The sequence below is a fragment of the Bubalus kerabau genome, chromosome 8 (assembly GCF_029407905.1).
Source record: "Bubalus kerabau isolate K-KA32 ecotype Philippines breed swamp buffalo chromosome 8, PCC_UOA_SB_1v2, whole genome shotgun sequence".
NCBI classification, from domain to species: Eukaryota; Metazoa; Chordata; class Mammalia; order Artiodactyla; family Bovidae; genus Bubalus; species Bubalus kerabau.
The window spans coordinates 41,991,429-42,063,517 of NC_073631.1; the positions used below are offsets into that span (position 1 = coordinate 41,991,429).

The 72,089-nt window shown below is 36.4% G+C and overlaps 1 long non-coding RNA gene across 1 annotated transcript; it reads right to left on the reverse strand.

Moving 5' to 3' along the window:
- Positions 1–6,418: 6,418 nt before the first annotated feature.
- Positions 6,419–33,539, reverse strand: LOC129658790 (uncharacterized). Its single transcript, XR_008717518.1, has 3 exons — positions 33,500–33,539; positions 32,897–32,954; positions 6,419–6,549 (listed from the first exon to the last, which is right to left on the reverse strand). It is a non-coding gene; the product is annotated as an uncharacterized LOC129658790 (long non-coding RNA).
- Positions 33,540–72,089: the final 38,550 nt, after the last annotated feature.

The window sequence follows — 72,089 nt, forward strand, 5'->3', positions numbered from 1 at the left end:
CGTCTTTTAATTTCATGGCTGCAGTCACCATGGATATTGTATTTCACTGGGGAATGTCTCCCCTATCTAGTATTATGAAACAGAAGACATGCACATCTACTCTTCAAGCAATTTTAATTGGACATGTTAAAGGAAACAAAAATGTTACCTGAGCAGAACATAAAAACATTATGGTTTGCATCTAGGAAACCTCCATGATACAAAAAAGCAAATTGAGGATAATGCAGTTGGACAGGTGGATCAATCCATGATGCCATTTAAACTATATCTTACAAATATTTGCAAAACCAGAAATGTAGCTCAAGAGGTAGTTCAAATTCTACCCATTCCTTTTCATGAACCCTCAGACCTCCCCCTTTTATCTCAAAAGGCTTCTAACCTCTTCAGGAACACTGATCTAGACCATCTTCAATTACTAAGACTGAAAAACAAACAAACAAACAAACAGAGCAAGGGGTCTTTTTAAATATATGAACTGCTATAGAAGCACCCTTACCAAAAAATCTAGCTCAAGGAAAAATTTTAAACAAAAAAATTATAAGACCTCTGCTTTTATTTGTCTGCATGTTCATGTGTATCTATATATACATGTCTTGTAAACATGTGGGGTTCTTTTTATACCTCTTGATGGTATTGATAAAATTATTTTGTAAAAGAGTTCTATTTAATTGTTTTAACAAACAAGCCCTATATAAATCGAGTATGTGTGTGTATATATACACACACACACACATATGAGCTTCTCTTGTGGCTCAGCTGGTAAAGAATCTGCCTGTAGTGTGGGAGACTGAGGTTTGATTCCTGGGTTGGGAAGATCCCCTAGAGAATGGAAAAGCTACCCTCTCCAGTATTCTGGCCTGGAGAATTCCATGGACTGTATAGTCCATGGGGTCACAAAGAGTCAGACACAATTGAGTGACTTTCATATATATATATATACTCTCAAAATATAATAAAAATTGACTCAAATGTTTTTCAGGCTTGTATGTTTTAGGATTAGCCTTCAGTAAATAAAAGACAATTTAAGGTTATTGGTTTATGTAAAACAAATATGTCATTAGACTTGTCACCATTAAGTATAAAACTTTTATTCTAACTAGGTTTACTTAAAGTCAAATAGGCTCTGTAACAAAAATTGTCAGCCAGAAAAATAATTAAGGATGATGACTGATGATGTCTAAAGCCTAATAAAGATTTTTTTTGGCAGGTAATTTAAGCATAGTTGTCAAGAACATATGAATAAAATAAATGTCAGTATCACAAGCTGGAAGCAAGATTGCTAGGAGAAATATCAATAACCTCAGATATGCAGATGACACCAACCTTTTGGCAGAAAGTGAAGAACTAAAGAGCCTCTTGATGAAAGTTAAAGAAGAGAGTGAAAAAGTTGGCTTGAAGATCAACATTCAGAAAACTAAGATAATGGCATCTGGTCCCATCACTTCATGGCAAATAGATGGGGAAACAGTGGAAACAGTGGCAGACTTTATGTTTTTGGGCTCCAAAATCACTGCAGATGGTGACTGCAGCCATGAAATTAAAAGACGCTTCTCCTTGGAAGGAAAGTTATGACCAACCTAGACAGCATATTAAAAAGCAGAGACATTACTTTGTCAACAAAGGTCCATCTAGTCAAAGCTATGGTTTTTCCAGTAGTCATGTATGAATGTGAGAGTTGGACTACAAAGATAGCTGAGTGCCGAAGAATTGATGCTTTTGAACTGTGGTGTTGGAGAAGACTCTTGAGAGTGCCCTGGACTGCAAGGAGATCCAACCAGTCCATCCTAAAGGAGATCAGTCCTGGGTGTTCATTGGAAAGACTGATGCTGAAGCTGAAACTCCAATACTTTGGCCACCCGATGCAAAGAGCTGACTCATTAGAAAAGACCCTGATGCTGGGAAAGATTGAGGGCAGGAGGAGAAGGGGACAACAGAGGATGAGATGGTTGGATGGCATCACCGACTCAAGGGACACGGGTTTGGTGATGGACAGGGAGGACTGGTGTACTGCTATTCATGGGGTCGCAAAGAGTCAGACACAACTGAGCAGCAACTGAACTGAACTGAACTGATTACTGTTTTTAGGTGAACTTTTTAGCAATAATCGTTTTATGTTGTTTAGTCACTAAGTATGTCCTTCTCTTTTGTGACTCCATGGACTGTAATCCCCCAGATTCCTCTGTCCATGGGATTTACTAGGCAAGAATACTGGTCTGGGTTGCTATTTCCTTCTTCAGCAAACTTTCATGACTCCTGTATTCTTGCCTGGAAAATTCCATGGTCAGAACAGCCTGATGGGCTATAGTTCATGGGGTTGAAAAAGTTGGATATGACTTAACAGCTAAACCACCCAGGGATTGAACCCATGTCTGCTGCTCTGCAGGCAGATTATTTACTGCTGAGTCACTAAGGAAGCCTAATTGTTTTCTGAGCTATTTACTTAAAAGAGTTTCCTGAATCTCTGGTAATTTTCACCATTAGAGTTTTGCTAAATTAAGTTAATGATTAATTAAATGAAATTCATTGAATATTTAGATCATTCCCAAATGAGATACTGAAACAATTAATTATTAAACATAGACTTCTCTTTTACAGAAAAACTAAAGATATTCAGAACTATTAGTAAACATGTTTGGAGCCACACTGAGAAGTTTTCTATGAGCAAACATGTGTTTTGGAAATTAGAAAAATTATTTTTTGCCAATCTACAGAATGCTATAATGTAAAATACAATTCATAATTGCCTAGTTTTTGATTTTCACTAGAAACTATAACTTTCTAAGGGTAAAAAAGGAGGGGGGGCACCTCTGTATGCAAGAAAGTAAGATGGGTGTTTTGGTAAAACAACATTTATGAAAAAGGAGTCTTTGAAAATAAATTTTGTGTGTTGTAAGGACTGGATAATACTGGAATGAATTTAACCAAGCAAATTAGTTTTAATATCAAGAGTAAATTGGCACAAAATTGGAATTTGGTTTATTTTGTCTTCTGAAAACAAACACTTATGTTCTGTGTTGTCTTTGAATACTTCAGTAAATCTAGTCTGTTCTATATTAAAAGAGCTAAGTGATGCTCAGAACCATATAAACTTCTATATTTGCCTTTGTCATTTTGGTTAAATGGCCAACTAAGCATTGTTTCACAGTGACCTATGATCCTATCTGACAAAGTGTTTTAAAACCTTTTGGATATTTTTGACAAACTTCCCAAAGTCAAATTGTAAATGAAGTCTTTTTGATTTAGAACTAACTTTGAGATATGAGATACTTTCAGAAAGTCTCTGACATATCTTAAAAAATGTGTTATCTTTCCTTATAAAAAGATAGGTATTATATTAATTAGGTATATTAGATATGTTTAGTTACATGGGAAATATTTTCAAATAAGAAATAATGTTATGCAGCAAGATGGATGAACCTAGAGATTCTTATATTGAGAGAAGTAAGTCAGAGAAAGACAAATATCATATGGTATCATGTATAGCCTAAAAAAAAGGCTACAAATGAACTTATCTACAAAATAGAAAGAGTTAGAGATGTAAAAAACAAACTTATGGCTACCAGGGCTAAGAGAGGGAAGGACAAATGGGAAGAATGGGATTGACACATACAAATAACTAAGGACCTACTCCATAGCACAGGGAACTCAATACTCTGTAATGACATATATGGGATAGGAAGCTAAAGAAGAGAGGCTATATGTACAGGTTGCTATACACCTGAAACTAACACAACATTGTAAATTATATCCCAGTAAAATTAAAAAAAAATAATGTTAAAGCTTCTCAATTGTGTCTGTACAGGTATAGGTTATCAAGTGTTTCAGAAATTGTGTGCAATTCTTGGAAGTTTGATGTGTCCTGACATAAAATGTTATCTATCATCAAAACTGGGACAAACCCTAAGAAGGATTGAATCTGTGTATCAGTAAAATACACTAGATGACTTGCATGTAAAGGCAGTAGGAGCAGAATCTGTAAAGATTGTGTCACATGTGAATGAAGTCCATTCCACTTCTGCAAAAAAACAAATTGACCTCTCATTGTCAGACTTTGGTCAACCTGATGTTTTTGTAACAGGGCATCAGTCTGCTCCTGAATCAGAGAAATTACTGAGATAGTCAACTCCTAGAGAGGTTGATCAGAGAAGGCAATGGTACCCCACTCCAGTACTCTTGCCTGGAAAATCCCATGGGTGGAGGAGCCTGGTAGGCTGCAGTCCATGGGATTGCGAAGAGTCAGACATGACTGAGCGACTTCACTTCCACTTTTCACTTTCATGCATTGGAGAGGGAAATGGCAAGCCACTCCAGTGTTCTTGCCTGGAGAATCCCAGGGACGGGGGAGCCTGGTGGGCTGCCGTCTATGGGGTTGCACAGAAATGGACACAACTGAAGCGACTTAGCAGCAGCAGCAGCAGAAAGGTTGATAGGAAGTCCAGGGTTCCTGAGGAGGAGAAACGGGTCTGGAGGCCTTGAGAAGGCTTGGAAAGGGGTCTCGGGCTCTCAAGGAGAAAAGGACAAACAGTTCTTTCCTACATTGCTTTGTCTTAGTCAATATAACAATGTATCTTGCTCAAGGACGTGTTTCTCCTTAACAAGAATCTTCTGAAAAAAAAAAAAAAAAAAAAAAAGAATCTTCTGACTAATCCCGTCATTTTAAAATGTATATTATGGGATTGGGTCTGGTGAGATCTTTCTATTGTTCATTCTAATCTTGTTAATTTCAGATGTTTGTTGTGGGAGTGGGTCTGGGGCACTCTCCATCCCCTTTCTGATGTCTCTGTCAGAAGCTTTCTCTGTCCCTTTTCTTACTGTAATAAAACTCTGCTACACAAAGGCTCTTGAGTGATCAAGCCTGGTCCCTGGTCCCTAAGCTAAATCTTCTTCGGAGATCACAAATCCAACATCATTCAGCATAAGCTGTCATTATGATGGGTAAATAATAGCTATAAATTAAACAGTATTATAGGCATTCCCAGAAGGCCACTGATTCTTCTTAGCTTCCTGGTGAACCCCATTTTTTTTGGCATTCCTTCATCGACCATAGTGCATTTGTATGCCTGTGTTCAGTCGCTCAGTTGTGTCCAACTCTTTGCAACCCCATGGACTGTAGCCTGCCAGACTCCTCTGTCCATGGGATTGTCCAGGCAATCTGGAGTGGGTTGCCGTTTCTTCCTCCAGATGATATTTCCCACATAAGTATCGAACCCATGACTCTTGTATCTCCTGCATCTCAGGTGGATTCTTTACCACTGAGCCACTAGGGAAGCATTTAAGAAACTCAAATTGTAAATGTGTGCATGACAAGTCGCTTTAGTCATGTCCGACTCTTTGCGACCCCATGGACTGTAGCACACCAAACTCATCTGTTCATGGGATTCTCCAGGCAAGAATACTGGAGTGGGTTGCCGTGCCCTTCTCCAGGGGATCTTCCCAACCCAGGGATTGAACCCGGGTCTCTTGCATCTCCTGCATTGGCAGATGGTTTTTTTTTTTTTTTTTTTTTTTTTTTACCACAAATGCCACCTAACCGAAACTGTAAGTAGACATTGCCGTAAAGATTTCTATAAAATTATGAAAACTGTCTACTAGCAATCTCTGACCTATCAAGACCATAACCCTGGAAAAATATTTATGTCATCAAGGGCCTCAGACCTCCTCTCTCTGGGTCCTTTGAGCATCTGCAGCTGAACCTCATTCAACTTTCATAGTATGGGTTATTAAAATCTTCTTGTTAATTGTATGTATGTTTTCCTGATGGATTGAAGCATTGTTATGCTGCCTTGTAAACTTCTTGGAATTATCACTGTTCTTATCATTTTCAATAGTCAGACAAGGTCAACAGAATTAATGGAAAAACTGGACTCAAGCAAACAAGAATTAATTATATGGAACTGAATGAAATAATGAATATGATTATACTTTTGTGACTTTATCTAAAATACTGGATTATACAAAAAGTTCATTTGTGTCTTTTCCTAATACCATACAATCCAATATTCAGTTCAGTTCAGTTGAGTTCAGTCGCTCAGTCATGTCCGACTCTTTGCGACCCCATGAATCACAGCACGCCAGGCATCCCTGTCCATCACCAACTCCCAGAGTTCACTCAAACTCATGTCCATTGAGTCAGTGATGCCATCCAGCCATCTCATCCTCTGTTGTCTCCTTCTCCTCCTGCCCCCAATCCATCTAAGCATCAGAGTCTTTTCCAATGAGTCAACTCTTTGCATGAGGTGGCCCAAGTATTGGAGTTTCAGCTTAGACTGATCTCCTTTAGAAGGGACTGGTTGGATCTCCTTGCAGTCCAAGGGACTCTCAAGAGTCTTCTCCAACACCACAGTTCAAAAGCATCAATTCTCCAGCGCTCAGCTTTCTTCACAGTCCAACTCTCACATCCATACATGATCACTGGAAAAACCATAGCCTTGACTAGATGGACTTTTGTTGACAAAGTAATATCTCTGCTTTTCAATATGTTATCTAGGTTGGTCATAACTTTCCTTCCGAGGAGTAAGCGTCTTTTAATTTCATGGCTGCTGTCACCATCTGCAGTGATTTTGAACAATAAATAAATAAATCACCCCCAAAATAAAGTCTGACACTGTTTGCATTGTTTCCCCATCTATTTCCCATGAAGTGATGACACCACCCTTATGGCAGAAAGTGAAGAAGAACTAAAAAGCCTCTTGATGAAAGTGAAAGAGGAGAGTGAAAAGGTTGGCTTAAAGCTCAACAATCCAATATTAATATTTTAAAAATCCTTTGTTTTCCAGATATGAGGTTTTTTTCCCTAAGCTACACATAACTTACAGTAATTTGGTAAATTATACCATTATGTGCATACATTCTAAATCACTTCAGTGGTGTCCAACTCTTTTTGACTCCATGTACTATATAGCCTGCCAGGATCCTCTGTCCATGGGATTCTCCAGGCAAGAATACTGCAGTGGGTTGCCATGCCCTTCTCCAGGGGATCTTCCCAACCCAGGGATTGAACCCAGGTCTCTTACATCTCCTGCATTGGCAGGTGGGTTCTTTACTACTAGCACCACCTGGGAAGCCCTTATACCTTTATAAGCAGTGTTGAAATACTTATCTTTTTCTCTCTACCTGATCTGCTTAGAATTTGGAAGCTCTTAGTATTGTTATAATGATGGCTATATAGTTATTTGGTTAAGCTCAATAAGAATCTGTTCTCTTTATAATAGGACACAATTAGAAACACTGGTTTAATACCAAGGTTTTAGCTGGAATATCATATTAGGAACATGCATAAAATCCGATATGACCAGTCAGCTTTAAGAAACTAAGACTGACTTTATGGAGCCAATAAAGCCCCTCAGGGAAAGAGCTTGGTACTTTGCTTATAGGGTTCCCAGCAGCCTTACCATGTGAGTAACAAAAGTCATTTCCTGGCAGGTGCTGGAACCTCAAGATATTTGATGATCTCAAAAAGAGAGGAATTCACCCAAATATTTTTGTAAGATATTACAGAAAAACCTGAACAAACTTTCTGGTCAACCCAATGTATAAGTATTACAGGTGAAGTTTGATAGCAAGTTTTTGGCTTAGCTTTCCTGGCCTTGAAAAGCTTTTAAATATTTAATGAGAGATTCCTTAGGAAAAGTTCCGGCAGAGCAAATTTTTTAAAGCTTATATAATCAGTTCCTATTCTTGTTACATCTTTGTAAATAATCAGGACAAGTTTATTAAAACCAGACTTATTTAGCAAAAAGTTGTAATCTTAATTTGGCTATCTTTGATAGAAAAAAAGGGTCATTTTATAGAGAAAAAACTAACTTCAGTAATACATATCTGTGGATATTAGGTAAATTAACTTCAGTAATTCAGATTTGTGAATATTAGATTTTAGAGCTGTCCATTGTCTTTTATTTTTATTTTTTATTTATTTATTTATTTTTTTTTCATTTATAAGAAAGTGTTTATTAGCAAGCATTAAGATTATAAGGAATTAATTTTAACCCAGAGAGGAGTACATTTTTCAGGCAAGCAGAAAAACTTTAGAATTTTTTATTAACATCAATTGACATCTAGGGATTTGATAGTTTCCTTAAAAAAAGCTGGTTTGAAAGCCCAGCCATTTGTACATAAACTTTCTCCATTAGTTGGGCTAATTGCTTGAGGACTTGCCTACTAATCTGGCATTTTCTTCTTGCCTAAAGTCCCCTATGTGGTCCCCACTGGGATTTAGACTCTCCTCTGGTGTGCGAAAGTTAGATCAATTGATAACTTCAAGAGCACAGATGCCAGTCTTGACTACAGAGAGTACAAGATGGCCTGAGAAACCTCTTCTCATTCTGCTTTTCCATCCAAGTTGTAAGGCAGCATTTTACAGAATGAAGGACCTTTAGGCCTAGAGAGACTCTTTCCATTTTGGTACTTTGGGTAACCTGATGCTTTCAATAATACCAGAATGTATCATAAGACAGTTGTTCGCTTTTCATTTCTCTTTCAATATTTCTGAAGGTGTCTAGGAGGAAAGGTCAGTGTGATGCTGGTATAAATTGTCAGTCTCTTTCTGGGTGTCCATTGTCTTTTAAACTTTCTACTGGTAAACTGGATAAGATCTTGAATTCTAGTTTCCTTTAATATCTGGCTATGACTCTTCAGACTAATGTTCTCAGTTTTTCTCCTATCCTTCTTATTCAGAATCACTGATGAGAACTAAAGCTGTCCCTTTTCTGAAGCTATGAAAACTGAAGCTGGATAACTTGATATAAGTTTCAGAGAAATAACCTTATGTATGGACAATCTTCATACCTGTTTATATGGGCTGATTAGAAAGATCACCAAAGACATTCAAACCACAACCTAGGAAAACCTGTAAATTGTCACTGCCTGCTTTTGCTCAGCCTGAGAATGCTTTGAGACTGTCATCTACGATTCTTATTGACTGGGTAGCTTCAGAACTCAAAAACTGGGATTATAGTTAACTCTAATCACTAACTTGTTTTCTTTTGTTTTTGTAGACATGCCTTTTATTAAATACCTGATTGCCTGCGCTAGAGGCCTAGCTTTGTAAGCACACCTGCATCACTACTTACTGAAATGAGATACGACTATTTTACTAAGCTGACTTGCTTTCAGAACTAAGAGACTATTTTAATGAAAAAGAGGACTCTACTTATCCATTCTCCTCTTCAGGGTCTCCAGGAATTGCCAGGCCAGAATAGTGGAGTGGTAGCCATTTTGTTCTCCAGGGGAATTTCCCAACCCAGAAATAAAACCCAGGTCTCCCACACTGCAGGTGGATTCTTTACTGTCTGAGCACCAGGGAAGACCTCATAGTCACCATTCAGCTTTTTATATGTGAAACTTCCAGAGATGTTTCAGAGGAGGGAACTGTAGGGGTTCAGAAAGAGCTTCCTTAAAGTGATACCCTTTTGCATGAGGATTATTTTGAGCCAAAGACAATCTGGAGGTTCAAGAGAAATTACTGCCCCTTCCTTAACTACCTAGGTGACTGTAAATTAGGGATTTTTTTTTTTTTTTTTTACATACAAAGAATTATTCCTGGACCCGGAGATAAATTAATGGTCCCATCTACATTACAGGGTAAATATCTTATTATCAAACACCTATCCTTCTTAAATTCCTGTGACTGACCCTCCTATCTTTGGAAGACCCATGTCCTTTTCCCATTCCTTAGCTTTGGATGGCATGTAAACTTCATTTACCTTTCTGTCCCTGAATCTCTCATGTATGTGGAATTCTCTTACATATTAAGTTAAATGTGATTTTCTCTTGTCAACCTGTCTCATGTCAATTTGACTCGTAGACCAGCCAGAAGAACTGAAAAGGGTAAAGGAAAGTTTTAAAAAATCATTTCAGAGGAATCTTTTCCAAGAGGAAAATGCACCCAATATAATCCAGATAGACTATTCTCTGGACTTCCCTGGTTGGTGATCACTGGTAAAGAATCCACCTGCAATGCAGAAGCTGCAGGAGACACAGGTTAGAGCACTATGTCAAAGATCCCCTGGAGGAGGGCATAGCAACCCTGTCCAATATTCTTTCCTGGAGAACCCCATGGACAGAGGAGCCTGGTGGGCTATAGTTCATAGGATTGCAAAGAATTGTACATAACTGAAGTGATTGAAGAATTGATGCTTTTGAACTGTGGTGTTGGAGAAGACTCTTGAGAGTCTCTTGGACTGCAAGGAGATCCAACCAGTCAATCCTAAAGGAAATCACTTTAGAATATTCATTGGAAGGACTGGTGCTGAAGCTGAAGCTCCAATTCTTTGGCCACCTGATGTAAAGAACAGGCTCACTGGGAAAGACCATGATGCTGGGTAAGATTGAAGGCAGGAGGAGAAGGGGATGACAGAGGATGAGATGGTTGGATGGCATCACCGACTTGATGGACATGAGTTTGAGCAAGCTCCAGGAGCTGGTGATGGACAGGGAAGCCTGGTATGCTGCACTCCAGGGGGTTGCAAACAGTCGGATTGGCTGAGTGACTGAACTGAGAAAGGTATAAACTCAGTATAAGTTTGATTAATTAAATTTAATTATTAGTTAAATATTAAGTGACTGAGCATGCAGCTTATTCTCTGGTCATCCAGATTCTAGATTAGTCCAGTGACTGACTTAGAAAAGGGATTGTGATGCAAATTCATCAGCCACTGTTCAATAATGAACTTTTGATAAACATTAAGTGAAAGAAATTTAAGATTAAAGTTCGGAGTATTTTTGTAGAGCTATTTAGTTTTGTCAGTTTACTCTGGAGATTTTGTGCTTTAGAAAGCAGTTGCCCAGGATTAAGAGCTAATCATGTGCGTTTGTGCTAAGTCTCTTCAGTACTGTCCCATTCTTTGTGACCCTATGGACTGTAGCCTGCCAGGCTTCTAGGTGCTTGGGATTCTCCAGGCAAGAATACTGGAGTGGCTTGCCATGTCCTCCTCCAGGGCATCTTCCCAACCCAGGAATAGAACCCGAGTCTTATACCTCCTGCATTGGCAGATGGGTTATTTATCACTTGTGCCATCTGAGAAGAACCATTCACATATTTGGAATTACAATACAGCAGAACATGATAGCTCTAAGTGGGAAAAAGTTACATATGATTAATGGTTTAGCTACATTGCTATGCTAAAAGATTCAAGGTATTAGTAGCTAATAACAATTTCATTCCTATTTAGAATATTATTTAATATATTCATAATATTATTTAGAATAATAAAATTATCCAAATTTAGTGTGAGATGTCATTAATGCAGTAATCCTTCATTTTTCCTCTATTAATTAGCTGAAATGTGCCCTTTTTTTTCTATGACTTTTTTTCCTTTTCTTTTTCCAGAGTTTTCAAGTAATTAGTGGGTGGACCAGAGCTACAAAACCCTTTAGTGTCTAATACTATAAACATTTGGCTTCATTATATTATTGCTGATAGTTACATATCATAACTAAAGTCTGCTAGGACACAAGATAAGTCACAAATCAATAAAAAAGAACTTGAAAGTTCAATCCAAGTATATACAGTCTTCTTTTGGATATAGTATGAGTGAAATAAACTCACTTATAATTACTGTTCTCTACACGCAATGATACCCCACTCCAGTACTCCTGCCTGGAAAATCCCATGGATGGAGGAGCCTGGTAGGCTGCAGTCCACGGTGTCGCTGAGGGTCAGACATGACTGAGCGACTTCACTTTCACTTTTCACTTTCATGCATTGGAGAAAGAAATGGCAACCCACTCCAGGATTCTTGCCTGGAGAATCCCAGGGACGGGGGAGCCTGGTGGGCTGCCGTCTATGGGGTCACACAGAGTGGGACACGACTGAAGTGACTTAGCAGTAGCAGCAACACACTATATGACTCTCTTAGATAATATTATTTGTCAACCCTTACAAAATCCATTATGTATTTGGTGTTATATATAAAAACTCTTGCATCCTACTTTTTACCAAGAATGTAAAAAAGTCTGATAAAACATATCTGAACATTCTATTAGTGTGGGAATATCTCTTGTTCCCTAGAAAATAACAATCCATTCCTTTTTGCAGAATCATGCCAAATTCAATAACTATGTAGATCAAGTAACTATTGAGAAATACAAGAATTATCTTAGAATACTATTACTTAATATTAGAAAAAATAATATTTTTAAAAAGAGATAGCAGAAGCTCAGGGATTTATAATGTTAAACAAAACCAGCTTTGACTTTTCTTTCACAACCCATAAGTGACCTTGTCTACATGCCTTTCAAGCAAGAGGCAGCAGAGGCCTAAGGTTCAGAACCCTGACTCAGACGCCTATCTGCTGGTGCTGAATCTGGCTTGGTTACTTACTAGCTGTGCAACTTGGAAATTTACTTTATTTCTATTGCCCTAGTTTTTTTAACTGCAAAATAGAGGCTGTATTAGAAGCTTATTCATTAGTTCTTACTAGGTATTACAAATAGTTAATATTTGTAAATTGCTTTAAACATTGCCCAGCACACAGTAAGTGCCACTAAATGGCTGTTAAATTAAAGCCTTCAGTATATTTATTTTTAAAAATGAACAGTAAAACTATCTGCTTGTTTATAGTGTATAAACTTAAAATATTTTGTATGTAAGGTTAAGGACTATTTTACAATGTTTTCATACTCATATTAATCAACCACTGACCTATAGGTGCTTCCTTGTGAGCAACACAACTTATCAGATGAAAGCAAAATAGTATTCTTTACGCCATTTAATTATTCTTACTACTGAATTCTGCTAGAGCAAAAAAAAAAAAAAAAGGAATCAAAATAGACAGTAGATGTTTGAAGGTCTTTGTATGCATACAATTTGGAAAAAAAATATGTGTCTCAAGACAAAAACACAGCTGAAGTTAGGTTATGGTTAAATGCCTGAAATATAAACATTTTTGAAGTACTTAAATAAGTTCTACGTCTGGCCATTTATTATTCATCCTACTTCCTAGGGGGAATACTGCAAATAACAAAGCATATGTTGATTTGGGATCATTTCAACAAATACTCTTTCGTATGCAAATATTTATCTTAAATTCCTTAAAGCTACTAATGAAGGCAAAGACTTTACACAGACAATAGAATATTGCAAACCCTGGGATACTGAGGGCCTAGATTCTCGAAGTTAAACTGAAATTCTCATTGTGTTACAGTCAAGAAATTATTACGTTGTTTAAATCTTGTTAAAGTATGCATGTGCTACTTTATAGGCAAGAAAAAAAAACTCTACAGAGAGAGTCAAACAGAAGTTAAACATGCACTCCTATTGAAACAGTTGTAGTAGAGCTATAATTTTTACTGCACTAAATGCTTTCCACATATTATCTTATTTAATCTCAGTTCAGTTTAGTTCAGTTCAGTCGCTCAGTTGTGTCCGACTCTGTGACCCCATGAACAGCAGCACACCAGGCCTCCCTGTCCATCACCAACTCCTGGAGTTCACCCAAACTCATGTCCATCGAGTTGGTGATGCCATCCAACCATCTCATCCTCTGTCGTCCCCTTCTCCTGCCTTCAATCTTTCCCAGCATCAGGGTCTTTTCTAATGAGTCAGCTCTTCGCATCAGGTGGCCAAAGTATTGGAGTTTCAGCTTCAACGTCAGTCCTTCCAATGAACACCCAGGACTGATTTCCTTTAGGATGGACTGGTTGGATCTCCTTGCAGTCCAAGGAACTCTCAAGAGTCTTCTCCAACACCATAGTTCAAAAGCATCAATTCGGCACTCAGCTTTCTTTATTGTCCAACTCTCACATCCATACATGACTACTGGAAAAACCATAACAGCAATAGCTATAAAGAGGGCAGCATTTTTAATTCATAACAAAGAAAACTAATGTTAAAAAGTATTTACTAACAAAAATTATCTTATTATTATGTTTGCCTGATTACTATGCATTTTCCTCTCTAGAATGTAGTCCCTAGGGGAGCAGAGACCTTGCTCTTTTTTTCTGACCATATCCTCAGTGATTGCATCAGCAGAATGATGAAGATGATCATACACTGGCCCCTCACCCCCTATATTAAAAACAACAACAATAAAAATGTCAAGCCCTAGCCAGCAAAGCAATTATTTCAGGTAAACACAGGACTCGAGAATGACTCTAATATATAAAATGGAGATGTAGAGGTGTTTCACATAAGGAGAGTATATGGAGAAAATTTGTCTTTGCCTCAATGGATGCTAGCTTTTCTGTGCTAGTCATCCAGAGTGTACAACTTGAGGTGTTAGACTTAATTGGGAAACTTCTTTCAAGTGGTCAGTTTGGCATTGTGCATGTTCTCGTTGGGGGCTTCCCAGATGGCTCAGCGATAAAGAATCTGCCTGCTGATGCAAGAGACACAGGAGACACGGGTTCAGTCCCTGGGTTGGGAAGATTTCCTAGAGTAGGAAATGGCAACACACTGCAGTATTCTTGTCTGGGAAATCCCATAGACAGAGGACCCTGGTGGGCCACACTCCATAGGGTTGCAAAGAGTTGCATATGACCAAGTGAGCAAGCGTGCGCACACACACACACATTCCTGTTGAGGGAGAAGTCATTGATACATATTCTCTCTCCTCTCAGAAAATGACATTTTGGCCAGCCCAGAGTTAATGTGCACATCCAACATGTCAAACTCTCCTGCTTGATAAGTTCTTCCTATGCTGAGCTGGATATGGTCTCTGGGGATGACATGTCTTCCATAGGCTTTCACTTGACACCTGACTCCTAGGAAAGTTTTATCCCTCACCTTCAAATTTGTTTCAGTAATATATTTGTTCTCAAGAAATTTTTGAACTGAGGTTGCAGCTGATACTTCTTGAACTGCTTAGTTAAATCAGAACCAGTAGCTCTACATGTACTTTCCTAGGCACTGTCTTTCTTCAGCATTTTAAAGGCTTGTGTAGCTTTAAGGCTTTGAGCAGCAGGAGTAGATAAATGCCTACAATATTGAATATCTCTATATTTTTATCCTTTTTATGACAATTTAACTGAGTGAGTACAAGTTCCAGTTCTTTCCTTTCCATCTTTACTGCACTTGGACTAAAATTGAGTCTATATTTTCTTTCATTTTCCTTTCCCCTTTTCTTTCTTACTGTAATATCTTACAGATCTCTACTTTCATAATGTTCTATTTGTTGTCATATGTTACCTCCTGTAAGATCAGGTCAGGTCATTCGCTTAGTCGTGTCCGACTCTTTGCAACCCCATGAACTGTAGCACACCAGGCCTCCCTGTTCATCACCAACTCCCAGAGTCCACCCAAACTCATGTCCATTTAGTCGGTGATGCCATCCAACCATCTCATCCTCTGTCATCCCTTTCTCCACCTGCCCTCAATCTTTCCCAGCATCAGGGTCTTTTCAAATGAGTCATCTCTTTGCATCAGGTGGTCAAAGTATTGGAGTTTCAGCTTCAACATCAGTCCTTTCATGAACACCCAGGACTGATCTCCTTTAGGATGGACTGGTTGGATCTCCTTGCAGTCCAAGGGACTCTCAAGAATCTTCTCCAACACCACAGTTCAAAGCATCAATTCTTTGGCACTCAGCTTTCTTTGTAGTCCAACTCTCACATTCATACATGACCACTGGAAAACACATGGCCTTGACTAGACGGACCTTTGTTGGCAAAGTTTGTCTCTGCTTTTTAATATGCTGTCTAGGTTGGTCATAACTTTCCTTCCAAGGAGTAAACATCTTTTAATTTCATGACTGCAATCATCATCTGCAGTGATTTTGGAGCCAAAAAAAGAAAGTCGTCACTGTTTCCACTGTTTCCCCATCTATTTCCCATGAAGTGATGGGACCAGAGGCCATGATCTTCGTTTTCTGAATGTTGAGCTTAAGCCAACTTTTGCACTCTCCTCTTTCACTTTCATCAAGAGGCTCTTTAGTTCCTCTTCACTTTTTGCCATAAGAGTGGTGTCCTCTGCATATCTCAGGTTATTGACATTTCTCCCGGCAATCTTGATTCCAGCTTGTGTTTCATCCAGCCCAGCGTTTCTCATGATGTACTCTGTATATAAGTTAAATAAGTGGGGTGACAATATACAGCCTTGATGTACTCTTTTTCCTATTTGGAACCAGTCTGCTGTTCCATGTCTAGTTCTAACTGTTGCTGCCTTACCTGCATACAGATTTCTCAAGAGGCAGGTCAGGTGGTCTGGTATTCTCATCTCTTTCAGAATTTTCCACAATTTATTGTGATCCACACAGTCAAAGGCTTTGGCATAGTCAATAAAGCAGAAATAGATGTTTTTCTGGAACTCTCTTGCTTTTTTGATGATCCAGCGGATGTTGGCAATTTGATCTCTGGTTCCTCTGCCTTTTCTAAAACCAGCTTGAACATCTGGAAGTTCATGGTTCACGTATTGCTGAAGCCTGGCTTGGAGAATTTTGAGCATTACTTTACTAGCGTGTGAAATGAGTGCAATTGTGCGGTAGTTTGAGCATTCTTTGGCATTTCCTTTCTTTGGGATTTTAATGAAAACTGTCCTTTTCCAGTCCTGTGGCCACTGCTGAGTTTTCCAAATTTGAGAACATATTGAGTGCAGCACTTTCACAGCGTCATCTTTGAGGATTTGAAATAGCTCAACTGTAATTCTATTACCTCCACTAGCTTTGTTCATAGTGATACTTCCTAAGGCCCACTTGACTTTGCATCCCAGGATGTCTGGCTCTAGGTGAGTGATCACACCATTGTGATTATCTGGGTCATGAAGATCTTTTTTGTACAGTTCTTCTGTGTATTCTTGCCACCTCTTCTTAATATCTTCTGCTTCTCTCAGGTCCGTACCATTCCTGTCCTTTATTGAGCCCATCTTTGCATGAAATGTTCCCTTTGTATCTTAAGTTTCTTGAAGAGATCTCTAGTCTTTCCCATTCTATTGTTTTCCTCTATTTCTTTGCATTGATCTCTGAGGAAGGCTTTCTTATCTCTCCTTCCTATTCTTTGGAACTCTGCATTCAAATGGGTATATCTTTTCTTTTCTCCTTTGCTTTTCGCTTCTCTTCTTTTCACAGCTATTTGTAAGGCTTCCTCAGACAGCCATTTTGCTTTTTTTCAAATAATAAAAAATTAGTTCATTGACTCTCCAAACCATTCACTGTTCAAATAAATTGTTTCGTCTTTAAATTCTTCTTGATTTGGAAAAATGACACCCAGAAGATATTCTCCCATCAAAACTTTACCCAGGCCTGGAATCAATCTGTCTCTTTGCGTTTCTGTCATCTATGTTTAATGTGTCTCTTTTTGTGGACCTTCCCTTAGAAGTCTTATTTTACACATCACTTAGGCACAGGCAGTATCTGTAGCTCCACTTATAATATCTTGAAAATCAATTATTAAAGCCTGAATATTTTATTTCAATATTTCCAGTCATCCCTTCTCAAGTCAGTGAATTGTTTTTTATAACTGTGTAGCCTAGAGTCTCAATCTTTAAGGGGACAGCTTCCAAACTACTCTTACTATGGAAATTTAAGAAGCATCTCTCAATTATTTTTTTGAACCTTAGCTTGCTTTGGAAGAATGATCCAATCTATTCTTCCAGAATTTGCTCCACTGGAGACTCAATATGAATTGGTAACAACTAATATATCTTCCTCCTTTATATATCTCTTTATGAGTAATTATATCTGAAGGCATTAACTTTTCCTTTTAATATATCATTTTTCCAATTTATATCACTAAATATGGGATTGATCTTTTCCAAAAGATCTTTCTTCTTCCAGTTGAATCATATCTTCCTTCTTGCTCCTCCTTTCCATCTTCCATCCCTTCCTTCCTTCTCTTACTTGTTCTCTCTTTATCTTATTCATCTACTACTCCTTTTCTTTTGAGCATCTTTTGCAAATCACCATATTTTCTCTTTGAGGAAAACTGATTGCTAGGCAGTGTTTTATCAAAGCCCTGTTTAATTACCCTTCTATGTGTATGATTGAGTAATTTTAACCAACATTTGATTTTAACCAAAAAAATTGTATATTCCCTTTATAATATTTATCTACATTCCTTTTACTTGTTCATGGAGGAAAGCTATAATGTTTCTCTGGGTGAATTTGAGACTTAAGAGTCCTAGATTCCTGATTCAAAGAAATAAAAATATTTCTTTGTTCAGTTACCAAGTCATGTCCGACTCTGTGACTCCATGGACTGTACCATGGCAGGCTTCCCTGTCCTTCACCATCTCTGGAGTTTGCCCAAATTCATGTCAAAATGAATTCAAGATGACAAGTATAATGTTTCTCTGGGCTGAATTTGAGACTTAAATGTCCTTGATTCCTGATTCAAAGAAATAGAAATATATCCTATGTTCTTGGATTGTTGTTGTTGTTGTTCAGTCACCAAGTCATGTCTGACTCTGAGACTCCATGGACTGCAGCATGCCAGGCTTCCCTGTCCTTCACCATCTCTGGAGTTTACCCAAGTTCATGTCAGTTGAATCAGTGATGCAATCCAGCCATCTCATCCTCTTGGATTAGAAGAATTAATAGTTGCTAACATTGCCATAATATTTACAGATTTAATGTGATCCACAGGCAATGCATGGGACACAAGAGATGCCAGTTCAATTCCTGGATCTAGAAGATCCCCTGGAGGAGGAAATGGCAACTCACTCTAGTGTTCTTGCTGGGAAAATCTTATGACAGATGAGCCTGGTGGTCTACAGTTCATAGTGTCAAAAAGCATTGGACACAACTGAGTGATTAAACACACACACACACACTATCAAATAGCCATAAGCTTTTCACAGAATTAAAGCAAATAATCCTAAAATTTATATGGAACCATAAAAGACCCAGAACTGCCAAAACAATCCTGAGGAAAAAGAACAAAGCAGGAGGAATAACCTTCCCAGACTTCAGAAAAACCTACAAAGCTACAGTAATCAAAATAGTGTGTTACTGGCACAAAAACAGACATATTGACCAATGGAACAGCTCAGAAATAAAATTACACATATATGATGAACTAATCTGCAACAAAAGAGGCAAGAATATACAATGCAGAAAAGATAATATCTTCAGGAAGTGGTATTGGGAAAGTTTGACAGCTGTGTATAAATCAATAAAGTTAGAACACACCCTTATGCCATACAGAAAATGAACTCAAAATGAATTCAAGACAAATACAAGATAATGACACCATAAAACTCTTCAAAGAGAATATAGACAAAATATTATCTGACATATGATACCAATGTTTTCTTAGGTCAGTCTTCTAAGGCAATGGGAATAAAAATAAAAGATAAACAAAAAGGACCTAGTCAAACTTACAAGCTTTTATATAGCAGAGGAAATCATTGTTGTTTTTCAGTCGCTGAGTCAGGTCCAACTGTTTGTGACCCCAAGAAATGCAGCTCACCAGGCTTTCCTGTCCTTCACTACCTCCTGGAATTTGCTCAAATTCATGTCCATTGAGTCTAAGATGCCATCCAACAATCTCACCCTCTGTCGTCCCCTTTTCCTCCTGCCCTGAATTTTTCTCAGCATCAGGGTCTTTTCCAGTGAGTCAGCTCTTTACATCAGGCCAAATTATTGGAGCATCAGCTTCATAATCTGTACTTCTGATTAATATTCAGGGTTGATTTCCTTTAGGATTCACTGTTTTCATCTCCTTGCTGTCCAATGGACTCTCAAGAGTCTTCTCCACCACTGAACTTCAAAAGCATCAATTCTTTGGTGCTCAACCTTTTTTATGTTCCAACTCTCACATCCATACCTAACTATTGGAAAAGCCATAGTTTTGACTAGAGGGACCTTTGTTGGCAAAGTAATGTCTCTGCTTTTTAATATGCTGTCTAGGTTTGTCATAACTTTTCTTCCAAGTAGCAAGCATCTTTTAATTTCATGGCTGCAGTAACTGTTCACAGTGATTTTGGAGCTCAAGAAAATAAAGTCTGTCACTTCTTCCATCATTGCCCCATCAATTTGCCGTGAAGTGATGGAACAAGATGCCATAATCTTAGTTTTTTGAATGTTGAGTTTTAAGTCAACTTTTCCACTCTCCTATTTCATCGTTATCAAGGGCCTCTTTAGTTCCTCATAGCTGGGCTGGAAAAAGTAAGTTTTTCTTCCAATCCCAAAGAAAGGCATGCCAAAGAATGCTCAAACTGCCACACAATTGCACTCATCTCACACACTAGTAAAGTAATGCTCTAAATTCTCCAAACCAGGCTTCAACAGTATGTGAACCATGAACATCTAGATATTCAAGCTGTATTTAGAAAAGGCAGGGGAACCAGAGATCAAATTGCCAACATTCGATGGATTATCAAAAAAGCAAGAAAGTTCCAGAAAAACATCTACTTCTGCTTTATTGACTATGCCAAAGCTGTTGGCTGTGTGGATCACAATAAACTGTGGAAAATACTTAAAGAGATAGGAATGCCAGACCACCTGACCTGCCTCTTGAGAAATATGTATGTAGGTCAGGAAACAACAGTTAGAACTGGACATAGAACAACAGACTGGTTCCAAATAGGAAAAGGAGTCTGTCAAGGCTGTATATTGTCACCCTGATTATTTAACTTCTATGCAGAGTACCTCATGAGAAACGCTAGGCTGGAAGAACCCCAAGCTGGAATCAAGATTGCTGGCAGAAATATCAATAACTTCAGATATGCAGATGACACCACCCTTATGGCTGAAAGCAAGGAAGAAGAGCCTCTTGATGAAAGTGAAAGAGGAGAGTGAAAAAGTTGGCTTAAAACTCAACTTTCAGAAAATGAAGATCATGGCATCTTGTCCCATCACTTGATGGCAAATAGATGGGGAAACATTGGAAACAGTGAGGACTTTCTTTTTGGGGGGCTTCAAAATCACTGCAGATGGTGATGCAGCCATGAAATTAAAAGACGCTTGCTCCTTGGAGGAAAAGGTATGACCAACCTAGACAGCATATTAAAAGGAAGAGACATTACTTTACCAACAAAGGTCTGTCTAGTCAAGGCTATGGTTTTTCCAGTAGTCATGTATGGATGTGAGAGTTTGACTATGTGGAAGGCTGAGCACCAAAGAATTGATACTTTTGAACTGTGGTGTTGGAGAAGACACTTGAGGTCCCTTGGACTGCAAGGAGATCCAACCAGTCCACCCTAAAGGAAATCAGTTCTGAATATTCATTGGAGGGACTGATGCTGAAGCCAAAACTCCAGTACTTTGGCCACCTGATGCGAAGAACTGATTCATTTGAAAAGACCCTGATTCTGGGAAAGACTGAAGGTGGGAGAAGGGAAAGACAGATGATGAGATGGTTGGATAGCATCACTGACTCAATGGACATGAGTTTGAGTAAACTCTGGAAGTTGGTAATGAACAGGGAGGCCTGGCATGCTTCAATCCAAGGGGTCACAAAGAGTCGGACACGACTGAGCGACTGAACTGAACTGCACTGCTTTCTGCCATTGGGGTGGTATCATTTGCATATCTGAGGTTATTGATATTTCTCCTGTAAATCTTGATTCCATCTTGTTATTCTTTCAGCCTGGAATTTTGCATGATGCACTCTGCATATAAGTTAGATAAGTGGAGTGAAAATATACAGCCTTGATGTCCTCCTTTCCACTCCTTTTGAACCAGTCTGTTGTTTCATGTCCAGTTGTAACTGCTGTTTCTTGAACTGCATACAGGTTTCTCAGGAGGTTGGTAAGGTGGTCTGGCATTCCAATCACTTCAAAAATTTTCCACAGTTTGTTATGATCCACACAGTCAAAGACTTAAATGTAATCAATGAAGCAGAAGTAGATGTTTTTCTGGCATTCTCTTGCTTTTTCTGTGATCCAACAGATGACAATTTGACTTCTGGTTTCTCTGCCTTTTCTAAATCCTACCTATCTGGAAATTCTTAATTCACCTATTGTTGAAGCCTAGCTTGAAGGATTTTGAGCATTACATTGCTAGCAAGTGAAATGAGCACAATTGTATGGTAGTTTGAACATTCTTTGGCATTGCCCTTTTTTGGGATTGGAATGATAACTGACCTTTTCCAGTCCCATGACCATTGCTGAGTTTTCCAAATGTGCTGGCAAATTTGCCAGCACTTTAACAGCATCATCTTTTAGGATTTAAAATTTTAGGATTTCCCTGGTGGTCAAGTGGTTAAGGGGCTTCCCTTGTTGCTCAGGTGGTAAAGAATCTGCCTGCAATGGGGGAGACCTGGGTTTGATCCCTGGGTTGGGAAGATCCCCTGGAGAAGGGAAAGTCTACCCACTCCAGTATTCTGGCCTAGAAAATTCCATGTGATGTATAGTCCATGGGGTCACAAAGAGTCTGACACAACTGAGCAACTTTCACTTTTACTTTCCAGTGGTTAAAACTCTGAGCTTCCAATTGAAACTGGAACTTCAGACACAGAGTCCTATAGCTCATATGGAAATTAGGTGTAACCTAATAGCCTGATTTGCACAGCACAGAGACATGGTATTGCTTTTGTTTTTTAACTCAGTGTTAACTGGAATGGGTGGGAATGGTTCCAGGGGATGACGCTTTTTGTTTCCTATCACAAGAGTCCTTATTCCATGGGTTTGGAAACAAACATGGAGATTCTGTTAGTTATTACATATATTTATTACCACTGTACATTCTGTATAATTAATTTTCCTAAGTAATATAATGGAGAAGATAATGGCACCCCACTCCACTACTCTTGTCTGGAAAATCCCATGGACGGAGGAGCCTGGTAGGCTGCAGTCCATGGGGTCGTCAAGAGTCGGACACAACTGAGCGACTTCACTTTCACTTTTCACTTGTATGCATTGGAGGAGGAAATGGCAACCCACTCCAGTGTTCTTGCCTGGAGAATCCCAGGGACGGGGGAGCCTGGTGGGCTGCCATCTATGGGGTTGCACAAAGTCGGACACGACTGAAGTGACTTAGCAGCAGCAGCAGCAAGTAATATAAAGGTTAAATGTTGGGATATTGTAAATATCTTACTGACATGCTGTATATATTATCACTTTTTAAGGTTATTCTCTGTTGTTCAGTCACCCAGTCATGTCCGACTCTGCAACCCTGTGGACTGCAGCACACCAGGCTTCACTGTTCCTCATCATCTCCCAAAGTTTGCCCAAGTTCATGTCCATCACATTGGTGATGCCATCCAGCCATCTCATCCTCTGACGCCCTCTTCTCCTTCTGCTCTCAATCTTTCCCAGCAGTTGTTTACAAATATGTAATCAATACATAACAGCATAGAAATACATTTGATTTTCATATTAATCTTTATCTGTAACCTTTTCAATTTATTTATTTTAGTAGTAAAATTACCTTTCTTATTTTTTACTGGCTAAGATATTCAGAACAGTGATCAGTAGAAATGATGATAAAGCATATTCTTGCCTTATTTATAAATTGGAGTGTGAGGGATATTTCCAGTATTTCAAAAATAGAGATGTCTTCTTTTCAAAAAAATTAAGTATGCATGCTTTCTGGTATTTATGGGAGTATAGTTGCTTTACAATGTTGTGTTAGTTTCTGCTGTACAGCAAAATGAATCAGTTGTGCTCACTCTTTTTTAGATTTCTTTCCCATTTCGATCACCACAGAGCACTGAGTAGAGTTCCCTTTGCTATACAATAAGTACTCATTTAATTATCTATTTTATATATTATACTGTCTATTGTAAATAGTGATGGAATGAACATTGGAGTGTATGCATCTATTCAAAATTATGGTTTTCTCCAGATAAATGCCCAGGGTTGGAATTGCTCGGTCATGTGGTATACATTTTCTGAAGGTTTTTGTATTGCAGATGTTTTATCTCACATTAAGAATATATTCTTTAATTGCTTGTTTCTGAATATTCAGAAATTCTCATATATATATATATATATATCTGGATTCAATTAGCAAATATTTATTTTGACATTTGTGATGTTGCTTATGAGAAACACTGACTCATAACCTCCCTTTCTCTTGATGTATTTCTTGTCAGGGTTTTGTATCATGCTTATGCTCATGTCATGAAGAATAACAGTTTCCCCTCTTTTTACATCCTTTGAAAAGTTTACGTAATGTTTTTGTCATCTTGTTCCTATTGCTTTCTTGTTTAATTCAATTAGTTTACAAATATATTCTCTATTATTTTTATCCCTAGAAATGTATTCAGACTTCCTTCCAGCATTTTGGTAAATGTTCCATTTGCACTCGAAAATAGCCATTTTGCTGCAATTATTGGACATGGGAACCTATGCATATGAATTACAGCTAGTTTGTTAATGGTGTTATTCAAATCTATATCTTCTAAATCTTGTACTAGTTATTTGAAATATTTATTAAAAATTTCCACAATAATTGTTGACTTTTCTATGTTTCTATAATTACATAGATTTTTGCTTTATATAATTTGTGACTATGCTGTCAGATATAAGCACATTTAGAATTTCATATTGTCTCGATAGATTGAGTCTTTTATCACAGTTAAATATCTATTTCATCTCTAGTAATGTTTCTTGCTAGAGTCTTTGTCTGTTATTGTATGGCTATTCAACATTTTAGTAGTTGCGGGTAGTATTCATACAATAAACTTTTAAATATAAAAAAAATTTAATATTTCTGCATCATTAGATTTCACACACATCTCCTTAAGCAGTACATAATTGTTGATTTGTTAATGAAATCTGGCAATCTTTTCTTTTCTTGGTACTTTTTAATCTATTTACTTGTAATCAATTAGTGATACACTTAGTTTTACAGCTAATGGTTTTATATCCATTTTACTATATCTCTTTTGCCTTTCTTTATCTTTTATTAACAATTTTCTTTTGATTATCATGATACTCTCTCAACTTCTTTATGGTTACTTTGGAGATAGCAATATTCATCCTTGACTTCCTGTAGTGTAATGTACATTAGTATTTTCACCATTTCTAAGACAGTGCAGGGATCTTAGATTCGTAAGATCTTCTTTTACTTCTCTTTGTTCTTTGTGCTTTTTAAAATATATTGACTCATAATATTTTACATCATCAATATGAATTCACATTTGCCTATTTATTTCCTCATTCTGATGTTCTTCTTCCTTTGCAAATATTATGCTTTTGTTATAGGTAATTTTCCCTCTACTTGAAGAGCTCTTTTAGAAGTGTGTGCATGCTCAGTCATGTCTGACTCTTCACAACCCCATGGACTTTAGCTCACTATGCTCCTCTGTCCACAGGATTATCCCGGCTAGAATACTGGAGTGGGTTGCCTCCTTCAAGGGATCTTCTGACTCAGAGATCGAACCTGGGGCTCCTGCGGCTCTTGCATTGGCAGGAAGATTCTTTACCACTGGGCCACCTGGGAAGCCTCTGCTTAAACTAAATTCTCTGTTTTGTTTTTTCCCTGAAAACATCTTTCATTTGCTTTCAATATTTTATCATGAGGTACTTTTTTTTTAGTAACACAGGGATGGAGACAGATAACTATTTTCAAAGAGAAAAATACCTTCATTAAATTTCTACAAATTATTTTTTATTTATAGAATCTTACTTTTTATTGTTTTCTCTTTTTTCAGATATTTACCCAGAAGTAGAATTGCTAAGTCATATGATAGCTCTATTTTTAGTCTTTTTTGAGAAAGCTCCATACTGTTTTCCACAGCATCTGCCTAATGTAGATTCCCACCAGTAGTGTGCAAGCATCCCCTTTTCTCCACATCCTTACCAATATGTGTTATTTGTGTTCTTTTTGATGATAGCCATTCTGACAGGTGTGAGATGATATCTCACTGTGGTTCTGATTTGCTTTTCCCTGATAATTAGTGATGTGTATCTTTTCATGTGCCTGTTGATCATCTGCATTTCCTTGTAGTGAAGAAGTCTATTCAGTTGTTCTTCTGCTTATTTTTTAATTCGGTTGCTTATTTTTTGGACATTGAGTTGCATGAGCTGTTTATATATGTTGGATATTAATCAGTCACACCTTTTGCATATATTTTCTCTCATTCAGGAGTTTGTCTTTTCATTTTGTTGATGGTTTACTTTGCTGTGCAAAAGTTTTTAAGTTTAACTAGGTCTCATTCATTTATTTTTGCTTTTATTTCCTTTACTTTAGGAGATGGATCCAAAAATATTGCTGTGATTTACATCAGGAATGTTCTACTTCTATTTTCCTCTAGCAGTTTTATAGCACCCAGTCTTACATCTGGGTCTTCAATCCATTTTCAGTTTATTTTTGTATATGATGTTAGAGATTGTTCTGATTTCATTCTTTTACAGGCAACTGTCCAGTTTTTCCAGCGTTACTTATTGAAGAAACTGTCTTATTCATTGTATATTCTTGCCTCCTTTGTCCCAGATTCATTGACCATAAGTGTGTGGATTTGGACTCTGTATTCTGTTTCACTGATCTATGTGTCTGTTTTTGTGCCAGTATTATGCTGTTTTGATGACTTCAGCTTTGTAGTGTAGCCTGAAGTCAGGGTGAGTCATTTCTCTAGCTCTGTTCTACTTTCTCAAGATTGTTTTGGCTATTTTGGGTCTATTGTGCTTCCATACAAATTTAGAACATTTTTTTCTGGTTCAGTGAAAAGTTTCATTAGTATTTTGATAGCGATTGCAATGAATCTGTAGATTGCCTTGGGTAGTATGGTCATTTCAGCAATATTAATTCTTCCAGTATAAGAACATGGTATATCTTTCCATCTGCATTGTCTTCAGTTTCTTTCATCATTTTTGATGTTTTGCATTCTTCAGAGTTTAGGGCTTTTGCCTCCTTGGGTAGCTATATTCATAGACATTTTACTCTCTTTGATGCAGTGGTAAATGGGATTCTGTCCTTAATTTCTGATACTTCATTGTGTATACAAATGCAACAGATTTCTGAATATTAATTGTGTATCCTGAAATTTTACCAAATTCATTGATAAGCTCAAATAATTTACTGGTGGCATCTGTAGGATATATATATATATTTAATGTATGTTACCTGCAAACAGTGACAGGTTTTTACTTCTAATTTACATCTAATTTGAAAAGACACATGCACCCCAATGAGGAGAAGGCGATGGCACCCCACTCCAGTACTCTTGCCTGGAAAATCCCATGGATGGAGGAGCCTGGTAGGCTGCAGTCCATGGGGTCGCTAAGAGTCGGACATGACTGAGCGACTTCACTTTCCCTTTTCACTTTCATGCCTTGGAGAAGGAAATGGCAACCCACTCCAGTGTTCTTGCTTGGAGAATCCCAGGGACGGGGGAGCCTGGTGGGCTGCAGCCTATGGGGTCGCACAGAGTCGGACACGACTGAAGCGACTTAGCAGCAGCAGCATGCACCCCAATATTCATAGTAGCATTATTTACTATTGACAAAATATGGAAGCAACCTAAGTGTCCAACAGAAAAAAAGGATAAAGAAGATGTGGTTTATATAGAAAGTGGAATACTATTCAACTATACAAAACACAAAATTTTACCATTTGTAGCATCATGGATAGACTAGAGGGCATTCACTATACTAAGTGAAACAAGTCAGACAGAGAAGGATACAAACTGTATGACATCATTTATATGTGGAATCTAAAGAATACACAAAAGTGAGTGAATACAACAGAAAAAGAAGCACTATGTTACTGTTAAAGTTGTGCTTAGTTTTTCAGATTCTTCTGCTTAACTTGGCTTCTTGGTCACTTACCTTATGCAACAGAGGGATTAGGAAATACTCCAGAAAAAGCACGGCATGATTCCACACTTATTTCCCTATAGTTTTTGTTTTGTGATCTCAGCCCTTTAGTTGTAACTTGTAGTTATAATTTGTAGAAACAATTTGTAATCCTTAATTCCATTGTTTTGTCTACCCACTTTCTTCAGTTTAACAAAAGCACTGAGCTACTGATCAGCCTGTATAAGTTACACATCAGCCTGCTTAAGTTATACATATGCTAACACCTTGGGTTTAAAATCAGTGAAGAATTTAGGACTTATCTTTATGTCCTATCTTAACAACCTAGTTTCTCAAGTCCTGTTTGCCTTCAGGTGCTTTTCTAATGCCTCTCAATAGCTATTTAAAAAAAATGTTTATAGCTTTTATATTTATTCACTGCAGGAGAATCTGTCTTTTAAAAACAACTCAATCACAGTTGAAAGAATAAGACAAAAGAATACACTGATCTGTGTTTTGTTTCCAGGACTCTACCAGCAAAAAATATGACTGAGTACTATACAGTCACACTGTATATATATCAACACTATGAAATTATTATGAAAACTGAATGAATTTAAATAATAGTAAAGTTAAAACAATATCTATACAAAGCACTCAAAAAATACGTTAATAAGTTTTAAGTTCTGCATAGTATAACCCCTTCCTTCATCTTCATATTCATCTCATAAGCTATCCCAAATGCCTGCCTTCCAACCAAGCTTTAATTCCAGCCTTGGTGGGGGTGGTTTGGTCCCTAAGTTGTGTCTGGCTCTTGTGACCCTATGGACTGTAGCCCACCAGGCTCCTCTGTCCATGGGATTTTCCAGGTAAGAATACTGGAGTGGGTTACCATTTCCTTCACCAAACTCCAGCTTTACTGGTCTTTTTATAGTTTTGTAAATGCCATGAGATCATTATTCCCTGAAGACTTCACATCTACTGATTTCTGCTTTCACTTCTAGTGTGTGGCTTTATTTTCTGATTTCAAGAGAGTTTAAGCCTTCTAATTAATTGTTATCATTAGAAATATTTGATTATAATGACTTCAAATAAGTACTGTAGACTTGACTGTTCTCTAAGTTGAAGGTCTCAAACTGGGATCTTCGTACATATTTTCCTCATTTCTCAATCACAAGAACATATAAATAATATACAGCACATATTAGCTACCCAGAACTTTTTGTTGAATTATGCTAGAACAATGAAAGGATCCCGGACCCTCCAAAATGATAAAAATCGACTCATATAGGAGGAAATGGAATGATAGTAGAGAACTGATAATTATGTATTTGGGGAAATTGAGCTTGAGGATCTGGTGAGACAACTGTGAATTGCTCAGGAGAGAAGAGACATTTTCTATTGTAAAGACAATTCTAACAGTTAAGTTCCAGAAATAGAAAACTGAATAGCTGGGATTAATACCAAGGCAAATCTAGCTAAAATAAATATCTAGCACAATTTTGTCAAGTATGAACTATACCTAATATGGGTATTTTGTTTAACATAGTTAACAGAATACTTTTTTTTTTTTTCCCTTTGGGGACATCTTTTGAGAATCCTTTATGTAGTCAGTTTTTTTCTTGTCTGTTTCCCTTTTTACCTGCCAGCAATCCACAGATATTTTTAACCATATTAAGCCAATCTCTTTCTCCCCAGAGGCCTAAAACCATAAGAAACCACAAATAGGCATGTATATATTTGAAGCTGAAGGTTTGCCAAAGAAAAGTATTCCTGCCAAATCAAACTTGAGAGTCTAATGCTTTCACACTTAAAACATTGCAGTTTCATGGTAATGCAACGTCCAAGAAAGCCACAACATTAAAAAATTTTCAACACTTCATGATGTGAAAGGATAAATAAATAAAACATAACATTTTGATTAAACTGGAAATCAAATAAAATAAAGGTACATTTTTTTCTTCTTACTAATTTTTTAATACAGAAATTTAATATATTTTTAAGCCTAAGTAGAACTAAGATGTAAAACAGTATAAAGTATGGTACAAAATACACTTTAAAATGATAAACACTGAAGTTAAATATGTATAAGAAATATTGTAAAGATTCTTTAAAGAGAACTTGATCTAAAAGTCAGAAATAAACTTTGGTTTTGTGAAACTGCAATGTATAACAAATTTTCTACAGTCTGCTTTTGCTTAATAGTAAACAAGGACTTTCCCGATTTTTAAAGATATTTGTAGTGTTTACAAGTCTTCTGTTTTCAATGAATAGATTTAAAATTATATAGAGGCTTCTTTTGATTGTTGTCTTTTTTAACAGTGTTTAGTAAATATAAAAATGTAGGGTCAGAATACAATTTATTAGTTCATTAATCACATACTCTATGCCTATATTCTAGGCTTCCCTGGTGGCTAAGACCGTAAAGAATTTGCCTGCAAGACCTGGGTTTGATCTCTGGATCAAGAAGATCCCATGGAGAAGGGAATGGCTACCCATTCCTGTATTCTTGCCTGGAGAATCCCATAGACAGAGGAGTCTGGTGGGCTACAGTCCATGGGGTCGCAAAGAGCAGGACATGACAGAGTGACTAAGCATGCATACAAACACATGCCAATATTCTAAACACAAGTGCATTAACTCATTTATTTTCAGAACAATATTCTGTAAGTACTATTATCAAATCTATCAAACAGATGACAAAACAACAGCATGAGACTCTGAACTAATTTCCAAATCTACACAGTTTTCAAATGGCACAATTGAGATTTGAACCTTGAGAAGCCTGTTTTGTGCTTGGTCATAAACAGGCTGCCTAGAATTTTTTACCACCTGTTTCCCTCTCAATCTAAACCAATTTGGCTTTCATTACAGTAAAACTCTCTTTGGTAGGGTCATCAAGTCTTTCCTAATTGCCAAATCTCTTGGATGCCTTTCTGAATTTAACTTCTTTACTACAATTAACATCATTATCTACTTTTTTGTTGTAATTCTTTCCTGTTCAGCTTCCATGAAAACACCCTACGTTTCCTTCTTAACATTCTGGCCACGTTTTAAAAAATTGCTTCTTTCACATACTTTTCCATATCATTCAACCTCTTAGTTGTATTTTGTTTTTGTTTTGTTTTTGAACTCAGCCCTCAGCGCGCTTGTCATTACTTAATTTCATTGAAAGGCTAATTCATATGCCTAAGTATTTTCTGGAAATCTATGCCTGGATATCCTATAGGCAACTAAAACTCAACATGGTAAAGCAGTATAGAATGCACTATCTCAAAATATGCCATTCTGGCATATTGACTATTTTGAGTCAAATGTAGTTGAAAAGCATCAGATGCAAGAATGCCACTCTGACTGTTCTTCTTTTTCTTAAAAGTAGATGAAATTGTTATGTAAAAGGTGTCCTCTCTATATTAGAAGGAAAGAAACATTCTCGTCACCAAGGATGGGAGGTAAAAAACAAGAAAAATTTTCACAAACTTTGTTAAACTAATCTTTATCCTCCTGGTGACTTCTCCATCAATTAACTACCCCAGCCTAAGTCCCTTTGCCTTGTCACATTTTCACAGATTACTACTTTTTGTCCAACTCAGTGTAAGTTTTTAATTCTGCTTTTTTTAATCTTCATATTTCTGGTAAAGGTTCCCATGTATATGTTAAAAAAAAAAAAAAACTTTAATGGTTTTTTTCTGTTAATCTGTCTTATGTCAGTTTACTTTTAAGCACTAAGAGAGGAAAGAAAAAAATGTCCTCCCCTACACTGACTAAACTTAATTCTCCAGTTTTTCTTCTAGAATTGGCTGTTTATAAAGAGGGATTACATGGCATACCTCTCACACATAAAGTCAGCCTTGATTCCTCCTTTTTATTTATCTTTCACTGGATCAGTCATCAGGGCCACCCTTTCACACTGAGCCACTGCCACTTCCTTGCTATAGACAGGCCTTACAATTTTTTCCCAGGATTAGCGTTATAGCTTTGGATCTGTCTCTAACTTCTTTCTCACCACACCTCTCTCCCCCCACCACATAAATAGAGTGATCATTATAAAACCAAACTACAGTCTTATCACTTGGCAGCATAAAATCTGTAATGCTCTTGTCTCATTCATAGATTCTACCAGGTTAAAATTTCCAAGCTTGGAGTCAATCTGATATAACCTTTTCCTACACTTCCTATATCATATCTCTTCCCTATTTATATGTTACCTGTGACTCTTTCACCTACAGATTCACAATATTCACAGATTCCATATTTGAGAATCTGTCTAGTTGCTATAATTTATTTGTAACCACAAAACCAATACTCACAGATCTTTCCCAAGCATTCATGTTATTTGAGTTCCCCAATGTACAAATTCTCAGTGATGTCAGAAAGGTGATGCACCGCCTTGTTTTAGCTCAGTTACTATAAAAATGTGTTCTCATCACCATCTCATTAGTGCGTGTTGTCCACATTTTTGTGCTTTTTTTTTGGTGGTGAATTTGATGTTTAAAATGGACCCCAAGCATAGTGCTAAAGTGGTATCTAGTATTCCTAAGTGCAGGTAGGCTACTTTGTGCCTTACAGAGAAAATGTGTCTGTAACTTAGAAAAGTTACTTTTAAAATAAATAATAGTGCTGCTGGCTTTGAGTTCAATGTTAATGAAACAACCATGCACATTAAATAATGTGTCTTTAAACAAAAATACACATAAAACAAGGACACATAAATTTAACTATATTCATTAATAGTATTATTTTTAAACATATTATAGATAAAACAAGAAATTATGCTAATATTATCAATAAAGATTTCAGCACAAAAGAGATATTGAATAAAATCAAATGTTATGAAAAATATTTATAGTTTTATAAATTATTTTGGAATATCAGAAAGATTTAATACTTATTCTTATATTTCTAAAACTAATAACTACTTTCAAACTCCATTCATTGAAAAAGCATAGAAAAATAACAAGCTAGTCTACAAACATAGATGATTCAATAGTGATTAGCGCCACTAACACCCAGATTTGGATCTCTAATTATGATGCCCCACTAAAAGGAACCAAAACTCTTAAAGAAATGGTTGGTTACAAGTCTAGGGCAAGAAAAGTACAAGATGGTCCTGGAACATCTTGTGCCAGAAACAAAGGACGCTATCAAGTATCACTGGAATCCAGTAACATTCCAAACAAAACTAACTAAAAAAACTAGGAAACCACTGAATGTGTTCCCACTGCTTAATATTAGGAAAACTATAGTGTCAAAGAAAACAGTAACTGCAATGATTGAAACCACAAGTTATATTAAAGTTCATGAGTACATATATATTTAAAAAATCTTACTGCTTATCTTTACCTTTGGTGATTTGCTAGGACACACACTCTTTATTCTAAACCAGGGGGTGGCAAATTTCCTGTAAAAGACCACAAAGTAGATATTTTAGAATTTAGGGTCTACATCCAGTCTCTGCTGCTTCTCCCTCTCCTATTCCTTCTTCTTCTTTTCCTCCTCCTTCTTCTTCAAAAAGTCTACTTAATGTTGCATGTTCTCCTTTATTTTTATTAATATCCAGTGAAAAATGTACAAAATAATTTTAGCTTATGGGCCACACAAAAAGAGGCATGGGCCATATACAGTACATAGGCTATAGTTACCAACACCACTTCTAAAGAAAGTCAAGATAAATATGACAAATTTTATCTAGGTTTCTTGTAGAAACTGTACTTTACCTTAACCAAATAGTTAATGAGAAAATTTTCTTTATCAAAGTCCAGCAAATGATCTCAGAAATAATGATAGAATTTTAAAAAGCCATCGTTTGTATACAATGATAAAATAATCAGATCAGATCAGATCAGATCAGTTGCTCAGTCGTGTCTGCCTCTTTGCAACCCCATGAATTGCAGCACGCCAGGCCTCCCAGTCCATCACCAACTCCTGGAGTTCACTGAGACTCACATCCATCGAGTCACTGATGCCATCCAGCCATCTCATCCTCTGTCATCCCCTTCTCCTCCTGCCTCCAATCCCTCCCAGCATCAGAGTCTTTTCCAATGAGTCAACTCTTCGCATGAGGTGGCCAAAGTACTGGAGTTTCAGCTTTAGCATCATTCCTTCCAAAGAAATCCCAGGGCTTGATCTCCTTCAGGATGGACTGGTTGGATCTCCTTGAAGTCCAAGGGACTATCTAAGCAATGATCATTATACTAAAACAGAGTTAAGTAAATACATAGATTAAGTTAGCATCACTTTGATCCACTGGATCCCAAACTTTGTCACATACCAGCATTACCTGGTGAATTCTAAAAACCGCTGAGGATTCTCAGCCATGGATGTGCAGATTTAATTGGCATGGCTTGCACCTGGGTCTCAGTTTCCCAATTCCTCTGATCATTCTTAACATCATCAAAAATGGAACAACTAGGTATTATGTACTTTGTGATGAGATATAACAGGGAGTGTATAGCACTGCCAAAATACACAGTGCTGCTGCATACACATTATACGAAAAAATCACAGATCTAAACAATGCTATTTAAAAGCAGTGGTCATTATAAGATGAGAACTTTTTTTTTTCTTTTCCATTCACTGATTTCATTCAAATTTTAAGTGGACAATAAATCTATAATTTGGTGAAATTAAATTTTTCTAACTCCATTATATTTTGCTGCTGCTGCTGCTAAGTCGCTTCAGTCGTGTCCAAATGTGTGATTCCATAGATGGCAGCCTACCAGGCTCCTCTGTCCCTGGGATTCTCCAGGCAAGAACACTGGAGTGGCTTGCCATTTCCGTCTCCAACGCATCAAAGTGAAAAGTGAAGTGAAGTCGCTCAGTCGTGTCTGACTCTTCGTGACCCCATGGACTGCAGCCTGCCAGGCTCCTCTGTCCATGGGATTCTCCAGGCAAGAGTACTGGAGTGGGGTGCCATTGCCTTTTCCATTGAGTGCTTAGTGCAGGTCAAATACCTGACAATACTAGGGAGGTCCATGCATTCTTTGCACAGAAAAACATAACTATGTACTATTTTTACATATAATAGTATGTAAAGTATATAAAGTATAATAGTATTTCTTAATGAACCTAAGAAATCAAAGTTAAAAATACTCTTCTAGAGGCAGGAGAGATAATAACTTTTGAAGAAGGAAATTATAAGAATCAGATTTCATTTTTAGTGTGTAAGAAAATGATCCAAGATAGTTGCTTACATCTAAAATTTTCTTGCAATATTTTCTTGTCTCTGAAATTTTTAAATTGATCTATCTCAATGACCATTCATATAGCCATTAAGAAGACTGAGAGCCGAAGAATTGATGCCTTTTGAACTGTGGTGTTGGAGAAGACTCTTGAGAGTCCCTTGGACTGCAAGAAGATCCAACCAGTCAATCCAAAATAAAATCAACCCTGAATATTCATTGAAAGCACTGATGTTGAAGCTGAAGCTCCAATACTTTGGCCACCTGACATGAAGAGCCAACTCATTGGAAAAGATCCTGATGATGGTAAAGATTGAAGGTGGGAGGCGAAGGGGATGACAGAGGATGAGATGGTTGGATGGCATCACCAACTCAATGGACATCAGTTTGAGCAAGCTCTAGGAGATGGTGAAGGACAGGGAAGCCTGGCATGCTGCAGTCCATGGGGTTGTAGAGTCAGACATGACTGAGTGACTGAGCAACAATAATCTGAATGATTCTTAAAAGCTGATAAAATTTCATGTTTTCTTTTAGAGGAGATTCTCTCTACCATACATCTAATCCTTTTTAAACTAGATATTATTTTAGCTTTAACTGTATTTAATACACTCTGAATTAAAAATTGCACTTTGAACTTACAGGAGATTTTATAATTTTATATCTATAAAAGGATTCTTGTATAAAATAATTTTTTTTATTGAGGATATCTTATAAATCATGCAATCTTTATCTTTTGAGATTGAATCTTTCCAAATAAAATATTGTATTGTGAAATGGTCACTCATGCTGCTCTCTCATTACTATCTGTTCTTTGATTTTGAGAACAAACTTGTTATTTTAGGAATAAGTTGGGGTAAGGTAATTATTGCTATGTTTCCTGTTTTTTCTTATATGTTTCATTTACTTTAGCTACAATATTCTTTCTTCCATTTCTCCTGTAATTCAATTCCATTTGTTTTACATCTTCAGGCATTTTCTCAAAATTTTCAGATTGCTTAGGGTTCCCTTTTAGGTTTTCTAAGCCATTACATTACAGCCCATTTCATATACAGTTAGCCTTTGGATAGATGGAATGGGCTGAATTTGTATACTGAATTTAACATCGTCAATCAATTTCTAATTAACAATGTACAATACTGTGTTTCTTTACCTTTCTTATCTTTTGTTAGATTCCTTGTCATACTTTTCATTGCCTTCTTTAATCCATCTACTCAGACCTGTTCTCCTCAACCCCTACAAACTTACATCCTATTTTTCTTCAAGAAATTATGAACAATCACAAAGAACCAAACTTCACTCCCTTCGTACAGGTCAATTTATCTACATTGCCCTATGGTTATATTTTCTTTCTATCCTCAATATTTGAGAGGTCTTCCCCTTCTTCTCCAGAAGGATGCCAATTCCTACTTCTGGGCTCCTGATTCCATCTCATCTCTTTTTAAGAAACACCACACGAATGCTTATCTGCATTGGTGCTCTTCTCTATCAGCTACATTGTTCAAGTTCCTCCTATTCCAAATAACTTTGTATCTATTCTTCAGTTTTAAGATTGTTTCAAACAAAATTCTTTCTGCTTGTTCAATCATTCTTTCCCTTGTTCTCTGCCCTTCTCTCATCCACTCTTCCTTTTCAGAGTTCTTTTGAGTGAAATCTACAAGTCACACTTCCCATTCAACATTTTGACAATCTTTCTACTGATTTTGCCTTCTTCTTGTTGTTCAGTCGCTAGCTAAGTCGTGTCTGACTCTCTGTGACCCCATGAACTGAAGCAGCTAGCCTTCCCTGTCCTTCATTATTTTGGGCAGTTTGCTCAGATTCATGTCCATTGAGTCAATAATGCTATATAACCTTTTCATCCCCTGCCACCCCTTTCTCCTCCTGCCCTCAATCTTTGCCAGCAATGTTGTCTTTTCCAATGAGTAGGCTCTTTTATCAGGTGGTCAAAGTATTGGACCTTCAGTTTCAGCATCAGTCCTTCCAATGAATATTCAGGGTGGATTTCCTTTAGGATTGACTGGTTTGATATCCTTGCTGTCCAAGGGATTCTCAAGAGTTTTTTCTGGTACCACAATTTGAAAGCATCAATTCTTCTGTGCTCACCCTTCTTTATTTTGTCTTTTATATTTTTAAATCATATTTTACCATCCTCCATTGTGGTATTGTCTTTCTAAGACTTCTTAAATAGTTGCCTTTTTTTTTTTTTAAGTGTGCTGTATTCTTAAAAATGTGTGCTGTTTTCTATGCCAGATATTTGCTTCTTGACCTGATATCTATTCTAAACTTTAGAAAAATATTTATACCAATTACTTAGTGAATAACTACTTGGATGTTTCACATGTGACCCAAACTCAATCATTCACTACTCTCTCCTTGCTCTCAATCAATGTCCCAGTGTTCTTTCTGCATTTCTCATATTACTTAATAACACCTCCATCTATATAATACCCAAGATAGGAATTTGTGGAGCCAGTCAGGCTACACTTTAATCCTTCTAGCCACATCTACCATTTCATCATTTACATACAATTTAAAAAGTGGTTCCTAGACTTCCATGGTGGTGCTGTGGTTGAGAATCCTCCTGTCAATGAAGGGGACATGGGTTCATCCACTGGTCTGGGGAGAATCCACATGCTGTGGAACATCTAAGTCCACGCACCACAACTTCTGAGCCGGCATGCGACAGCTACTGATGGCTACTCTCTCTAGGGCCTGCACCACAACCACTGAACCAGCCTGCTGCAACTACGGAAGCCCTCATACCTAGAGCCTGTGCTCCACAAGAAGCCACCACAATGAGAAGAGTAACTCCACCTCTCTGCGACTAGAAAGAGAGAAAGAAAGTGAAGTCACTCAGTCATGTACGACTCTTTGTAACTCCATGGACTGTAGCCTACCACGCTTCTCCATCCATGGGATTTTCCAGGCAAGAATATTGGAGTGGGTTGCCATTTCCTTCTCTAGAGCATCTTCCCAACCCAGGGATTGAACCCGGTTCTCCTGCATTGTAGGCAGATGCTTTACCGTCTGAGCCACCAAGGCAGTCCTTGGTGCGACTAGAAAACCCGAGCACAAAAAAAGGCTGTGTCTGCCTTTCTTCCATTTGTGTTTATGTTGACTTAGCTTGGATCTTTATTATCACTTGAGTAACTACAACAGAGTTCCATGTGATTTGTGTATTGGATTTTACCCCTCAAAACTTTGCAACACACTCAAATCAATGAGTCTAAAACACACATCTGATTATGCTGCTGCTAAGTCGCTTCAGTCGTGTCCAACTCTGTGCGACCCCATGGACTGGAGCCTACCAGGCTCCTCCGTCCATGGGATTTTCCAGGCAAGAGGACTGGAGTGGGTTGCCATTGCCATCTGATTATATCATGCTTGGAAAAAAGTCATCACCTAACAACTTCTATTCAAGGTGCATCATCTGTCATGACCTTCTTCACACTTTATTCATTATTTGAACTGACTTCCTTTTCTATTTTTTACACACACACACACACACACACACACAGATGGAGAATAGAAGGTACTATATCATTACATACTTCTGCTTGTCCATATCATTTCCTTTCCCGGGAGAGACTTCCTTTCACTTCTTGGTTAGAATACATAATGCATTTAGACTTGACTCTTATATTACTTACTGAGGGAGGAGTATTCTAATTGTTTTTAAACTTAATCCCTCACCTAAATTACTATAATAGATTTAAATGATTTTTGTCTTTTCATTTCCCCATGAAATTATAATTCCCTTTGGGAGGGGATGGTATCATATTCATCTTCCCTTCCTTAAGAGCTTGGTTCAGTAGTGAGGTAGGTGGTGGGTCCTTAATAATTGTGGGCATTTTGAATTGAATAAATATATGTACTACATGTTGCCTTGGGGAAAAATGCACAATTGAAGTGCTTTAAGGCTTAAAAATTTTAAAATGGTATGAAAAATGGAATAATCTGTATATTTGTTAGTTCTTTCTTTCTTTGATTACAGACATTTTAATAATAGTATATTATTGTGTTACAGTGTAATACTGTAATATTAAAAATAAGGTGAAATTGGAGTCTGCCAAATATTATTTATCAATCTATATATTTAAACATACTACTTTCAAAAGATAAAATTAGTAAATGTTCCACTTTAAAAAACTTGACACAACAAATTTAACAAAATACAAACTATTAATAATAATTTTGATACTAATCAAGGGTTTGAGAGTTTACCTACCATATAGGTATTATCTCAGAGAACTTTATTATTTTGGCTATTACTTGTTTTCTTTTTTTTTTTTTTGCCTTTCTTTTTAAATTTTTCTAAATCAATGAATTAACTATATTTTATAAATGGCTGCTTCAACTAAGATATTTTTCAAATCTGGACTCTGATATTCCACAAAGTTAAACACTACAATTATCCAATTGAAACATTATCTCTTGAAATGCATAAAGACATAAATCCCTCTGCCTATTTGCAGTGTTCTAATTGTGGATCTTTGCACAAACTGGACTGTATCTTCCCAGGATGACCCCATGGCCTGATAGACACCAGAGAGCTTTAGACCATTGCCTTGCTAGACTGACATGTATATTAGGAGAAGAGACTCTTTAATCTATAACTCCACAGTATATCACATTTCCATTTATGTTGTGTCACTACATTTTATTAACGCTTCCTGATATGTTCAAATAAGTTATGCTCTCATGCCAAAAATGACTGTACTGTCTCTGTTTTTACTGGTTTACCATTCTCTCTAGGGAACTGACTAAGAGGCATACTTTTGAGATTGCTGTGAAAGTGAAAGTTAATACTGGATCCTGAGAGAAAAAGTTGAAAGTTTGGGGGAAAAAAAAAAGAAAAGTTTTGTTTTCCTATTTTTATGTTTTACCTCTAGTTCTTTAATTTTACTGTTCAAGTTCCTATACATTAAAAATGAAATATGATATATGACCTTTATAAGTGTGTCCAAATCAGGAGACTCAAGTGAAGAGTCACTTATATCCAGAGAGAATTAGTTCGTCCAAAGGATAAATTTGTTGAAATGTGATTATATGAAAGTAGACATGATTTTGGCTAAGGAAATGTCTTCTTGAATACTATCTTTCACATGTTTTAGTCTATGGATCATTTTGGGGACACCAAAGAGATCTAAAATGGGCTGACTTATTGAATAATGTTTTCGTCAAGTACAGTCTAGCTCGTTTCTACTTCTCTAAGAATGTAATTCTAGCAACTACTAGAATAATAGATTAATATAGAATAATAACTCTATGAATAGAGATTTACTATCTTTAAACAACTTCTGGTGATTGTGATGCATTTATGATAATTAGAAAGCCACCAACTTCGGCACTAGATAGACTTGTTTTTGCCCTCTGATTTTATCACTGATTGTTATATGACAGCATATATCTTTGATGTGTTATTTTCCAACAACAACAACAACAACAAAACATCACCTATCTTATAAAAATCAACAGTTCCTGTACATAGTAGGAGATAACAAATATTTGTTCTCCATTCTTTCTAACACTTCATCTTCTTTTTTTTCTCCAAAACCTCAGCTCCTTCTCCTTGACATCTTTGGACTAGGACCTAAAACACTAGGCAGATATTTCTGAGTTCCTTTGGTAATTTTTGATTGTATTGAGATAATGTCTTCACTGCTGGTAATCATCTTGAGTGAGTTTATCCAACCAGTCTGAAATTGAATTACAAAAACTGTTTGATTGCTTTATTAATTCAGATAACAGAATGGTTAAAGGAAAGCCAAACAATTACCTCATTAAAAATCATGAGAACTTTGGTAAATACTTTTTTAGTCTCCATCTCTGTTTAAATATGGAAAAGAGGAGTAATGAAGAGAAAATAAAGTTGATGTTTCCAAACTTAAAAGTAAAGATTCTATTCATTTCCAGATTCATTTACCCTATCACATAAAATCATTACTGCCAATAAAATATTTTTATATTTTGATAAAGTGTGTTTTTTTTTTAATACAATGTGAAATGAGCTCAATTCTCATGTGAGCTCATTTCACAAGCTGGCAAGGTAATACTCAAAATTGTTCAACTTAGGCTTCAACAAGAAGCCTATGAATCAAGAACTTCCAGATGTACAAGCTGGATTTAGAAAAGGCAGAGGAGCCAGAGATCAAATTGCCAATATCCATTGGATCATAGAGAAAGCAAGGGAATTCCAGAAAAACATCTGCTTCATTGACTACACTGAAGCCTTTGATTTAGTGGAAACAAACTGTGGAAAATTCTTAAAGAGATGGAAATACCAGACTATATTACCTGTCTCCTGAGAAACTTATATGCAAGTCAAGAAGCAACAGTTAGCACTGGACATGGAAGAATGGACTGGTTCAAAATTGAGAAAGAGCTCATTAAGGCTGTGTATTGTCACTCTGGTTATTTAACTTAGTTGCAAAGTGAAGTGAAGTTGCTCAGTCATGTCTGACTCTTTGCGACCCCCATGAACTGGGGCCTACCAGGATCCTCCGTCCATGGGATTTTCCAGACAAGAGTACTGGAGTCAGTTGCCATTTCCTTCTCTAGGGGATCTTCCCTACCCAGGGATTGAACTTGGGTCTCCAGCATTGTAGGGAGATGCTTTACCATCTGAGCCAACAGGGAATATGCAGAGTACATCATGTGAAATGCTGAGCTGGATGAATCACAAGCTGGAATCAAAGTTACCAGGAGAAACATCCAGAAGCTCAGATATGCAGATGATACCACTCTAATGGCAGAAAGTTAAGGAACTAAAAAGCCTCTTGATGAGGGTGAGAGAGGAAAGTGAAAACGTTGGCTTAAAACTCAACATTCAAAAAGCTAAGATTATGGCATCTGGTCCCATCACTTCATGGTAAATAGATGGGGAAAAAGTGGAAACAGTAACAGATTTTTTTTTTCCCTTGGGCTCCAAAATCATTGCATACAGTGATTGTAGTCATAAAATTAAAAGATATTTGCTCCTTGGAAGGAAAGTTATGACAAACCTAGGCAGCGTATTCAAAAGCAGAGACATCACTTTACCAACAAAGGTCCCTATATTCAAAGCTATGGTTTTTCCAGTAGTCAAGTAGTCACGAGCAAATGTGAGAATTGGACCATAAAGAAGGCTGAGCACCAAAGAATTGATACTTTTGAACTGGGGTGGTGGAAAAGACTCTTGAGAGTTCCTTGGAAAGCAGAGATCAAACCAGTCAATCCTAAAGGAAATCAACCCTAAATATTCATTGAAGAACCGATGCTGAACCTGAAGTTACAATACTTTGGTCACCTAAGGCGAAGAGCTGATTCATTGGAAAAGACCCTGATAATGGGAAAGACTGAGAGCAGGAAGAGAAGGGGATGACAGAGTATAAGATGTTTGGATGGCATCACCATGTCAATAGAGATGAGTTTGAGCAAACTCCACAAGATAGTGAAGGACAGGGAGACTTGCTGTGCTGCAGCTCATGGGGTCACAAAGAGTGGGACATGACTTAGGGACTGAATAACAATTAAATACAGTAGACAGATATAAAAGTACACATGTCATAAGTGTACAGAGATCATCACATTACAAACAGATTATATCCATCAATGTATTAAAATTGAAAATAAAACATAAAATATTTATTAATATAACATTAATAAAATCATTAAAGGTAATATAAATAGTGCAAAATAACTATATTTTTATGTAAAATAACTATATTTTTCTAAACAAAAATATAAGAAATGAATGTGAAAATGTTTCACATTTTCCAAAATTCCTTAATAAGTGTATCAGTAGAAGCAAGTTGGATTTTTATATCAGTTTCTGCATTTTTTTTGCTATATGCTATTCAGTTGAATATTTTGAAGGACATGTAATTTCAAGCAAGTATGTACTTGAAAAGGAAAGGATGTTTAAATATCTTTTTCAATAATTGTGCATATATTTAACTTTGACACAACAGAAAAGCTCTACAAGTGGTAATTTCTTAAAGGTACATTAGAATGTGGAACTAAAACTATCACCCCTCATACCTCCCATTCTTCCACCCCTGTGCTTGTGCATAGTCGCTCAGTCATGTCCGACTCTTTGCAGCCCCATGGACTGTAGCCTGCCAGACTCCTCTGTCCCTGGAATCCTCCAGGCAAGGATACTGGAGTGGATTGCCATGCCCTCCTCCAGGGATCTTCCCAACCCAGGGTCTGAACCCAGATATCCTGCATTGTGGGCAGATTCTTTACCATCTGAATCACCAGGGAAGACCCCAAGAATACTGGAGTGGATAGCCTATCTCTTCTCCAGGGGATCTCCTCACCCAGGAATTGAACTGGGTTCTTCTACATTGCAGGCAGATTCTTTACCAGCTGAGCTATCAGGGAAGCCCCTTCCACCCCTAGATACAACAAATACTTTATTTCTGCCACTTTATACTAATTTTGCCTGGTTTAAGACTTCATATAAGTGGAATCTGATTCTGAATAGTTGAGACACTACAGAAGTGAAGATCAAATAACATCATAGCATTATTATGAAAACAGTTTTGCCTTTGTAAAACACCTGCAAGAACCTCAGGGCCCATTAGGGTTTCCCCAACTACCCTCTGAGAACAACCGTATTGTAAAATACTTCATTATGTGATACATATAATTTATTACTATTTTCTATTAATTAACAAATATTTAGGTTGTTTATTGAAAATATTATCCTTCTCCCCACTGTTCTTCTGTCTACTTTTGTTTTATTTGCATCTCTATTTCTGGGTTCTATAATACTGTATTGTCTTAGCTATCTAATATTTTAACAAAATAACAAAATATTACTTATTTCCTTCCTTTGATATTTTTTCTTTACTTTTGACTTTTTGCAGTTCAATATCCCTGTGATTTGTTGTTTTCTCTATGGACTCTTACAAAACATTGGTTAGATTCATTCTAGGTACCTTATGTTTTTTGTTGTAATGGTTAATACTTTATGTTTTTTGTTGTAAAGGTTAATAAACCTTTAAACATTTTTTTCAGCCTCTAATTGTGTTGGTTTATGTAAATATATTAACTTTTCCACAGTGCAAACTTGCTAAATTTATGTATTTATTTGAATAATTCAGTATAGATTATCTCACGCAAATTCATGCCATGTGAAATAACAATTATACTTCTTTTTGATTATTTATTTTACTTGATATATTGCATTGGATAGAAACTGCCTCAAGAAAAATATTAAATAGAAGCAATGATATGATATAGTATTGCTTCATTCCCAAGGGAGGCTTCCCTGATAGCTCAGTTGGTAAAGAAACTGCCTGCAATGCGGAAGACCCAGTTTGATTCCTGGGTTAGGAAGATCCCCTGGAGAAGGAATAGGCTATCCACTCCTGTATTCTTGGGCTTCCTTTATGGGAAAGAATCCACCTGCAATGTGTGAAACCTGGGTTTGATCCCTGGGTTGGGAAGATCCCTTGGAGAAGGGAAAGGCTATCCACTCCAGTACTCTGACCTGGAGAATTTCTGAACTCAAACAGAAAGATTTCATTGTTAATAATTTAATAAGTAATTAATTACATTTCATCATTAGGTATATGTTTGCCATGGAGTTTTGAAGAAAATTCCTTTATTTTTCTGGTTTACATTATTATGCAATGAATGTGAATATTATCAATTCCTTTTTTGCACATAGAATGACCTTTCTTTTTGTATCCTTGTAATACAGTAAATTGTATTAATGAACTTTTAAAATAAATTTGTATTCCTAGGATAAATCCAAATTGATTGTGATTTTATACACATACATAAGTGTGCATGCACACACACAATTAATTTAATTTGAATTGCCAATGTTACATTAAGATTTTTAAAACCTATATATTTATGAGAGAGATTGGCTGGAACTTGCATTTTCTTACATTGTCTTTGTCAGGTTTGGTATTAAGATAGTCTTAAACCAAGCTATTAAATGTTACTCTTATTTTTGTTGAGAGTGTGTAAATTGGAATTTATTTTGTTGGAGGTGGAGTAATTTCTTTTCAGTATCTTTAATGATTAAAGAGTACAAAATGCTTATGTCATTTTTATTTATTTATTAAGGTATAACATATACATAATAAAATGTCTATATCTTTAGTGTTAAGTTCCTTGAATTTTAATAACATTATATACCCAACTTTATATTCCTTTGTGTCCTTTCCTAGCAATCCCTGATAACTCTCCTACTTCCATCCTGGGATACAACAAATTTCTTATTTCTGTGTCCTTGGATTAACTTTACCTGTTCTTGGACTTCATATAATGGAATGATATAGAATATATCCTTTGACCTTTGCCTTCTTTCTGTTAATGTAATGTCATTCAAATGCATCCATGTTACTGTATATATGAGTAGTTTATTCCTTTTTTAGCATGTAGTCTTATTCCACTATATGAATATATCACAATTTATCTGTTATCTGATAATGGACATTTAGGTTCCTCCCAGTTTATGGTTATCATGAATATGACTTTTTATAAAAGGTGTTTGTGTGGAAATATATTTTTGTTGGATAAATACCCAGGAAAGGATTGTTGGGTCATTGGCAAATGTGTGCTTAACTTAATTGTTATTGTTGTTCAGTTGCTAAGTTGTGTCCTACTCTCTGCGACCACATGGACTGTATCCATGGGGTTCCGCAGGCAAGAATCCTGGAGTGGTTGTCATTTCATTCTCTGGTGGATCTTCCTGGGTCAGGGATTGAACCGGTGTTGCCTGCATTGGTAGGTGGATTCTTTACCACTTTGCCACCAGAAAAGTCCATGTGCTTAAGCTTATAGGAAGCTCCGATCAGGCTTTCAAAGATATATCAAATTTAACTCCCACACGATGTATGCATACTCTAGCACCTTCACATCTTCCAACATTTGGAAATGTCAGGTTTCTTTATTGTTTTGGATTTTTTTTGGGGGGGAGGGGCTTTCCAATGTGTTAAATAGAATCTCATTGTGTTTTTAATTTACATCTACGTGATGCCTAAATTGTTATCACACTTTTAGGATTTTTGGCCACTCAAAAATCTTTTATAAAGTGTGTGTTCAAGACTTCTACCAATTTTACATGTGCTGCTTGTCTTTTTTTTATTACTTACTATTAGCATTTATGATGTATTGTTCTTAAAATTTCTTTGAAAGATTAACCTATAATGAACATTTTCTAATGACATATCTTGTCAACTCACTTCTTAATGTATCTATTCATGAATAGAAATTTGTAATTTTGATGAAGTTCAGTTAAAATTTTTTCATTGTTGTGTTTCTGTAACCTATAAAAATGTCTACAAAAAAAATCCATGAAGTTATTTTCTTGCATTTTCTTTTAGAAGCTTCATGGATATATATGATTTAGAAGTATATTTTTAAAATACAAGACTTGCATTTTACTGTAGTGTCCAATATTCTTATTAAGAAGTTACTGATTAGACTTTCTGTTGCTTCTTTGAGGATAATATGTCTTTTTTTCTGATTGCCTATAACTTTTCTCTTTGTATCTAGATTTTAAGTTAATGTATATGAATTTTATGTAATGAAATTAGATATGATTTTCTTTATAGTTACTTTACTTGGGTTGATGTAGTACAGCTTCAATCTGTGGCTTGTTATCTTTTTTCTTCTTTGGAATATTCTTGGCCATTATCTCTTGCAATACTGTTGCTTTACAATTCTATCCTTTCTCCTCCTTTGTAAAAACAATTACACATATAGTATTATTTTTAAAAACTGTCTTCTGTATTTTTCTTTTGGCATGCAATTTCCATGCTTACATTCATCTGTGACTATAGGATGGATATATTCTTCTGCTTTATCTTCCCATTCACTCAGTCTCTTCAACTTTATATAATCTCATTTATCAATTTCTTAATTTCAGTTATTTCATTTTTTCAATTTTTAATTTTGCAGTGAGTTCATTTTTTAAGTTTCCTATTTTGTGATTATATCTTCTATTTAGCAAAATTTTTCAAATCTGGGCCTTAGACCTTGTGAAATCTGGTAAATTTCTATTGCATTATACTCTGACTCCTATCATGTAGTTTAAAGGTCTTATCTGAAAAAATGTTGAATTTACTAGTATCTTCTTATTTAGAAGGTCTGAATTCTATTGAAAGAAATGCTTAGCTACTCAGCTTCTCACCTTTAGCTTTCAGAATAAAAATTTGCTGTGAGGAGAGGAGAAAATTCTTAGGTCATTCTTATTTTTTCTTCTGTATTATACCTTGAAATTCTAGTTCTCCAATGCCTCAATAAGACATTTCAATTATAAAATTGGTGTTAAAGTTACTTTTGTCCAATATTTATTTTTGAAAGTTTCTATTTTTTCAATTGTCAATATAATATAAAAGAACTTACTGTTGAATAAGTCAGTATGAGAAAAAATATATACTTTAAGTGTTGGAAAAATTAATAAAAATAAAAGGCAATATCTTTTACAAACTTTTGAAGTTTTAAAATTAATTTGTTCTCTGATAAATCTGCCAGTCTATACAACTTATAATTTATATGATTCTATTTAAGTTACTTTTATTCTAGATATTCACATTTTCATCAATTTAGTATTAGAAAATGTATTTCATAACCATTCCAACCAAATACAAACTAAATATCCATCTTAAAATGGATATTTATACAATAAATCTATATTAGAGTTTTAAAAATATATGAAGCAAACAAATTCAGAATTAATATACAGAACTTTTAAAAATATTTATTTCCTATTACCAAAGATAAAGTCATTGTTATTTGCTTATTATTTATATATTATTATGTTTGCTTTAGAACACAGTCCCACATTTTGTGATAATTCTCTTATGGAGAGGTGGATTCTAAATTTTTCTTTTGTGTCTGTTTGTTTTTCTTCATCCATAAGAATATAACAGAAATATAATTCTATGTGATTTTCCAAGTTTGGTAATAAAAGACTACATGGTTTTCACCTTTTGCTGCAACACTCACTCTTAGAAACATGTATTCACATAAATCTGACTACACGGAAAAGTCCATGACATGAATAAGCCAAACCAAAGGGAGAAGTCTGTTCAACACTTTCAGCTAAGCCTATGAACTGGGTCTTCCCAGTCCAGGTGCCAGATAAATGAGTGAGAAGCCTCCAAATCATTTCAATCTCCAGCCATTTGAGTTACTTCCAGTTGTTTTGGCTTTTCCAGTTGAGATTAAAAATATTATGATTCAGAGGCAAGCTATCCTCACCCTGTTCTATTTTAAATCTTAACCCATAATACCATAAGCAAAATAAACTGATTGTGTTTTGGTGATTTGACATTTAAAAGGTAGAAAACCAGACCATAATTTGGGCACAGGACCAAAAATTTGGAGAGTTTCATAAAAAGCCTATGACATGCTGATTTGGGGAGTAAACAAATGGACTCCCACCAGTCCTTAAAGAGTATGTCTATGGAAGATTGAAAGAAATTGAGGAAAATGTTATTGGAAGCTCAAGGAAAAAAAAAAAAAACATCCTTTTCTTTGACAGTCTTTATAGCCTGCAAATGGAACTCAAAGAAAGAGAAATTGAAAAAATAAATAAATAAAATAAAATCTGCAGTATTGTCAAAAAAACATGGCCTCAGAGTAGAAACGAAGGCAATGTTTGAGAGAAAAATTCTTCGTTGAGGTCCAGAGAGATTTAAGGTGCTTTCTTGTAGATGTTTCAGAAAGTCATAAGGTCTTCTAACACTCTTAGAGTTAGACCTTACAGATCCTGTTGCTGCTGCTAAGTCACTTCAGTCGTGTCCGACTCTGTGTGACCCCATAGACGGCAGCCCACCAGGCTCCCCCGTCCCTGGGATCCTCCAGGCAAGAACACTGGAGTGGGGTGCCATTGCCTTCTCCTGCAGATACTGTTAGAGAGTAAGAATTCTAAGGGCTTTTCATACAGCAGTCTCAAAGTTGTGAAGCCTAAAATAGTGAAAGACTTAAGTGGAAGATGTTTGGAGTTACGAGTTTTGTCTAAGAGACTGAATTATGAATCATGCATTAAAGAGATGTTTTTAAAGGAAATTTACCAGTCTGCCCTGAAGGGGATAAACACAATATAAAAGAAATCGTGCTCTTTATATGTTTATAATGCTGTGAGTATCAAACTCAAATGTGAACACAAACAAGGCAGAGCCACATGCTGCAGAGTATTACGTTCAGGAAAAAAGACTGAGCCCAATTTAAGTAACTGGTTTGTGTGCATGCCTGGCTTATGAAATTACTATGAACTAATTGTGTACCTTCTCTTTTCCTCTACTTTTTGAGATACAGATTATGTAAAACATTATATTAGTTTCAAAGGTAAAACATAATGATTTGATATATGTATATATTACAAAATGATCACCTACCTCAAGGATGTAAGCTCCTATGTTTCCCATTTAGAGGCAGAGGATACAAGAAAAGATATGATGAATATGCTAAGATTACTACTAATTGGCTGATGGGCTTACTAATTTATTCTTATTTTGTCCAAAGTTTAATTTGCATAAATTTGGAAGAAGCACAAGCTGGAATCAAGATTGCTGGGAGAAATATCAATAACCTCAGATATGCAGATGACACCACCCTTATGGCAGAAAGTGAAGAGGAACTAAAAAGCCTCTTGATGAAGGTGAAAGAGGAGAGTGAAAAAGTTGGCTTAAAGCTCAACATTCAGAAAACTAAGATCATGGCATCTGGTCCCATCACTTCATGGAAAATAGATGGGGAAACAATGGATACAGTGTCAGACTTTCCTTTTTTGGGCTCCAAAATCACGGCAGATGGTGACTGAAGCCATGAAATTAAAGACGCTTACTCCTTGGAAGGAAAGTTATGACCAACCTAGATAGCATATTCAAAAGCAGAGACATTACTTTGCCAACAAAGATTCGTCTAGTCAAGGCTATGATTTTTCCAGTAGTCATGTATGCATGTGAGAGTTGGAGTGTGAAGAAAGCTGAGCGCTGAAGAATTGATGCTTTTGAACTGTGGTGTTGGAGAAGACTCTTGAGAGTCCCTTGGACTGCAATGAGATCCAACCAGTCCATTCTGAAGGAGATCAGCCCTGGGATTTCTTTGGAAGGAATGATGCTGAAGCTGAAACTCCAGTACTTTGGCTACCTCATGCAAAGAGTTGACTCATTGGAAAAGACTCTGATGCTGGGAGGGATTGGGGGCAGGAGGAGAAGGGGATGACAGAGGATGAGATGGCTGGATGGCATCACTGACTTGATGGACGTGAGTCTCAGTGAACTCCAGGAGTTGGTGATGGACAGGGAGGCCTGGCGTGCTGCGATTCATGGGGTCGCAAAGAGTCGGACATGACTGAGCGACTGAACTGAACTGAACTGAACTGAGCGACTGAACTGAACTGAACAGAGGTATTAATCACCAATTAATGAGATGAGTCATAAAATAAGAGTCTATTGTTTATCTATTCAATTATCATTTGAGGTTTTTTTTTTTTAATTTCATTTATTAGGAACCACTTTATATGTTTTAGATCATGGCTCCTGACACATTGAATTTTAAGTAATTCTTTGTGCTGAAAGTAATAGGGACTTTGATTTTCTGTAGATTCCAACATATTTGTTAAAAATTTATTAAATGAGTTGTTTAAAAAAAGTTCTTTGATTTATATGACCATGCTTTTTGTGTTCTAACATTGAGTTGCTATAAGAAGTTTTAACTTCCTCAAGAAATTCAATTTTATTGAATCAAGATCTTCTAAATTGCTTGCTCAGTCTTAGTTACCATTTATCAGATGCAGAACCTAGCAATTTCCCATAGGCCCATAAGACCATTTATGAAAGGAAACTATTGTCTATGAATTAATCATTATAGTCTTTTGGTATCATATATTTCAATATGGCTTTCTAAACTTAGTGTAAAATAAAATGATGTCACAAGTATACTCTGATTGGAATTCCTAAAATCAAATTATTTTCATTTTCATGGAGCATGGAAGATTGACTTTCAACATCTGTGTTCTTTAGAGATTACTGTAACACAGATAATCATTAAAGTGTCATTTACCTTTGCTCTCACTACATTTGTAACATTAAAGTACCAACTGGGTCTTTTTGAATTTTTGATTTTAAAAGGGTACACATACATTTTTATGAATAAATGAAAGTTATATAAATGGATTCAGAAACCCTAAAATCTATCTCAATTTATTCTTAAGTGCACATGAAATATAGAATGCAAACATTCTATGAAAAAATTAATTCACAGGAGACTAACTTATAAGTTCCAAGAATACTATAATAATTATAGCTTAACATAATGTTAATAACTGTACAATATAAAAAGAGGTAAATTGTGACATCAAAGCATAAAAGGGATGGGTTTGATTCCTGGGTTAGGAAGATCTCCTGGAGAAGAAAATGGCTATCCACTCCAATATTTTTGCCTGGAGAATTCCATGGGTAGAGGAGCCTGGCTGGCTACAGTCCATGGGGTCACAAAGGGTTGGACATGACTGAGTGACTAACACTTTCATTATATATAAATAGTTACTCTAAACTCTAAATGTAAATGGATTGAATTCTCCAATCAAAGGCACAGAATCACTGGATTTGAAAAAAAAAAAGCAAGATTCAACTACATTCTACCTATGGGAGACTAACTTCAGCCTGAAGACACACATAGGCCCAAAGTGAGGAGATGGAAAAAGATATCGCATGCTCTGAAAGAGAACAGTGCAGGCGAATTCTATCAAATATTTAGAGAAGCACTAACGTTTATTCTTCTCAAACTCTTCCAAAAAATAGCAGAGGGAGGAACACTTCCAAACTCATTCTACATGTCCACCATCACTCTGATACCAAAACCCAAGACATCACAAAAAAGAAAATCACAGGCTAAGATCACTGATGAGCATAAATGAAAAAATCCTCAACAAAATTCTAGCAAACAGAATCCAGCAATGCATTACACACCATTAGCAAGTCAGGTTTATGTCCAGGATGCAAGGATTCTTCAGTGCATGCAAATCAATCAATGTTATACACCATATTAACAAACTGAAAGATAAAAATTATATGATTATCTCAATGGATGCAGAAAAATCTTTCAAGAAGATTCAGCATACATTTATGATAAAAACTCTTCAAAAATATGCATAGAAGGAACCTACCTCAGCATAATAAAGGCCATATATGATAAACCCATGGTAAACATTATTCTCGATGGTGAAAAACTGAAAGCATTTCCTGTAGGATCAGGAACAAGACAGGGTGCCCACTCTTGCCACTATTATTCAATATAGTTTTGGAATTCCTAGCCACAGCAATCAGAAAAGAAAAAGAAATAAAAGAAATCCAGGTTGGAAGAGAAGAAGTAGAACACTCACTATTTGCAGATGAATGATACTATACAAAGAAAACTGTATTATATACTTGAAAGCTGCTGCTGCTGCTGCTGCTGCTGCTAAGTCGCTTCAGTCATGTCCAACTCTGCACGATCCCATAGACAGCAGCCCACCAGGCTCACCCGTCCCTGGGATTCTCCAGGCAAGAACACTGGAGTGGGTTGCCATTTCCTTCTCCAATGCATGAAAGTGAAAAGTGAAAGTGAAGTTACTCAGTCATGTCCGACTCTTCGCGACCCCATGGACTACAGCCTACCAGGCTCCTCCGTCCATGGGATTTTCCAGGCAAGAGTACTGGAGTGGGTTGCCATTGCCTTCTCCGTGAAAGCTGATAAGATGGTATATTTTAAATTTCTCACCACACAAAATAAACGATAGGAGATGTTAGCTAACTCCATAGCAGTACCTGTCTTGTAATATATGAGTGTATCAAACCAACACATTGTATAACTTACACAATTTTATGTTAATAAAATTGGAAAAAGATAAGCTGGGTTTAATATAAAAATGTGTATGCTGATACATATGAAATTTAAGACAGAAATATTCTGAACAATATTTTAAAATAGACAGAGGTATTAAGTCATCATATCATAAAACAAACAGAAAAAACTATGCTTGAACCCAAGATAGGTATTCCAGCAATTTTCAACAAATTAAAAAGAAGGGATGATATTTCATGATAATATGCAATGTTCCTAATCAAGAGGGCTTTTATAACATTAAAACAGTACAACTTTCAGAAAAAAATATAGAGATGTAGCATATCTTAATTAAATGCAGTATAAAATCATCTATTCTGTTTGAACTATTCTTTTATTCTTTCATTAAAACTTCCATACACACACACACACACACACACACATATGGCTGCCCAGGTGGAGACAGTGGTAAAGCACCCACCTGCCAATGCAGGAGATGTAAGAGATATGGGTTTGATCCCGGGGTTGGAACATTCTCCTGCAGGAGGGCATGGCAACCCACTCCAGTATTCTTATGTGGAGAATCCCTATGGACAGAACAGCATGGTAAGCTATAGTCCATAGGATCACACAGAGTTGGACACAACTGAATTGACAGCACACACACAAGAATATATGATTGAGGTAATAGTAAAATGGTCATATTTTCTATTTATCATTTAAATTGCAAATAAAACAGAATACTGCTATTAAGGAAAACTATAAGTGGAGAAGTGTTGTTTTTCCTTTTCTAGACAAAACAAAAATATTTCTAAACATACATTTCACTCTACTGCTAAAAATTGCCTTTAATCCATATTTTTTTCCAGCCAATATCCAGTTCCAATAGGTCATTTAGATAATCTATAACTATTTCACATTCTCAGGACAATGTCCAGCTCTATGATATGGAAAAATGAATTTTTACCCCAGTGATATCAAACTGGGAGGGCCACTGGATCAGTTTTGGAACAGGGTCAAGGTCTCAGTGTTCTTTCCCTCAACTGAATTCTAGATGAGCCCCAGATTTTCCCTAACATGTAGCCATTGAAAGACCAATATCCTGTAAATGAAGCCGAGTGATCATATGGCAAAAACTTAAGCAATTAACATACAATGGTATTTTTACCATATAGACTGGTATTTTTAGAAACATGACCTTTATTTGAATAATGAATTTCATTGCCTAATCAGGGAGAGAAGAGAATAATAAAAAGATATCTAACATATACAAATTAATGTTACCTGGAAGAAAATTCTATATAACATAAATACAAATAGTTTCCCCAAAGAATGATATTTTAAATGAAAACATTTGAAAGTGGAAAGGCATGGGGAAAGAAACAAATAATATTTGCTTGTTTTTTTAATAATTGTTTTTGTATCAATTTAATGAGTAAAGTAAAAAATCAATGTTAACTTTAGCATTGTAATCTCTTTTAACAGCTTTCTTTTTTAAAATAACATTTATATATCACAGTACTCAGACTATGGAGGTATATTGAGGTATATTGACAGAGATATACTCTTTCAATGGAAATATAATTTGCTACTTAAAAGAATATTTAGACTTACTTTTACTCATTTTGATACCTAAGACAGGGAATACAATCTTAAATATCTTCTTGTCTTTCAGGAAACTCCTCACAAATCATAGGTTAAGAGCAATGTTAAGAATAATTTGGTTAAAGAAAATACTATATGACTTAAAATTAGGTTCTTAAAACAGAAAACTATACTTTTGCCAAGATTATTTTTTACTTTGTCACATACACAGTAGTCTGTTTCTGAAAAAAAATAAGAAAAACTTTTTCTGTTATTTTTTAATGATATTTAAAATTTCTGTTATTTTTCAGCCTGCCAATTGCAAATAAAATTTGATAAAAAGTTTATTTGTTACACACCTTTTGATAAGACATTCTGAAATATGTATTTGCAGTAGCCACTGATGGCACACCCAGAAGCTATGCTGTCATTCCAAATAGATCTGTCTAACTTATCACTTAAAAGTAAGGTAGTTCCCTTTGGATCAAACACATACAAGGTTTAAGACTTATGGTACAAATTAGAGGAAGGGAAATGTTCTTTAAAAAGCCAACTGTTTAAAATGCAAAATTGTCTTTTAAAAATTCTTATGGAAATACAAGCCTTCACTGAAGTTTTGTCTACACTGGTAATCTTTCTCTATGATATTTGCCAGTTTTCACTGTCTATCCCCACTGGAAAGAAAGAAAATGGATGCTTTCCATCTGTAGCAAAATAGAGTCAAAACAAACGTATTTAAATTGGAAACATTTGTGGGTAAAAGAGCTATTCTCCATAAAAACATCTGGTTGTACTTTTAAGTCATTGCCAAATAAACGCATGCTGGAAAATCTATTTTATGCCACACATGGTCACCCATGTAGATGTAGCTTAAAACTGTTTTTGTTTGAGGTCAACACCCTATTTTAAGAAGGAAAGTACAGATTTATAAGTGTGCAGTGATTTTTTTTAAAACAATACTACTGGAATGGCCATGGAAGTTTGAATATGTCTATTTTTTTTCCCAGACAAGGAACAAAATATGACAGACAGTGCTTTTGATAGTTCTCAGGTAGACAATGCAAGGATTGAAATAATGATGGTTGTGGGGCAGATCAAATAGCTCCTTATTTGTGGACAAAGACTGCTTGTGGTTTCTGGTTTCAGATAGGTTTTTCTTTTTTTTACATTGACACAGAGAGATAATCAACTAAAAAGATGTGAAGAGAGAGAATCTCAGACTGTTTGATTGACTAAGTTTGTTAGGGTGCATGCATGCTTAGTCACTCAGTCATGTTCAACTCTTTGTGATCCCATGAAATGCAGCCCACCAGGCCCCTCTTTCCATGGGATTCTCCAGGGAAGAATCCTGGAGTGGGTTGCCATTTCATTCTTCAGGGGATCTTCCTGACCCAGGGATTGAACTTGGATCTCCTGCTTTGCAGGTGGATTCTTTACCATCTGAGCCACCAGGGAAGACCGTTTGTTAGCGTAGGTAATCCCCAAATAACAATGGCTTAAAGTAGAAGTAGAAGAAGAAGAGTAGAAGTTTCTTTCTCACTCAAGTTTAATGCAGATGTTTCTAGTTGGTGGGCAGCTTTCTATATTGTCTTTTAGATCTAGGTTCTTTCAGGCAAGTGGTTCTTCCAATCTGTAGGGCTCAAAGACTACTGAAGGTTTTTCTATGTTGAATAATCAAAGCATTTAAAAAGTATGCTGGATATTTTCACATGCTAGGTCTGAAGCTGTGTACTACACTTCCTTCCACATCTTATTGGCCATACCTAGTGAAAGGAAGTCTCAAAGTTGTCCTCTACCTGTGTAGCAGGACATACAGTATACAGGTTTTGGTAAAGGCAAAGTTGTCTCTGCTGTACTCAGGAATGGAGTTAAACAGAAAGCTCTTGAAATATCAAAAGAAAGCATTTTAAGTTTCATTATATCTCATGCACATATCAGAACAGGGTCACTGAACTTTGTCTCTCCTTTTCACAAAGAATATCAGCTACCTCTAAATTAACCCTCCAATGTGCGTCTGAAAATGTGTCATAGGCTACATGAACACATCCACTACTGCCACACCACTTTTTATCTGCTTAGCAACTGCTGTGTTCTACTGTTTTCAAACATCATGTACCCTTACTGGAACCTCTGCCACCATCTACTGATGGTCATCTTCTAGATTGTGCTGTGTCTTGACAACTATGCACATTTAAAGACAAGACAGCACAGACCTTTGTGGTGTCAAATTTATACAACGTTCAGTTGCAAAATGAAAAAAAGGCTGTTAGAAGTGTACCCACTTGTAAGGAAGAAAAAATTTTACTCTAGTATTTTAGAGTCTCTGTCTAGGTCTTGGGATTAAATAGACATAAAACAGATCAACAAGATGAAAGCATATACATTTTTACATGTATATGGAAGTTTCCACAGGAAAATACTTAAAAAGACAATAGACCCAAGTGTTTATAAATGGTATACTAGGTTGTTAAAAAGAGTAATGATTGTGGAAAAATAAAAATATATGGGAAGACTAAAGGAAGGTAAAAGCAATTTAGCATTGTTTAGTCATACAATTTTCTCTTGGCTTCCCCTCTCTGATGATAAGCTTTCTTTCCTCTTGGTATAGGGAAGAAATCTTTCACATGAGAGTTTTATCTTTTCATATTTTTCTGTTCTTCCCTCCCCCCCCCCAAAATGTCTATCATTCTCTTTTTACTGAGAATAGTGGTGTTCAATTTAGAAAAATTCTCAATTTTTAAAAAGTATAATAAAACCCACTGAATCCCAGGGTCAAATTCATGGACTAGTGGTGAATGAGAGAATCTGTATGTGAGAATAGAGGGACAGGAATTATATGTGCCAGACTAGAAGGGGCAGCTACCATCTAACTTGAGCCAATAGTTGTCATAATGAAATGCATACAATCTATTGCCAAATTTTATTATTTTCCAAGGACGCTAGGAATTTGGATTTTTTTATGTGCAATCTCTATATTTTTAATTATTGTCATTTTACTCACTTTTAAAAATTGAATTTCTAATATGCAATGCCTGAGTGAGGTCCATTTGACCCTCTAGTTATATTTATGGATGTGAAATAAAGAGACTGCACTCTCCATATTGATTGTGTTCCATCATTATATATTTATGGCTTTACTCATTCATTCAGTTTGTACATTCATTCACTATTCCATTATTCAACAAATTTTGTACTATGTGCAATACACACTCTACTAAGTTGAAAATAAATCATCCTTGCCTGGAAGGTGCTCATAACAAGTATGTCTTATTAGAGACATACTAACAACCAATTAAAATGCCTTTTTATAAGTGCATTAATGATAAAAGGAGTGGTAACTCTCTGAGGATGACATTTAATGATAAGTGGGAGTTTGCCAGGGAGAAAAGGCATGGAAAAAATAGTATAGAACCCTGTGGACTGTACTCTACCAGGCTCCTCTGTCCATGGGATTCTCTAGGCAAGAAAACTGGAGTGGGTTGCCATGTCCAGAAAGCCTAGGTGGTTTAAAACAGCAGAATACAGGTGGTAAAACCTGCAAAAATTGTATATGGCTTGAGCAGAAGATGCTATTGGGAGTGGTAGGAACAAAAAATATAGATTTGTGAGAATAAACAAAACCTGACACAGTACTTATAATACTGCTAAATAGTAACACTCATCTTTATCATTACAACTACATTCATTGGCATATTATTTGATCACAAAACTGAGTCACAGAAAATAACTACTTGTGATATAGGAATTTGATCATTCATACAGCAAATATAAATTTTACTTTACTAAAAGATGAGCACTTATTACATTTTTATTTTGTCTAGAGATTATTTCTTATCTCAAGAAAGTAAAAGAAGTGACTAGTAGAACTGCTATGTTAAATTTAAATCTGAAAGAATAAGGATTAAGTGACAATGTTTTCTTGGGGAAAATGATCATGTCATTTAAATGTGTGTGATGGCCAAGACAAAAAACACTGAGCATGATTAAAGACATCTCCTTTACCTTAAACGTATGAACTTCCTCAACTTCAACAAAAAGACTTCACACCTTAAAATTTTTGTGGCTAATAAAGAAAGGGACTATTTCAAATCTATAATTTCAAGTTCAGTTCCTTTCAAGAAACAAAACGGAAAATCAGCTAAAAGACATGTGGCTTCCTAGAACAATCTATAATGTTGATGAAAAAATAAAATTATGACATGATAATAACCTGCTAATATCACAATTAATTAATGTGTGTTCCATTAATGTTTGCCCCTTGGAAGAAAAGCTCTGACCAACCTAGACAGCATATTCAAAAGCAAAGACATTACTTTGCCAACAAAGGTAAATCTAGTTAAAGTTATGGTTTTTCCAGTAGTCATGTATGGACATGAGAGTCAGACTATAAAGAAATCTGAGTGCTTAAGAATTGATGCTTTTGAACTGTGGTGTTGGAGAAGACTCTTGAGAGTCCCTTGGACTGCAAGGTGATCCAACCAGTCCATCCTAAAGGAAATCAGTCCTGAATATTCATTGGAAGGACTGATGCTGAAGCTGAAACTCCAATACTTTGGCCACCTGATAGGAAGAACTGATCACTGGAAAAGACCCTGATGCTGGGAAAGATAGAGGGCAGGAGGAGAAGGGGATGACAGAGGATGAGATGGTTGGATGGCATCACCAACTCTACAGACATGAGTCTGAGTGAACTCTGGGAGTTGGTGATGGACAGGGAGGCCTGTATGCTGCTGTCCATGGCGTCACAGAGTCGGGCATGACTGAGCGACTGAACTGAACTGAACATGCCAGATACAATAATTAACACAACCTATAACATGAATATTATTTTACTCATTTTATGAAAAAGACCAGAGAAACTTAAACACAGTACTTCCCAAACTAATATAATAGAGATTATGGTATAAAAAATAGGCTTTGTGACTATGCAGTTAGTGTTCCAAACCAAGGTACTCTGAATATAATTATAAATGTGTTGTTCTCAAATATAAAAGAATATAAACAAAAGTTACTAGAGAATAAAATAGCATTGTCTTCTTTTATTGTTGTTTAGTCACTGTCTGACTCTGTGACCCCATGAACTACAGGATGCCAGGCTTCTCTGTCCTTCAGTGTCTCCCAGAGTTTGCTCAAACTCATGTCCATTGAGTCAGTGATGCCCTACAGCCACCTCACCCTCAGCCACCCCCTCCTCTTGCCCTTAATCTTTCCCAGAATCAGGTCTTTTCCAATGAGTAGGTTCTTTGCATCAGGTGGCCAAAGTATTGGAACTTCAGCAGCAGTCCTTCCAATCAATATTCAGGATTGATTTCTTTTAAGATTGACTGGTTGACCTCCTTGCTGTCCAAGGGACTCTCAACAATCTTCTCCAGCACCAGTTTGAAAGCATCACTTCTTAAATGTTCAGCCTTTATGGTATGGCGCTCACATCCATACATGACTACTGGAAAAATCATAGCTTTGACTATACGAACCTTTCTCAGCAAAGTGATGTCCCTGTTTTTGAATAAACTGTCTACGTTTGTCATGATTTTCTTCCAAGGAGTAGATGTCTTTTAATTTCATGGCTGAAGTCCCCATCCACAGTGATTTTGGAGTCCAAGAAAATAAAGTCTGTCACTGTTTCCATTTCCCCCCCATCTATTTGCCATGAAGTGATGGGACCTCATGCCATAATCCTGGTTTTCTGATTATTAATTAAGTATAATATATGCTGCTGCTGCTGCTAAATCACTTCAGTCGTGTCCGACTCTGTGTGACCCCAGAGACGGCAGCCCACCAGGCTCCACTGCCCCTGGGATTCTCCAGGCAAGAACACTAGAGTGGGTTGCCATTTCCTTCTCCAATGCATGAAAGTGAAGTCGCTCAGTCATGTCTGACTCTTCGCAACTCCATGAACTGCAGCCTACCAGGCTCCTCCGTCCATGGGATTTTCCAGGCAAGAGTACTGGAGTGGGTTGCCATTGCCTTCTCTGAGTATAATATATATCACAGTATAATTGCATTCTACTTGGAACCAATCAACCCTCCTTTGCAGGTTTTAATAGAGTTCAGGATATCACATTTCAGAAATATTCAGACCTGTCTTTGGAAAAAATAACTACATTTTGGAGAACACTTAAGGTTATATTACCTTAAAAAATGACAGGTCTAGTGATGTTTGGAGAAGGCAATGGCACCCCACTCCAGTACTCTTGCCTGGAAAATCCCATGGATGGAGGAGCCTAGTAGGCTGCAGTCCATGGGGTCGCTAAGAGTCGGACACGACTGAGCGACTTCACTTTTATTTTTCACTTTCATGCATTGGAGAAGGAAATGGCAACCCACTCCAGTGTTCTTGCCTGGAGAATCCCAGGGATGGGGGAGCCTGGTGGGCTGCCATCTATGGGGTCGCACAGAGTTGGACACGACTGAAGTGACTTAGCAGCAGCAGTGATGTTTAAAGTACAAAATAGGACCATTGAATACTTAAGGAAAATATTGACATTCCTTTTCAAATTAATCAAGCAATAAAAAGAAAGTCAACAAAGTTCATTTAATGTAGCTCCAGAGAACAAATTTGGGATGGTGAGTGGAAGATAAAGAAAGAAGGTATGGAGATGAAGACTTTTAATATCCTATGATCTGAGAAATGTCATATGTATGTCATATATGTATAATAATAAGTTCTAAACTCTGTGAGGAAGACTTCTTCATTTTAAAGAGGAAAAAAGTGAGGGTGTTTGGAGAAGTTATAAATAAGAGAGCTATTAAGTGGTAAGCAGCCTGCCAGTTCTTTTTCAAATCAAACCCTGTATATAAATAGAGCTCTCCAAGAATGCAGTGAAATGTTCAACATATCCTTTGCGATCTTGGTTCTCTTAGGTGCAAAAAGAGATTCTGGAAGTCAAGTTTGTATTCTCTCCAGTTCCAGAAAAGATTGCCCCATGTTATTCTACTAGATTCATCACTTATTTAGATTGCTTTCATATGTTCAGTTCATATATTTAAAGTATAATAATAAATTATTTTTTATCACTACTTTAGGAAATAGAGGGATTAGTGTAATTAAGTTTGATTCTTTAAGACTGTTTAAATCTCAGCAAAATGTTTTCCAGTTTTTATTTAATGACAGATTGATTAGGCATGACCCATATACTGGTAGATAACTTAAAGACTTCAAGGCCTGCCTACTCCCAACTATATAAACAATGAAATTTTCAAAGGAACATTTTAAGGAAGCAAAGAGAAAAAAAAAGAAAAAAAACACCTTAATTTGTCCTTGCTTTTTTTCTCTTCATTATCTACTTGTTATCATAAAGATTCTATTCAGGAAAAACAAAACCCAAACCAGAGTGCCTTTTATCTGTACACCTTTTCCACCAGAGTTAAATTAGCAATTAAAAAAAAAAAAGACTAAAACGTTTTGGGAGATTTATGAATAGAAGGTAATTAAAAACCCACCAAACAACCAAATAACAGGCCAAATACCGGAATGTTTCTTTTAGTCTTACTAAAATAAATTATATGATCCTAAATAAACAGATCAACAAGATAAAGACTACTACTGTGTAAAACCTATATCTGTCAGTTTGATATCCTATATCAGAGAATTTATGTATTAAGGGGATTGCTCCAGTTATAAGATTAAATAGGATCTGGTAAACCAGTTATAAACTCTCATTTCCTCCAAGGGTTACTTAAGCTTTTAGTTAAAAAGAGTTTGAATTACTCATGAAAGATCTGTATTTTTCAGACACGCAACCAGTGACTCACAGGATGAGTAACACGCAGATCAGTCCTCTTTATTCTTCCTCCACCTCCTCAGTTCTCCCCTGCTTAGCCAAAACACACAGATTAATTAACTGCTTTCAGCATGCCCGTCTGCTGCTTATTTTAGTTCTTGTCTTTCAAAGATGCTTTTAAAACACTACAGTTTTTTCACACATTAAACTATATTTGAGGAGTTGACTGACAGATACTCATTGAGAGATAAAAATATTATATAAGCATATAAATTTATATTTATCTATCTATCTGGAGAAGGCAATGGCACCCCACTCCAGTACTCTTGCCTGGAAAATCCCATGGACGGAGGAGCCTGGTGGGCCGCAGTCCATGGGGTCGTGAAGAGTCGGACATGACTGAGCGACTTCCCTTTCACTTTTCACTTTCCTGCATTGGAGAAGGAAATGGCAACCCACTCCAGTGTTCTCGCCTGGATAATCTCAGGGACGGGGGAGCTTGGTGGGCTGCCGTCTCTGGGGTCGCACAGAGTCGGACACGACTGAAGCGACTTAGTAGCAGCATCTATACATCTATCCTGGTCCTGGGAGGAAATATGAAATCTGTACTGGAGGCATTCTAAGGTTCACTTCAATGTATTAAACCAAATCCTTTTACTTTTCTCTGAATCAGTTTTTATAATAGGCTGAATTCAGAAAAAAAAAAACTCAATGAGAAAATTTTGTCTATAGTTTGTCCCTTACAGTAATTATTTCAAACAATCCTCAATCCTAGTGTTCTTCCAGTTATTGAGATGACTCCTTGATGAAGAGAGAAAAAAAATCCCTGCGCTCATGTTGTTTACATTGCAGTGAGTGGAAACGGACAACTGATAATATGAACAACTTCACATGTTAAAGGATGATTACTATAGAAAACAGTAAGACAGGGGAAGGGGAGAATGAAGAATTGCTCTTTATGTCAGAAGTTTACCAACTTTAAAAAGAAAATGATAATTGAGCAAAAACTTGAAGGAGATAATGGATCGAGACATGTGAACATCCAGCGGAAGAATGTTCCAGGCAGAGAGAATGGTCATTTCAAAGGCAGTACTCTGTTAGGATGTGTGCTAGAGAGTTTTGGACTTTAAGATTCTGTAAGAATATACATCCTTAAGATGCAAAGGAAGTAAATTCTCATGATATAATTTAATCCATAATATCATAGTTGACACAAGAGTCTTTTGTTCATTCATTTAAAAGCTCAAACGATAAGTAATACGCCTTTCATTGTCCTGAGCACTAGAAACACAAACATGAGTTAGACAATGAGGAGACACTCATGGAAGCACATCCTTAAACTTTATAAGAACCATAACACAGTGTGTACAAAACTCTTTTAGATGATAGTAAGTTTGATGACTAACCATCCTGGGAAAATCATGAATTTCTTCACTGAGGAAGTGATATTTGATTTGGTTGCTGAAGAATGAGTAAGCTTTTACAAGCACTAAAGCAGGGACAGGCTTTTCTGGGCACAGAATCATATCTGGAAAAACAGAGATTTTGAAGATAATATGATAAGGCCTTGATTTTACTAGATATGTGGTACATGAGAGGGCGAAAGGAGAAATGAGTACAATGTGAAATACTGCATGCTTGGTTGTTTGGACTCGTGTAAATGTTTCAGTAGAAAACTAACATAATTAGGTTTATAAATTAGAACTGTTTGATGGTGGATGTGGAGAATGAATTGTACTATTCAAGCAACTTTCTACATTTACCAGCTGTTTATAAGAGATCCCTGTAGATACATGTATAAAGATGCTTCAGTTCTTTAGGGAAGGCTTTATAACATTACATAGGAATCTTACTGCAAGTGTTGATGTTGAACAGAACTTCAGAATAGGATAGATTACTTCTGAAAATATTCAAATCACAATCCCAGGGAGTGTACAATGTGAGAGTCTGCACGATTCTGTTCTAGATTTTGAGCTATTTAATGAGGTATCTTAAATAACTTTAAAGCAATATAAAATATTTGTTGAGTGCGTCTCATATATCCTGTACTGTACTGTGCTTTTTCCTTTTATGGATTACCTCATATACTCTCCATAATAGCTCTGAGGTAGTTACGTAATTTCCCACATATTATAAATGAGGGAAATGATGAGTAGGAAGGTTAAATAACATCCTTATTTGTAAAGCTTCTATTGGAATTAGGTACCTTTGATTGCAAGTACTTTGCTATACTACTTCCTGGAAAATCTGACCTCCACTGTATAAGAATCTCTAGCAGTTTGCCATTAAGGGATAATACACATTGGAAATATTTCCTTTTTATAGTTTTTGAACTTGCTCTGTTGTATGCACTGAGATCTGTTTGAGTGATTAGAAAGATACACTGAGGTTTATCATGGCAAGAACTTGTGAAAGGCATGAGATTTTGCAACACCTACAAGCAGAGAGGTTTGCTTCTCCTAGCTTCATGCTTGCTGCTGTGAGAACCATGGTTGCTCACGGTAGGAGACATGAGTTTCTTGGGTCAGAGACAAAAGAAACTGTTACTCAAGGAACTATAGATGCCACAGTGTCAGCATTCACACTGGATCTTAAGTCCTGAATTTCAAAGAGTGATTCAAAGAGGCCATGTGATGCCTGATATATTGCCACAGGTTGGGTTATGAGAGAGGACCTTTGAGTTTAGGGATTTCAGGTTTTTTCTAAGGATTATTACATCTACATGACTTTTGCATTGGAGAGAGACTTTATTATACTAGACAGTAAACAAACTAATCCCTTATTTTAGATATACATTTCATTCTTTCAAAATTGTTCCCTACACAAAAATCCTTAAAGATAGTCTAGAACAAAGGTGGTCAAGTTCTGAGTTTAAAAGATAAACAGAAATGTAAGAAACCCATGGAGAATAGTCTCCTAGGATCTCACTCAAAAGGCAACTGTGCTGGAGTATATGTCAGGAAGTCTAATCAACCACCACTTCTACCTTACATACCTGGAATCCCATGGCACCTTTGGGATGCAAACATTTCCTAAAAAATTTCCCTGGTTGCTCAGCTAATTAAGAATCTGCCTTAATGCAGGAGACTGTGGTTTGATCCCTGGGTTGGGAAGATCCCCTGGAGGAGATCATGGCAACTATTCCAGTATTCTTGTCCGAAGAATCCCCATGAACAGAGGAGCCTGGTGGGCTACTGTCCATGGGGTTGCACAGTCAGACATGACTGACTGAAGTGGCTTAGCACACACAGCCCAAACCAAGTTCAGTTCCACTGCCAGAGCTATAAAGAAACTTGTTGATTTCAATTCATTATTAATAAGGCTGTATGGAATTGATTTTTAATCTAATATAGAAAACACTCATTCCTTGGTAGACTTTGACATCATCATTAAAGGAGAATGTGCTTGAAAGAATTTTTCTAGCACTGTGACTGGTTGAATCATATACAACCGTATTTGTTCTTGGTGATAGTCACTGCTGGCAAAATAATCTAAATTTTAAAGCACTTCTAATATAGATGATCCTGATTCTCTCAGAGTCATGAATGAAAATGTGAAATTTTTCTTTTAACTACTAAATACAATTTAATTTTTCCAATCAATAGATCAAGAAATTATTTCAATTTGTAAAGTCTGTAACCTTAGATGGATTCTCAGACAGGCTATTGACACAAAAACTGAAGATCAGGCACTTTCCTTATCTGATTTTTGGATAAAATATGAGTTAAAGCATGAATGGAAAATCATGAGCACATCCAGGAAAGAAGGAATAGCAAAGAATATGAATGTAATGTGGCAAAACATTTACCACACTTGCAAATAACTGCAGGATTCCAATCAAATATAGATTAAGTTAACAGAAGAAATAAAAGACTGTGGAAATACTGATGCTGCCACCTTTTGAGAAACTCTATAGATATGAAGCTAGAGGAACACAGTGAAGGTGACCTATTACCATAAATGAAGACAATTGTGCCAAAAGGATGAAACTGTCCCAGAGGTATTGACATTGTCAAAAACTTCATATTAAAGGAAATCTCAAAGACATTGGAAGTACATAGGATAAAGTATGGGAGGCTGATCCAATCTGGAAGGAAATAGAACAATTTGCCATGGCACAGAAAAGATTTCTATTCTGTATCTTAAATTATACAGAAGAAGAAGAAAGCAAGTGCACTATTCAAACTAACCTGGATATATATTTTCTTTTATAAAGAAAACATTTCTATTCTCATTTAAAATACAGTGAATCAAATAAATATTCATCAATTTAAATTACCTATCTATATATGTGTGTACATATAAAATGGTTTATAATATTAATACATATTCTACACACCAGAGATTATTCTATAAGTATAAAGAATAAGCATCTTTCTATATTTCTGACAACTTATTTTGGATACTTATTATATCTTACGTCAGTTCAGTTCAGTTCCGTCGCTCAGTCGTGTCCAACTCTTTGCGATCCCATGAATCGCAGCACGCCAGGCCTCCCTGTCCATCACCAACTCCTGGAGTCCACCCAAACCCATGGCCATTGAGTTGGTGATGTCATCCAACAATCTCATCCTCTGTCGTCCCCTTCTCCTCCCGCCCTCAATGTTTCCCAGCATCAGGGTCTTTTCAGATGAGTCAGCTCTTCACATTAGTTGGCCAAAGTATTGGAGTTTCAGCTTGAACATCAGTCCTTCCAAGGAACACTCAGGACTGATCTCCTTTAGAATGGACTGGTTGGATCTCCTTGCAGTCAAAGGGACTCTCAAGAGTCTTCTCCAACACCACAGTTCAAAAGCATCAATTCTTCGGAGCTCAGCTTTCTTTATAGTCCAAATCTACATCCATACATGACTACTGGAAAAACCATAGCCTTGACTAGACGGACCTTTGTTGACAAAGGAATGTCTCTGCTTTTTAATATGCTGTCTAGGTTGATCATAACTTTCCTTCCAAGGAATAAGTGTCTTTTTATTTCATGGCTGCAATCAACATCTACAGTGATTTTGAAGCCCCCCAAAATAAAGTCTGACACTGTTTCCACTGTTTCCCCATCTATTTCCCATGAACTGATGGGACCGAATGCCATGATCTTTGTTTTCTGAATGTTGAGCTTTAAGCCAACTTTTTCACTCTCCTCTTTCACTTTCATCAAGAGGCTCTTTAGTTCTTCTTCACTTTTTGCCATAAGGGTGGTGTCATCTGCATATCTGAGGTTATTGATATTTCCCCTGGCAATCTTGATTCCAGCTTGTGCTTCCTCCAGCCCAGCGTTTCTCATAATGTACTCTGCATATAAGTTAAATAAGCAGGGTGACAATATACAGCCTTGATGTACTCTTTTTCTTATTTGGAACCAGTCTGTTCCATGTCCAGTTCTAACTGTTGCTTCCTGACATTGCATACAGGTTTCTCAAGAGGCCGGTCAGGTGGTCTGGTATTCCTATCTCTTTCAGAGTTTTCCACAGTTTATTGTGATCCACACAGTCAAAGGCTTTGGTATAGTCAATAAAGCAGTAGATGTTTTTCTGGAACGCTTTTGCTTTTTTGATGATCCTGCAGATGTTGGCAATTTGATCTCTTGTTCCTCTGCCTTTTCTAAAACTAGCTTGAACATCTGGACGTTCACGATAGTTTACTTAACTTGGTGGTTGTTAAAGATGGAAAAGATGCTGCAGATGCCTCGCAAATATGTGTAACCTTGCAAATATGTGTAGAACTAAATGGATGAGGTATATCATTTTGTACTTAAAATATAAAGTCATCTTTTAGTTTTATCTGCCAGTTCCCAAAATGATTGAATATTGATAGCATAAAATATTCTTAATCTTTGATGCAAATCTGATATTTCAAACTAATAGAACAGTATTGCATTTTACATTCTTTAGTCAATTTGTTTAAAATATGCTGAGTTTTTCAGGTGAAATAGTTTTAAACCGATTAGAAAATTCTGTTTTCCTGTACAAGTGGGCTGACATAAGAACTTTTGTAGGTGGCATGCTTTCAGTGATTTGAATCACAGAATGATGGAAACATTTACAAACACATCTTCATAGCTTGAATTTTTTTCAGAAAGCAGTTGCTTTCTTATTCATCACCAAATGCCACATTTATTTTTAAGGGATTGATAGAATATGTCAAGCCTGTATATTGTCACCCTGGTCATTTAACTTATATGCAGAGTACATCACACAAAATGCTGGGCTGGATTACCCACAAGTTGGAAGCAAGATTGCCAGGAGAAATAAACTGAGATATACAGATGATGCCACTTTAATGGCAGAAAGTGAAGAGGAACTTAAGGACCTCAATGAAGGTGAAATAGGAGAGTGTAAAAACTGGCTTACAACAACATTAATGAAAGAAGATCATGGTTTCTGGTCTTCTTATCACTTCGTGGCAAATTTACACAGGAAAAGTGGAAAGTGTGAGATTTCATATTTTGTGCTCCAAAATTACTGTGGACAGTGACTGCAGCCACAGATTAAAAGACACTTGCTCCATGGAAGAAAAGCTATAACAAACCAAGACGGTGTATTAAAAAGCAGAGACATCACTTTGTGACCAAGGTCCATCTAGTCAAGGCTATGGTTTTTCCAGTAGTTATGTATGGATGTGAGAGTTGGACTATAAAGAAAGTGAGCACCAAAGAATTGATGCTTTTGAACTGTGGTGTTGGAGAAGACTCCAGAGAGTCCCTTGGACTGCAAGGAGATCCAACCAGTCCATCCTAAAGGAGATCGGTCCTGGGTGTTCCTTGGAAGGACTGATGTTGAAGCTGAAACTCCAATACTTTGGCCACCTAATGTGAAGAACTGACTCATCTGAAAAGACCCTGATGCTGGGAAAGATTGAGGGCAGGAGGAGAAGGGGACGACAGAGGATAAGATGGCTGGATGGCATCACCGACTCGATGGACATGAGTTTGAGTGAACTCTGGGAGTTGGTGATGGACAGGCAATGGCACCCCACTCCAGTACTCTTGCCTGGAAAATCCCATGGACGGAGGAGCCTGGTAGGCTGCATGGGGTCGCTAAGAGTTGGACACGACTGAGCAACTTCACTTTCCCTTTTCACTTTCAGGCATTGGAGAAGGAAATGGCAACCCACTCCAGTGTTCTTGCCTGGAGAATCCCAGGGATGGGGGAGCCTGGTGGGCTACCGTCTATGGGGTCACACAGAGTTGGACACGACTGAAGTGACTTAGCATAGCATAGCATAGGGAGGCCTGGCATGTGGTTCATGGGGTCACAAAGAGTCAGACACGACTGAGCAACTGAACTGAAATTAAATATAAATTGAACGTTGACGCTGGCTCTGAATAATCACAAAATGCAAAAATTGGATTGTCAATAATAATGAAGCATATTCATTTGCTCACTCTTCAGTATTATTAAATAACAATCAACATTATATTTGTATAGTTTATATAAAATAAAATTAAGAGTTTAATATTTGAAATGTATCTTGTATGATTAATAAGAGTTTAAAGAAATATTATTTGATTTCTCTATCTGAATCTTTACCCCATTATGAAATATTATTAATAAAATCATAAAAAGTAATTTATGTTATTTATAATATTTTAAAGAAAGAAAAGCTTTTTATTGTAGCATATTCATGTCATTTTGCATTACAATAATATTTATGATCATTATAACACATTATGCATAACACTACATGGAAATCTTAATTATATTATATTATATCATTATATATATAATATATTATATCATTCTTTTAAATTTATTCTAAATTTTATTTATATTTTATACCATATTATATATTATGCCATTTTTGATATAAATACTTTATAAATACATAAAAGTACATATATCGATAGATATCCACTGAAACCATTTTACTAGAAAGAGCAAAAGACTTTGATGCTTAACAGTCTCATTTTGTAGAAGTCACCTCCTCCTTGAAGTTTTCCCCTCTTTGGAAGTGTCTCCTCTGTCTCCTGAATTTTGATACTATTTTACTGAAACATATCACCCACTCTGCTGTCGTGTAGCAATTTTAACCCTCCATTATCTTTGCTAGGTAACAGAAAACCTAAGAATGGTTCTTGCTCATCTTTGGAGCTCCTCAGACATCAACAGGTACTGAGTCCATCGATAGTGCCTGTCAGAAATACATGTGGACTGAATTGTTTTAGGGTATAAAAATATATACAGAATCTTGTTAGAAATAATTCTTTATCCTATTACAGAGCATTTTCTCCTAGGTAAAGAGGGATTAAATTGCAAATCACTTGGGCTGCTTGACAGAGAATCTCCTTAGGATACCTCATCCCCAATTCAAAACTTGTAATTTAAATTGATGTTACACAATGATCTTGGCTTTGCTGATAATATTCTCATTGATATATATGGGAAACAGAACAGAAGCTGACATATGACCTGTGTGCTTAATCACTCAGTTAAACAGAATAACAATATTGGTTTCAATGTTGAGTAATAATTTATTAACGTTTTGGCTTAAATTCTAGTAAAGACTGAATTTGTATAAATAGACAAAGCCATGCATTTGCTAGACTGCAGCCATGAAATTAAAAGACGCTTACTCCTTGGAAGGAAAGTTATGACCAACCTAGATAGCATATTCAAAAGCAGAGACATTACTTTGCCAACAAAGGTCCATCTAGTCAAGGCTATGGTTTTTCCTGTGGTCATGTATGGATGTGAGAGTTGGACTGTGAAGAAGGCTGAGCGCCAAAGAATTGATGCTTTTGAACTGTGGTGTTGGAGAAGACTCCAGAGAGTCCCTTGGACTGCAAGGAGATCCAACCAGTCCATTCTGAAGGAGATCAGCCCTGGGATTTCTTAGGAAGGAATGATGCTAAAGCTGAAACTCCAGTCCTTTGGCCACCTCATGCAAAGAGTTGACTCATTGGAAAAGACTCTGATGCTGGGAGGGATTGGGGGCAAGAGGAGAAGGGGACGACAGAGGATGAGATGGCTGGATGGCATCACTGACTCGATGGACGTGAGTCTGAGTGAACTCCGGGAGTTGGTGATGGACAGGGAGGCCTGACGTGCTGCGATTCATGGGGTCGCAAAGAGTCGGACACGACTGAGCGACTGATCTGATCTGATCTGATTGCTATGGGCGTTAGGGAAGCAGGTCTAGATATGAACATCCTTAAGATTTTATTAATGTGCACAGGTTTGTTTAACTTCTGATGTTTCCTTAGCTCTTAAGAAAGGTAAGGTTAAATGTTAGTTAAGGAATTTGAATCCCTTCTGAGATCCTTTTCAATCACTGAATATTATTTTCTCTTACTCTCTTATTCTGTCTCTTGTGTGTGTATGTTTGTGTATTTAAATGAAAAAGAAAACTCAGGACTTATTCTTTGATTATTTCAAACAAGACTCTACTTTTGGTATTATTTTTTACCTTTAGAGTCCTCTTTTCCCTAGAGTAATTTGCTATATAAAAACTCTATTATATAACAAAATTTATATAAAATATTTAATTTAACTATTGTTTTAATATTGCCCTATTTTTAATATCATTTATATTGCCTTTTAGTCATGCTACATACTCTGGGAGTGAGTTACAGGATATGGCTATTTCTGCTTTTTGCTCTAGAGGTGCAGCATAACACAATTTACAATGAGTCACAACTTAAGCAAAAACAGAGCCTCTTTTTTCCTAACAGAAATAAAAGCAGTAAAAAATAACTAAATAAATTAATGCAGAAAGAATGTTTCACTGATTTTTTTCAACTAGCATTTTAAAATAAAATACAACAAATGTTTACATGAAAAATATTACTTTTTCAAATATGCAAAATGATTTGATTGAAAAGATAAATAAGCTAAAGTAGGGAATTAACAAAACTTGCTTTTAACAGAAATAACCATTCTATATCACAGTTTCCAATGAAGGTCTAAAATAAAATTGTAGTAAAGCTGGTATCTCAAATTTTTCATAGTTTTGCTCCACATAGTATACCACAGAAGAACAATATTGAAATGAGTTAAAAGAAAAAAAAATGACTTAGTTTTAGATTAAACTTTTTTTCAAAATTATAATTTCATTTGTAAATGTAATTTATAGGGGCAAATATGTGAAATAATTACTGATAAAGCTGTTAATTTTAATATGTTTCATTTTATTTAAAATCTGTGTTTTCTCTTTAGTGTTCTCACATACTGCAGCATAAATTCAGTTCTTAATTAACCCAGTGTATTTGCCTGAAAACATGCTTCCTGGGACACAACTAAGTAGAGCTTATGACAAGGATGTAGCTGGAAATGCCGA